The sequence below is a fragment of the Anomaloglossus baeobatrachus genome, chromosome 5 (assembly GCF_048569485.1).
Source record: "Anomaloglossus baeobatrachus isolate aAnoBae1 chromosome 5, aAnoBae1.hap1, whole genome shotgun sequence".
Classification (NCBI taxonomy): Eukaryota; Metazoa; Chordata; class Amphibia; order Anura; family Aromobatidae; genus Anomaloglossus; species Anomaloglossus baeobatrachus.
Genome location: NC_134357.1, coordinates 235,938,741 through 236,010,829, shown reverse-complemented (window position 1 = coordinate 236,010,829; position 72,089 = coordinate 235,938,741).

Sequence of the window (72,089 nt, the reverse complement as noted above, 5' to 3'; positions counted from 1 at the left end):
GATGATACGATTACGATGCTTTATGCACTTGTTAATCGTGTCATCTAGGCTTCACACACTACGATGTCTTAAAATCTGAATAGTTATGTCTGTTTAAAAAATGAAAGGGAAAGTAATGTAACTTGTCGCACATACGATGGGGGCGTGTCACATCGCATACGATATTGTATGCAGAATTGTATGGTGTAAAGCGGGCTTAAGCCGTGGAGGCCTGGAGTTATCCGCTCAATAGAAGTTTTCTCCTATACCTAGGACCACCCCCAGCTGCACCACCACCGCAACCGGCTCCACCATCTCCTGGTCCAGGATCAGCTGCGTCTACCCCACCTCCACCTGCTGCACCATCTCCTGCTGGGCCACCCTCTCCTTCTCCAAACCCATCACCTGCTGCAACCCCATCACTTCAATCAACCCCATCACCACCTTACACCCTGTCTCCTCATCATTCACTGTCTCCCGATGCCTTTTCCCCCGCATCAGTTGGTGAGTTTGGTGCAGGCTACCCTTCCTGTAATTTATGCACATAACATGGTGTCCCTACAAGTTGGAAAGGATACATGGATGTTAAAATGATGGTGGGCTGTTGTGTACTAATAATTGATTTGTGTTCCCTAGCCACAGGATCTGGTTGGGCCGTCAGCGCCTCAGAGGATGAAGGTGATGAACCACAAAACCGTGAGTGGTCAACAAAAAACATATACCTGTCAGTTCGATGTTTGAACAAGCCTGGTTAACTTTTACCATTCCCTCCACAGAAATCCCCACACTACAGGACCTGATCGAGTCAAACACGCAGATGCTGGAATCACATAGGCGTCTGTCGCAAGCCATACGCCGACAAGGCGATTTGTTAAACCAGTTTGTGGCAAGCCAACCACAGGGCCACTAAATGTCTTATTATTTGTTGTAAACAGGTTTTTTTTTTTTTTTTTTAATACACATAAATCTTTCAAGTTTATATTCGGTGTTGTGTCAATTTTTTGAAAAACCTTTCAAACAGGGGTTGGGAACCTTTTTACTGCCGGGGGACATTTGTAATTTTCTACCAACCTTCGGGGACCACTAAAAATTTTCAACTTGAAATCGACCTGGCTATATTTGGTCAATGAATTAATTAACTCACCCAAGTGGTGGCTGTAGCGACTGTGATGTTTGGTGATATTGATCATTTTGTTGCTCACAACTGCTTTTCCAGGTTTGTCTTGGTCTGGAGAGGCTGGGGGCATACACATCACAGGAGAAGCTGGGGCATCTACATCACAGGAGACACGGAGGCATATACATCCCAGGAGAGGCTGCGTCATATACATCCCATAAGAGTATGGGGCATATATATCACCCTGAGCAGTAGTTGGCAGCACAAAGAGCACTGTGCCGCCCTGGCAAAACCAGGGTGTCACAGAGGTCTGCATCCATGTTTTTGATGCTGATTTCCCTCTCCCTTGGGGAGGTTCCCACACACAAACACACACCAGCCAATCAGACCCCACTCACCCCCTCCCCACGAAAACGGGAGGACATCAAGACTGTAGAGTGGCAACAAGGTTTTTTTTTTTTTTCAATGATCTTGACTGTCCAGGGGATATATAATGTAATGTAATGTATAATATATATCTGTTTTGGTTTCTGTGTGTGCATATACGTATTCATATAAATATGTATGTGTACATGAATGAATGTTTACATAAGAGTACACGGATGTATATGCATGTCGGTGTATATATATTTATGGAGATGAACACGCATGTGTATACATATTTACAAACTGCTTAGTAGTGAAACAATGACAAAAAAAGCAGTGGTAAAGTAAAACAAAAATTTTATTGCACGTATCAATACAGAAAATAAAAAGTAGGGTATCAGTAGGCAACTATAACATATGCTTCGCAAACTATAATATCTGCTGCTGCCAAGTAACAGCACCTGGACCATTAAAATATTCACAGTACTTTTCACGGCAGGTCTTCGCATCAAGCGTGTTTCTGCCGTGTGCAAATGTTTGCAGGTCTGCAATAGCAGCAGTGTCTTGACGCCATTCACCGGGCTCCACTGCCCCATTGGCTGTATTCACAGAGTCCCCAAAGCCTGGTGGACTGTACGCAACAGTATCGCGCTGGCGTAGAAAGTTGTGCAACACGCAACACGCCAGCACAACAGAGTCTATTGACTGTAGCTTCAAGTTAATAGACATGTGGAACACTCTAAAGCGATTTGCCATAATACCAAAGGCATTTTCTACAACACGTCGCGCCCTTGATAAACGATAATTATAAATATGTCTTTCATTCGTAAGAGTTTTCTGGGGGAATGGTTTGATTAGATTTGGAAGAAGCGGGAAGGCTTCATCGCCGATAAAAACAAAATTAAGGTTGCCAGTAGTCTGAGAGTTTGGAGGCAAGTTCAGGTCACCGTTCAGCAATCGCTCTCCAAAACGTGTGTGCTCCAAAACACCACCATCGGAAACCCTACCGTTCATGCCAACATCAACATTTATGAATTCGTAGTTGGCGTTAACAAGGGCCATCAGGATGATGCTGAAATATCCTTTATAGTTATAGAAATAGGATCCGGAGTTGTGGGGTTGGGTGATGCGCACATGTTTCTTGTCCAATGCCCCACCGCAGTTCGGGAACTGCCAAGTTTGTTCAAAATCAGAAGCAATTTTTTTCCATTCATCCTGTGTTTTTGGAAACCGCACGTAGGAACGTAGACTTTCAACAATCGCTCTGCATGTCTCTGGAATTAGACCGCTCAGAAGGGATTTTGATACTGCTGCTGAAAAATGCAGGTCCTGCAGTGAGCGGCCAGTGGCTAGGAATCTCAGCGTGACTGCCAATCTTTCGTCTACAGGGACAGCAGCACGCATCAGTGTATCTTTCCGCTGAATGAGTGGCGTAACCATTTCCAGCAACATTTTGAAGGACTCCTCTGTCATCCGCAGATAGTTTCGGAAATCTTGAGGATCCTTGCCATGAAGCTGTCGCAGAAGTTGGATGTGGGATATTTCGGACCTCTTCAGCAACCACTCTCTGGTCCACATGCGACGTTTTAGTTTGGAACGCCTCTCAAGCATCCTTGCATTATCTCGTCGCCGTGATTCTTCCATCAGCAATGCAGCAACAACAGCACGCTCTGCATCGGTCATGATGTGGAAACTGCAAAAATACAATGTAAAGATGAGGGAAGTTGCAACAAAATCATTACACATGTACATGTTAAATGTCAATGACAACTGTATTTCCATGTTGAGATCAGATACTGCACGGACCTCCAGTATGGGTGTTTGCACAGAAGGCAAGCCCTCCATTTGGTAGCCAGTGTAGAAGCATGACAACAATACACAATAGGAGTTATGGATTGCACATGTCCTAAAATAAAATGGAAACTCTATAAAAATGAGAATGTGATTGCTACAAAAATCTGAATGTGATCGCTAAAAAAATGATGCTTACCGTAATATATATTGACTGTATAGTATTGCAGACCAGCACGCTCAAATGCTAGGCAGAAAATGGCCGCCCATGCTAAAATGTCCGCCCATGCTAAAGGGAATGTACAGTAGGCCTCCATTTCCTTTTCATAGTACCAAAAAAAACAAGTTAAACCGCACTAGTGTTTGTAGGACGTGGCAGAAAATGGCCGCCCATACTAAAATGGCCGCCCATGCGAAATGTACAGTAAATTTAGCATAATCGCAGAGTTAATTAAGTAGTTTGAAGTAGTAACAACGGAATCGCTACAGAGACCTCAAATGATTTGGCAGCCTGATCGCAGATTCCTATAAAGTAGCAACAACGGAATCGCTACAGAGACCTCAAATGTGAAAGGGGGAAAAAAAGGAATCGCTAAAAAAATTCATACATATTTGAGACCCAGTAACTTACCTTGTAGATGGTGAGTATTGTAGAGAAGCTGTATTGATAGATAAACCAGTGTAGAGTCACCGCACGTCCCCAAAGACCAGCAAGGTTGTTCTACAGAACAGAAATAAGTTGCCTTCTATTCACTCAAAGCCACCAATCAGAAACGCTACAGCGACCACCAATCGGAGGTAAGGGGGCGGGAAAGGGAACGCTATAGCACGCCTACAGGCTGGGCTCGAAGTTGCTAGTGATGTCGTTGTAAAGGTTTCAAACACACGGATGTATGCTGCACAGCGGGAAAAAAAGGACCTAGGAATGGTCCTGAACGATTTGTAGCGATCAGCAACTTCACAGCAGGGGCCGGGTCGCTGATGTGATTCACACACTGCAACATCGCAAACAACATCGCTATTGCGTCACAAAACCGGTGACGTTACAGCGATGTCATTTGAGATGTTGCAGTGTGTAAACCCAGCTTAACACACAGGATAGGATTAGATACACAGACGTGCAGACAGTATCACACAGGATAGGATTAGATACACAGATCAGCAGACAGTATCACACAGCAGAGGATTAGATACACAGCCGTGCAGACAGTATCACACAGGAGAGGATTAGATACACAGCTCAGCAGACAGTATCACACGATAGGATTAGATACAGAGCCCTGCAAACAGTATCACACAGAAGAGGATTAGATACATAGCTCAGCAGACAGTATCACACAACATAGCCGTGCAGACAGTATCACACGATACAGCCGTGCAGACAGTATCACATGATAGGATTAGATACATAGCCGTGCAGACAGTATCACACGATAGGATTAGATACACAGTCCTGCAGACAGTATCACACAGGAGAGGATTAGATACACTGCTCAGCAGACAGTATCACACAACATAGGATTAGATACACAGCTGTGCAGACAGTATCACACGATAGGATTAGATACATAGCCGTGCAGACAGTATCACACAGGATAGGATTAGATACACAGCTCTGCAGACAGTATCACACAGGATAGGATTAGATACACAGCTGTGCAGACAGTATCACACGATAGGATTAGATACATAGCCGTGCAGACAGTATCACACAGGATAGGATTAGATACACAGCTCAGCAGACAGTATCACACAGGATAGGATTAGATACACAGCTCAGCAGACAGTATCACACAGGAAAGGATTAGATACACAGCTCAGCACACCATATCACACAGCAGAGGATTAGATACACGGCTTTGCAGACATCACACAGTATAGGATTAGATACAAAGCTCAGCAGACAGTATCACACGATAGGATTAGATACACAGCCCTGCAGACAGTATCACACAGGAGAGGATTAGATACACTGCTCAGCAGACAGTATCACACAACATAGGATTAGAAACATAGCTGTGCAGACAGTATCACACGATAAGATTAGATACATAGCTGTGCAAACAGTATTACACAGGATAGGATTAGATACACAGCTCTGCAGACAGTATCACACAGGATAGGATTAGATACACAGCTCAGCAGACAGTATCACACAGGAGAGGATTAGATACACAGCTCAGCACACCATATCACACAGCAGAGGATTAGATACACGGCTTTGCAGACATCACACAGTATAGGATTAGATACACAGCTCAGCAGACAGTATCACACAATAGGATTAGATACACAGCCCTGGAGACAGTATCACACAGGAGAGGATTAGATACAAAGCTCAGCAGACAGTATCACACAGCATAGGATTAGATACACAGCCGTGCAGACAGTATCACACGATAGGATTAGATACACAGCCGTGCAGACAGTATCACACAGGATAGGATTAGATACACAGCTCTGCAGACAGTATCACACAGGATAGGATTAGATACACGGCTCAGCAGACAGTATCACACAGGAGATTAGATACACAGCTATGCAGACAGTATCACACAGGATAGGATTAGATACACAACCATGCAGACAGTATCACCGGTACACACACAGGTACTCACATGCAGTGTCGCGCACGCACACACACACACACACACACAATCACCCCAGATGGGGAACTTGTGCCACACACACACACACACACAATCACCCCTGATGGGGACCTTGTGCCACACACACACACACACACACACACACACACACACACACACACAATCACGCCTGATGGGGACCTTGTGCCCAAACACACACACACAAACACTCACCCCTGATAGGGACCTTGTGCCACACACACAATCACCCCTGATGGGGACCTTGTGCCACACACACACACACACACAAACACACATCACCCCTGATGGGGACTTTGTGCCACACACACACATCACCCCTGATGGGGACTTTGTGCCACACACACACACACACACACACACACACACACACATCACCCCTGATGGGGACCTTGTGCCAAAGACATACACACACACACATCACCCCTGATGGGGACCTTGTGCCACACACACACACACACACACACACACACACACAATCACCCCTGATGGGGATCTTGTGCCACACACACACACACACACACACACACACACATCACCCCTGATGGGGACCTTGTGCCACACACACACACACACACACACACATCACCCCTGATGGGGACCTTGTGCCACACACACACACACACACACACACAATCACCCCTGATGGGGACCTTGTGCCACACACACACACATCACCCCTGATGGGGACCTTGTGCCACACACACACACACACACACACACACACACAATCACCCCTGATGGGGACCTTGTTCCACACACACACACACACACATCACCCCTGATGGGGACCTTGTGCCACACACACACACACAATCACCCCTGATGGGGACCTTGTGCCACAGACATACACACACACAATCACCCCTGATGGGGACCTTGTGCCCCACACACACACACACATCACCCCTGATGGGGACCTTGTGCCACACACACACACACACACACACACACATCACCCCTGATGGGGACCTTGTGCCACACACACACACACACACACACACACATCACCCCTGATGGGGACCTTGTGCCACACACACACACACACACACACACACACACACAATCACCCCTGATGGGGACCTTGTGCCACACACACACACATCACCCCTGATGGGGACCTTGTGCCACACACACACACACACAATCACCCCTGATGGGGACCTTGTGCCACACACACACACATCACCCCTGATGGGGACCTTGTGCCGTGCCACACCACACACACACACACACACACACACAATCACCCCTGATGGGGACCTTGTGCCACACACACACACATCACCCCTGATGGGGACCTTGTGCCACACACACACACACACACACGTCATTGGAGACGGTAACAGCGGGGGGGGGGGGCGGCGGCAGTAGCTGGGGCAGAGCAGGGGCTGGGGAGAACGGAGGGATGGGATGTCATCGGAGACGGTAACGGGGGGAGGAGGGAGGGGAGGGGAAGCGGCCTGTACTCACACATCCCGGCGGTTGACCGGGGTAAAGTGGAGCAAACAGCACACGCTGTGAGCTCCACAATAATGGCGCTGATCTCCTCCCTCTACTGTGATCTGGACAGCCCAGGGGGCGCGTCCAGGTCACAGCAGACGCCCACTGTAACGTTAGTGAATGGGGTCGGATCCCGACTACTGTTCTCTATGCACAGGGGCTGCCATAAAGGTAGTTACACACACAGCAAATCCTATTGTCGTTACACACACAGCAAATCCAGCATGGCAGCCCCCAGTGCTTCCAGTAAAATAAGAATTACATAAAAACTAAATAAGCTGCGATTTTCATTTTGTATTAGAAATACTTGATTTCATAATCACTATTTTTAATACAAAAATAAAAAACCGCGATAACTTCCCTTTAAAGAAAGGTCTCTTTAATCCTGTTGGAGAAAGAAAATCAGAAACAAGACCCAAGAAAACAATAACAGCATGGGAAGAAAATGGGGGTTCAAGATGGCAAATAACATTACATGTGGCTGATCAAGCCATACATGGTAGATTGGACCCCTAGGGAAAAAAAACACCTTAAGGGGGCTTTACACGCAACGACATCGCTAACGAGATGTCGTTGGGGCCACGGAATTCATGACGCACATCCGGTCTCATAAGCGACGTCGTTGCGTGTAACACATATGAGCAACCGCTAACTATGTAAAATACTCACCAAATCATTGATTGTTGGTACGTCGCCCATTTCCCAAATATCGTTGCTCGTTCAGGACGCAGGTTGTTCGTCGTTCCTGAGGCAGCACACATCGCTACGTATGACACCCCAGGAACGACGAACAACACCGTACCTGCATCCTCTGGCAACGAGGTAGGCATGACTTTCCTGCGGCTGCTCTCCGCCCCTCCTCTTCAATTGGACGCGTGCCGTGTGACGCCGCACAAACCGCCCCCTTAGAAAAGAGGCTGTTCGCCGCCCACAGCGGCGTCGCTAGGAAAGTAAGTATAGTGTGACGGGTACTAGCGATAGTGTGCGCCACAGGCAGCGATTTGCCTGTGACGCACAAACGACGGGGGCGGGTGCTTTCACGAGTGACATCGCTAGCGATGTTACTGCGTGTAAAGCAGCCTTAAGATTAGATTATTGTGTTGCAGAGGCAACTGATAACCTGCTGCCAAACAATAAAAAGACCTGATGATCATGATAGTGAAAAATGTGGGGGACGCAGAACGACCACACACGTTACGCCGCACGCCTGTGGCTTCCTCAGGGGTGAATGGAATCTTATTTATCCTATCGTGAATTTAGTGCATGTTGGGGGATGGTGTGATTCCATACAGGAACTCATGATGGAATTTTACCCTGTCTGGATTTTTTAAATGTCTTTATATGTTCGTGTTGTTTTGATTGTTGGTGTTTTTAAGAAAGTACTTAATGATCTCATACATTTGTGGTGATCCCAATTGCTATACACACTGAAGATGTTGCAAGTGACATGATCAGTGAGCAATGTGATATAGAGAATAAAAGAAAGTTCTGTGATATTTATAACCCCAAGACAGCAAGTGTGGTGCTTGGGAGTTATGGTTAAACCACCCAAGGTAAATCATTATCGGCTTTAGGTAGATTAGTAGTAGGGGGAGGAAACCCGAGATGTTCATTTCTGGAAAGATTCAGTTTCAAATAGAGGAATGACCTGATGTTAGAGACAAGCAGACAATCTCTGGTAATTTGTATTAGGTGGGAGTGTTGTCTGGAGAAGAGGTGTATATTTAAGTGTCATCAGCATAGTTGATACTGGAAACCAATCCTCTGATGGTTTGTTCCATAACCGGAGAAGAGGGGGACCTAGGACAGAGCCTTGATGAACCCCAATAGTAAGGGCAAGATAAAAGGAGTAAGAGCCAGCGAAAGAGCTCCTCCTAATTCTCCGTTCTCACCGTTTAATATTTCTTTATGGCACCCATCTCTTTGGACTGTGTTTTATTAATATCTACGGAAGAATTTTTTGTGCTTTTCTTTGTGGTTACACCAGTAGGGAAACTGAAGAAATAGGTCAAAATAGTGGTATAAGAAAGTTTGAGGACTAATGTAACAAACTGGTCTAATCAGTTAGAATAGATATTGTTCAAAATGATAATCCAGTCAGTGATTTGTCTGCTAAATACCATATCAAGACAAAGTACAGCTCAGTGGGAACATGATGTAAGGTTTATTACGATTTACTCTTACTATTACTCTTCCTATGTCATCTCCCTCTCCGCCCACCCTGCATTACTCCCTATTGTTAGTAAGCCACAAATATTGCAACCACCTAGAGGTAGTTCTGCTTTTTAAAGCACCACTCCAGTATCTATATTTATTTTACCGCTGGAGTGGTGCCACTAACCTCAGTTTACTGCCCCTAGTATTATACTCACTAGCCGGTTTGTGACCGCCGGATTGTTCCTGTGTTTGCTGGGTGATCCGGAAGTCACATTTTGATGTAAGTCTATGCGAGGGAGAACAGGGCCCTTATAGATTTGCATTGAGAGCTTGTGACCGTTAGCTGTGACTTCTCATTTGGAAGCTGAGGACACAAGATGGCGGCGCCAGGAAGAGCAGCAGACAGTGACAGGTAGGTATAATACTTGGGAGGTTCAGGGAACTTAGATTAGTGCCACAGCTCCAGCATTGGAATAAGGACGCTGGATTAGTACTTTAAATCCCTCAATGAGTAATTGCTGTTTGTCTGTTTTTTTGATGTTGCAGATTTTCTGCACTTAATGAGTTAATTTTGTCTTATTACACTACAGATTTTTTTATATATAATACTGATATATATATATATATATATACACATATACGTGTGTGTATATATATATATATATATATATATATATATATATATATATATATATATATATATATATGTGTGTGTGTGTGTGTGTGTGTGTATACAGTTAGGTCCAGAAATATTTGGACAGTGACACAATTTTCGCGAGTTGGGCTCTGCATGCCACCACATTGGATTTGAAATGTAACCTCTACAACAGAATTCAAGTGCAGATTGTAACGTTTAATTTGAAGGTTTGAACAAAAATATCTGATAGAAATTGTAGGAATTGTACACATTTCTTTACAAACACTCCACATTTTAGGAGGTCAAAAGTAATTGGACAAATAAACCAAACCCAAACAAAATATTTTTATTTTCAATATTTTGTTGCGAATCCTTTGGAGGCAATCACTGCCTTAAGTCTGGAACCCATGGACATCACCAAACGCTGGGTTTCCTCCTTCTTAATGCTTTTCCAGGCCTTTACAGCCGCAGCCTTCAGGTCTTGCTTGTTTGGGGGTCTTTCCGTCTTAAGTCTGGATTTGAGCAAGTGAAATGCATGCTCAATTGGGTTAAGATCTGGTGATTGACTTGGCCATTGCAGAATGTTCCACTTTTTTGCACTCATGAACTCCTGGGTAGCTTTGGCTGTATGCTTGGGGTCATTGTCCATCTGTACTATGAAGCGCCGTCCGATCAACTTTGCGGCATTTGGCTGAATCTGGGCTGAAAGTATATCCCGGTACACTTCAGAATTCATCCGGCTACTCTTGTCTGCTGTTATGTCATCAATAAACACAAGTGACCCAGTGCCATTGAAAGCCATGCATGCCCATGCCATCACGTTGCCTCCACCATGTTTTACAGAGGATGTGGTGTGCCTTGGATCATGTGCCATTCCCTTTTTTCTCCAAACTTTTTTCTTCCCATCATTCTGGTACAGGTTGATCTTTGTCTCATCTGTCCATAGAATACTTTTCCAGAACTGAGCTGGCTTCATGAGGTGTTTTTCAGCAAATTTAACTCTGGCCTGTCTATTTTTGGAATTGATGAATGGTTTGCATCTAGATGTGAACCCTTTGTATTTACTTTCATGGAGTCTTCTCTTTACTGTTGACTTAGAGACAGATACACCTACTTCACTGAGAGTGTTCTGGACTTCAGTTGATGTTGTGAACGGGTTCTTCTTCACCAAAGAAAGTATGCGGCGATCATCCACCACTGTTGTCATCCGTGGACGCCCAGGCCTTTTTGAGTTCCCAAGCTCACCAGTCAATTCCTTTTTTCTCAGAATGTACCCGACTGTTGATTTTGCTACTCCAAGCATGTCTGCTATCTCTCTGATGGATTTTTTTCTTTTTTTTCAGCCTCAGGATGTTCTGCTTCACCTCAATTGAGAGTTCCTTAGACCGCATGTTGTCTGGTCACAGCAACAGCTTCCAAATGAAAAACCACACACCTGTAATCAACCCCAGACCTTTTAACTACTTCATTGATTACAGGTTAACGAGGGAGACGCCTTCAGAGTTAATTGCAGCCCTTAGAGTCCCTTGTCCAATTACTTTTGGTCCCTTGAAAAAGAGGAGGCTATGCATTACAGAGCTATGATTCCTAAACCCTTTCTCTGATTTGGATGTGTAAACTCTCATATTGCAGCTGGGAGTGTGCACTTTCAGCCCATATTATATATATAATTGTATTTCTGAACATGTTTTTGTAAACAGCTAAAATAACAAAACTTGTGTCACTGTCCAAATATTTCTGGACCTAACTGTATGTGTATATATATATATATATATATATATATAAAAATATATATAAATATTATATAAATTATGTATGCCATTGAAGGTGCTTTTGTTTTTGATACTTCATGGTATTTGTCTTTTGACAAAACTGTATTGATATAGTAATATGCAGATCACATGCATTATTATATATAGCGAAGCGTACCCATGAGAGAAATTAATGTTGAAGTTTTCAGAAATGCAACACAAGTCAATATGTGCTGAAAAGCCAATTGGCATGAGGTTTCTAGAAATCCCCTCCACGCTGATGGATCTGTAAGATGAAAGGCTCATTAACCTAACATAATCCTCATGGGGCAGTAAGGGGATAAAGCAGCTAGTACTAGGAGACCACACTACACTCCATAATCTCCAGGTACTGAGAATGAGTAATGAGCGAGAACTATGTACTCAAAGCGAGCAGGTCGGACGCTCCGACTGGCTCGTCGTCTCTAGTAATAAAAATATTATTATTATTATTTATATAGCGCCAACATATTCCGCAGCACATTACAGAATAACTCAATTCAAAAGGAGTGTGGTCCCTGCTCGCAAGTTTACAATCTAAGGGTATGTGCGCAGGCTGCGTTCTGGCTTTACAAATTTTAGCGTTTTGTTACTGCATGTGCGTTTCAAAATGCATCCACAACGCTGCGTTTTGGATGCATTTTGAATGCAGAATTGATGTGTTCTGGATGCTTGCTCTCCCACAGAGAGAGTGGTAAAAGCATCCAAAACGCACAAAAGAGGTGACATGTTGCTTTTTTTAAACGCATCGTTTTTGTCAAATATTTGGCATCCAAAACGCTGCGTTTAAAAACACAACGTGCGCATGGAGTTTACCTAATTCTCATAGATTTTGCTGGGGACGCACAACGCATGCATTACACAGCGTTTTTAACTGCAGCGTAAAACGCATGAAAAAACACAACGTGCGCACACAGCCTAAGTTTACTGAGGTATAATGGAAGTCAATGGGGAAACTCAACCATTTTTCCAGAAAACTCTTCCAGAAAAATTGTCTGGTTGTTTTTTGTAACCCCCACCCCCACACCCATTGACCCATTATATTTGGAACTAGAGTCGAGTATGTACGAGCGTCAATCCTGCTCATTTCAATTACTAAGCACTCGAGCATCTTAGTGCTTGGTCATCACTAGTGAGAACTTTAGCGATGCTGGGGGATGTAGTGTGGCCTATGTACCGCTCACTGTGAAGGCTCAATACACTGAATTTGCTGGGTCTTCCCATAGTTATTTCATTTTGTGCCCTGACTGCTCCTCACTCTGGCTGCTCAGTGTCCACACTAAGAAGGTTTAGTGCCGATTTAATCAGCCAAAAACACCGAGCCATCAGAGCAGTCCTTACAGGTGTTTACAAATGGGGAGGATTATCAGAACATAAATTACACAGTGGACTATTGCCTTATAGCTCACAATACATTTAGTCATTCATAAACTATTGTGGTTACCTTGAATGTTCAAAAGAATGCCCAAATTGGTGATTGCAATATACAATACTCAATAAAGATTCCCCAATATATAATAAATGCACATCCTTAAGTATCTTAAAATAGAATAAAAAAAAAAATCTATTATTATTGACACATTATTAGCTTACAAAGAATAAGAGATGTAATTTATAACTCTTGAAGTCCAACAAAGTTTGCAAAAAAAGACCATAACTTATGATATTGGCAACATGCCAACACATGGAGAACTGGTATAAGTAGGGTAAAATGAAACAACCCCTCAGCATAACCTATGAGGACATCCCAGTAAGAGTTAGTTTACACAGATACGTTTACACAATGCAACCTTAACTCACAACCATTAACTATGTCCAACAAGTGTCTATGTAGGACAGTAGTGATCGTAACATTGTGCACAGTGTTCACACAGATGATCCGAAGTGTACTTCACATCCCATAAGTGATATTATTTATTTTAATTACAAAAATTCATAAAGTATTTGACAAACCATTTTAACTGCCTAATGACACGGCTTTTTGTATTTTTACAATCAATATAGTACTGTGAAGGATGGTTTGTGGGATGAGTTTTACTTCTGAATGACATCATCCATTTTGTTCATATGATGTAATGGTAAGTGAGGAAAAAGAATTCCAAGTGTGGCGCAATAACAGAAAAAAGTGAGTCTGCATTGGTTTTTTTTGCTTTTTTTCCCCTCTGTCTCTTCATTAGGATACATAGGAAATCATGAAAAAATTTGCTCCTCCTCTGTAGGATACACCCACCAACCGAAGACAAGCGCGTCAGTTTTAGCTTAGTGTCCATAGGTGTCAGACATGGGGTTGCATTCAGGCCCGTTTCTACCTCAGGTTTGTTTATTAATAATTTCCCTTTCTTTCAGATATGTATTGTGATTGGGCAACAGAGTGGAGTTGTCAATCTGTCCTGACACAGAGACCAAAAGCACAGTGTGGAGTTGTCAATACGCCTCTCTGGTCTATGAGGCACTCTAAACCCCTAACACATCAAGAGAGTGTATGGGGCTTCCATGCAGATTGGTCCTTGCCACCATATTCATGCCTACTCTCCTTCCTGAGCCTGACTGTGCAGGGAGGGCAGACAGATTTGATTCCTTACAACCTCCCAACAGACAGTTCTCGAAAGTCTGATCAACATCTTCATTTTGCGAAGAAGGATTTCGGGATCTTCAGGACAGGTATCCCACCTTGTCCATAGGTCCCAGCATGCAATTGAGTTCTTCGGGGGGTTTTTTTGTTTTGTTTTTTTTTTGACATGACAAAAAAAATGAGATGAAGGAATGTCTCACATGGGATCCTATTTTTCCAAAGCTTTCCCTTCTGCGCCACTTAATCTCGGATCAATGATTGTCTGCGCCTCTCAGGCCCTGTAAATAGCTACACATACAAAATTTAGTCCCCATGCCTACTCCTGCTGTGGGGCCATGCCCTCGGCCATCCTATCAGATGTGCGCAGGCTTTTTGCGCTGCCTTTTTGTCCCGGCGCAGACCATCATCAATTAATCAGGCTGCTCCCCTTCTCATTGTGTGGGAACATTGCGTGCAGTTTATTATTTTTTTTCCCTGCGCCTCTCCTCCTTCTCCCTCGCTCTCCCTCCAGAGCCATTACTGTTCAACGCCTGTGTCACACGACGTACCTATAGACAGCTTAAACTTGCAGATCATTGTCTAGTATTCACGTGCTGTATCCCCCAGCACTGAATCTCAGGCTTCAGCACCAGGGTAAGGTGTTATGGTTCTGTCAATACCTCACTCAACCCTTATGCCTCCAACAGAACCCTGAGTAGCATTTCCCTCAGGAGCCCCACTGCCCGCTAGGAGCATGCAACCTTTTCCCCTTTTCAGGAGGATGACGCATGTTATTCAAAGGCAAACTTATGGTCAAAACCATTAGTGTGCAGTGGGTGATCCCACTGGCCTTCCCATCTGTCCTTCGTTCACCTCACTGCTAGACTCCCTTGCTCTTGGCTCAGGAACGTCTACAGCCAGTTACTGAATGTCCATTCCCTCTGGGCCGCTACTCTGCTCAGATATTGGTCTGTTTTGACCTCAGCGTCCAGACCTTGACCACCGTTTTGGCACATTCCTTTGCCGACAAGAGCCTGGTACTTTGCCCACCTTCCACAATGAGACGGATGCACCATCTACCACGATCCATGTCTAATTGTAGCAGTGGTCCTTGGGTTCTGTTCACTATCCTGTGAGTCAGACCCATCATCTACTACGAACCACATTGTTGTTTAAAATAGCGGTCCTAGTGCACTGTCCACAATTCAGCGAGTCAGAGCCCCCATCATCTACAAACCACATGACAAATCGCAGTGGTCCAAGTACTCTGTCCACTATCTGGTAAGTCAGACCTACTGGCTAACATATGTAAAAAAAACAACCCCCCTCCTATAAACAGTACTTTATTCAATATACTTTAAAAAAGACACAATTTTAGACCAATAAGGTTGAATAATTCCGCTTTCATCTGCAGAGAAAATTGCAGGCTCAGCGTGATCCGTGACAAAAGGCGGGCGACGACTTATGATGTTCCTAACACGTCATAAGTCATTAAGAGGTTAGTCACATAACTGAAACATAATTCATTATTTTTTTCCACTAATCATGAATATGTACTAACTCCAACTGTGAATATTAACTCATGCCAGTGCTGTTACTGAACTATACCCTTGGCAAACACAACCGTCTATTTAGGGCTTACAGTTTTAGCCTTCCTTTTGTCTGTCAGATTACTGAATTAGTGACCACTGTCCACAATTTTTGAAAATTTTCAGTCACCTAAATGATTTCCTAAAGCTCAATGTAGACAAAACAGAACTAGAAGGGATAGGCTGTTTTTAGTTATATAAAGAATATTGTGAACCTTGATTTGTATTGTAACGGGATGATGCCATGACCTGTTATGACTATACTGTGCCTAATAAAATTTGTTTAATTTAAAAAAAAAACACAAAACCTTTCTACAATAAACCAAAAGTTGGGTGGTTGATGGGGCAGGAAAGGTGTTCTAATTGAGTAACCACCCCTAACTTTTCCTAAGTCAACTTTTAAGTGAGACAAGAGCTGTAAAGTGACTACTACTGTGATGATGGTGCCAACAAGTGGAAATTTGAATACTCTGTACAGAAAGTAGTTTAAATAGCCTGACCTTTTAAATGGGAGAGGAATTGCCATGCTACTTTTTAAAGAATACATATTATAGTAACATGTTTGTAAATATGAGAAGTGAAATATTCACGGAAGTGTCCCTTTCAGGAAGCCCAAAATGCGGAAAAACCAGTACTCGCAGATTTTCTTAATAAAAACTAGTTGCTTTATTTAATTCATAGAATTATTTAAAAGTGGACACAGGCTGGTCTACGCGTTTCGAGCTGGAACGCTCTTAATCATGACCCTTTAAGGGAAGCCCGTGATGCATGGGCCCTTGACCACACCTGTACTTCAGCAGCCTTATTCCCAACAAAAGCCCTATACTGTCACTGAAAAACTTGTGCTCAAGGGGGCACTCAATTGTCAGAGTAGGTCATCAGCACTGATGTCATCAGCTCCCAACGCTGTGGAGTTCCATTTACTGCTGTTTCCTTAATATTTGTAAAAGCTAGGCTAAAATGGTATACAACCTTAATGGCGCAAGTTTGGAGAACTGTATTGAAATGTAAATGAAAATTTTATTTTTTCAAGTAGAACATTTAAGTGTCAAAATTGCAGAAATGTGTGTGTGTGTGTGTGTGTGTGTATATATATATATATATATATATATACGGTAATATAATTATTTTTTTTTACACAATCTTTGTAGTATTAATGACACTATTCTGTAAATCAGTACTTTGATGTATATAGTTTTACTATCTTTGTACAGTAAATAAAGCACTTGAAAATAATCCTTTTTGTTTTTGTGTCACCATGTTATCAAAATCAGATTTTATTTTTTTTTCATTCTGCTAACTGAGCTGTGTAGTGTGGTGACTTGTGCGAGGGATAGGCTGTAGATATTAATGGTAACATTTAAATTTAAGTTACTTATGACTTTTTAATCAGTTTAGCAAATGTAATCAAACATACAGCGATGGACACTTGGTAAACAAATTTTGTTTACACTCATAAGGCCATTGTCTAGCGTAGGGTGGATGTTAGCCTTCTACGTCATTACTACCGCCGCCGCAAAACCATACGCTAAGGCTGTTGTAAAAAATGCACACTTCACCTCTTCTTTTTTTTTTTTTTTTTTTATAAACTGAAAAGAAATGCAGTTTTCCAGTGATTGTGGCAAAAATTAACCTCACATTTGTAACGTGTGACTACAGCTTTAGTTATTTCAAAGCTAATCTCAAACGAGTAGGTGGAGAAAATAGGAACTCTATTGATTTGCTAAAATTAAGATAATAAAGTAAGGTAGAATGCATCAAAAAATTAAACCCATATACTAACTAACTAGGGTCCTACTTTTTAAGGGCTCGTGCACACGTTGCGTAATAGCATGCATTTACGCTGCGTATTGCACTGCAGTGTAAATGCATGCGTCCTGCGTCCCCAGCACAATCTATGTAGATTGTGCATAATCCGTGCGCACAATGCTTTTTTGAACAAAGTGATTTGGATGCTAAAATTTTGACCCAAATCTGAGTCTCCAAAGTCTCCATAAGGAGAATAGTGTTCCCCTGTGGTCCCACAAAGCTTCTCATAGCCAGATCAGACACCCCATACTTTGCACTGACGAGGGGCAAGCACCCCGAAACACTGTATCTGCAAATTGGGATTCTGATCTGGCATATATATCCTAAGTTATATTGAAAGGATTGTTAAAAATCCACACAACTTTTAGGATCGCTACTTCAAATAGGTGGCGCTGCGCTAGAGTTTAAAAATGCAGCATGTCACTTCTTTCATGCGCTATGGATGCAGCTCCCACTCTGTCTATGGGAGAGGCAGCATCCAGAATGCATGAAATCGAGATCTATTCTGCAGACACACTGCAACCATTACGCAGTGTTTTTGCAGCGATTTGAAGCGCACACGTGCTGTTGAATCGCTGCAGAAATTTCAGCATTTACGTGCGCACAAGCCCTTACTTTGCCTGGAAAACTCATGGAAAAGAAGAAAAAAGCTGCACAGAAAAATGTAGTGCACACCCATTATTAAAGATCACTGAATTTATTTGAATAATGTGTACCACAAACAATGATATAAACTAAAACAGCCGCATTTGCAGACGATCTATTAATTCTTATGTCCAACCCACTTAAAGGGTTTCCCGGCCTTAATGAGAATTATGGACGAGTATAGCTCACTTACTAACTTTAAGATAAATTCGACTAAGTCGGAGGCTGTAGAGTTCAACATACCCACCCAACTTTAGATATTCTAAAAAAGCAATACCCCTTCCCGTGTCCCAGAAGCTATATCACGTACTTGGGAATTAAAATAAGTAGGCCCCTAAAAGATCTGCTGTCACTTAACTACTACCCCCTACTAAATAGTGTAATGACTACAGTGAAAGCATTGCGGGACCCTTTCCTATCGTGTACAGGGAGGAAAAATCTCCTCAAAAGCTTAATACTACCCAAATTCATCTATTTGTTCTCAATGCTTGCTATACATGTTCCCAATAGGTTTTTAAACAAGGTCAATTCTTACTTTTTTAACTACATATGAAAAAACGCAAAACACCGAATAAGTGCGCGCACACTAACACTACCAAAAGAGAAGGGAGGGATGGGCGCCCCAAACATCAAATTTTATCACCAAGCAGCAATCCTATCCCGAGCTGTCGACATCATCCGGAACCCTAGTTATAAACTTTGGATCGACATAGGTAGAGGGGAAGAGTCATTTTCTATCAGGACACTACTACTGACATATCATAGTGAAGGCGTATATTCGGTGCAAAAGAACCCACTAACCCGAGCGTTCTTTCAAGTCTGGTCGAGATCATTTAAGTACTTAATTCCTCTCTCATCCCCCTTCTAACTTTACTAGATGTTTTAGAAGCAATAATGCAACTATCAGGCCAAAAAGAAACTCCTGCACAAACGTTAGGTGTTGTTACAATAGATCAACTGTATATAGATGGAACCCTCCTCCCACTGAAAGAAATACAAAAAATCCCAGGTCTTCAGAATCTTAATTTTCTTCAATATGGAATAGTACAAAACTTGCTTAAAAAGCTGCACTATGACTTGGAGAATCACGTACCTCCACCTGTGGGTGTGTCTGGTCTGCTTAAGGCTATGTGCGCACGTTGCGTTTTTTTCAGCGCAGAAAAAAAAGCACCCTCTTGCAGAGGGGACAATTGTAAACAATGCGTTTTTTTAAAAAACCGCATCAAAAACGCATGCGTTTTCCATGCGTTTTCTTCAGGTGCGTTTTTGACCACATGATCCAGTGACACGGCGTGTAGTACACAGTGCCAGCCTTCCTGCAGAGATGTGAGTGTTGTCCACGGAAGAACGCAGCTGCCCATGCCCATGATTTGGGTTCAGGCTGCTGTGGACTTTAGTTCTATTCTACCTGCAGAGAACACTCTTGTCTCCGCAGCATAAATTGACATGCTGAAGCTCGGGAAGCTGCGCCGCAGGTCAGTTTATGCTGCGGAGAAAAGAAGCGCAGTGGGCATGGGATTTCTTAAAATCCTTCCACTGTGCTTCTACTGCACAATGCAGCGTTATGGAAGCAGGGAAAACACTCTGCGCCCAAAACGCTGCAAACCCTGATTGTGGGCACACAGCCAAAAATCCGTCAATGGATGTCAAACATATATATAACATCCCACCCCCCTGCATATTCTAAGCTGGCTCCCTTTAGTGCCTTTCATGTGGCACTAAAGGTTGCCTAGTCTTGTATTTAGCCCAAAAAAAAATTTAAAAATTAAAACAAATGACGTGGGGTCCCCCCTATTTTTGATAGCCAGTTAGGGTAAAGCAAACAGCTGTAGCCTGCAAACCACAGCTGAGAGCTTCATCTTGTGATTAATTTGGAGGGCTCCCCAAGCTGTTTTTTTTTTTTAATTATTTATAAATAAATAATTAAAAAAAACAACAAACGTGGGGTCCCCCCAAATTAGATCACCAGCCAAGGTGAAGCTGACAGCTGGGGTCTGGTATTCTCAGGGTGGGAAGAGCCATGGTTATTGGACTCTTCCCAGCCAAAAAATAGCAGGCCGCAGCCGCCCCAGAAGTGGCGCATCCATTAGATGTGCCAATCCTGGCGCTTCGCCCCAACTCATCCCGTTGCCCTGGTGCGGTGGCAAACGGGGTAATATATGGGGTTGATGCCAGATGTGTAACTCTGTACAATACAAGTTCTGTTCACATTTATGTCTGTTCTCTCTAGCTGCTTCTGGAATACATAGAGTTAAACACTAATGTGTTCACTGACACCTGTTACCACTCCCAGTTCACTACTTGGAGAATGTTTTTCCCCCTTTTTTTTTCTTTTCTTATTTAAGATTGACTGGGTGTCGCGAGCAGAGAGGACGCCACTGCGCTGCGCTCGCTAACGCTCGGGTCCGGCGCTGCTGCGGCTGCTGCTCGGTGGCACGAGCGGTGGGCCGGATCCGGGAACTCGAGCGGCACTCCTCGCCCGTGAGTGAAAAGGGTGGTTGGTTTGGGGGGAATTTAGTCCGTGACGCCACCCACGGGTTGTGGTGAAGATTGGCACCACCGCTGCTGGTGAGGGGGATCCCGGGAGCGCTGGTATGGAGCAGCTGGGATCCCCCTCCGTGGGTAGGGGTCGGTGGTCCCGGGGCCCGGTGGTGTGACGGGGAGGCTGGGTTGGTGAGGTGCAGGGTTGCAGGGACAGCGCGGCGTGGTGCTGGATTGCACGGGTGTACTCACTCAGTAAGAAATGCACAAAGTCCTCGGTAAACCAAACGGCTGGATGGACGGGTCCCGCAGCCGGCTGCTGTGTCTCTCCCGGGACAGGTGATGGCGGCTGTCTTTCCCTGCACCTTAGTGTACTGTGTTGACTAAGATGGGTTTCCAACGGTAGTCCGCTCCCCGGTGTATGGGTGCCGGAGGAGCCCGTTTGCCCGCAGGCGCTGGCCCTTGGGTCTCTAGCCTTAGGCAGTAGCTGTATACCCTCACGGTGTGGGCGGTTGCCTTCAATCGGGTCTTTGGCTGTTAGGAAACCCCTGGGGTTCCTGTCACACTCGGATTTGACTGTTGACGGCGACTCCAAGCCTAGTCGGGGTCCGATGGCCCTGCCTTTGTGTTATGGCTTCACTTCACTCCCCGGTCGGTACCGGAGGGCCGTCGCCCGACCCCGGTCCTACGGTTCCGCGTCGATCCACCATTCCTGCAGATGGCCAAACTTGTTGTCAGTGCCTGGGCCACAAACCCAGACACCCTTCACTTTACTCCTCTCACTTCAACCTCCTGAAGTGATCTGTCACTTTTCCCGCCTCCAGGCCTGTGAACTCCTCGGTGGGTGGGGCCAACCGCTTGGCTCCACCCCACCTGGTGTGGACATCAGACCCTGGAGGGAGGCAACAAGGATTTTGTGTTTGGCTAATGTTACTGTCTAATGGGGGTGGGGGTGTGTTTGTGTTACCTGTGACGACCTGGCTAGTCCAGGGTGCCACATGGGCATTCCAGAACCAGACCGTGAAGAAGGCGGCATATTGTCTCCGCCGAAACGCGTAGTCTGTTCAGCGTGATGTCTGCATCTTGCTATTGAACTCTAGAAACTTTTTTAATCCATTTGCAATAAATTTGGGATTTTAATTACAATACCTGAAGTCTCCATTCCTGCTGGACCTTTCCACATTGATTTTCTACATTGTTGGATTTGTTCCCAGTCCTGGTCCGTGCAACACAGAGAGAGCAGGTATATATTATCCAGAGTTCGGAGGACAGCTGGTCTACCTTGTATGTTGATATATATACAGTCACTGACAGAAGTTCTGTCGCTTATCCGTGTTATGTAAATTAAAGCTTATAACCTGACTTTAAATTCATCCATTGTATTTTTTTAATTATTCTTTTGAAAGCTGAAACCCTCCCAAATTTGGTTTAGGTTATGAAAATAAAGTTGCTGAAATATTGATCATTTAATGAACACAGAAAGGTCAGATTTTGGCAAGACAAAAGTTTTGTCACCCACAGAAAGTAATGTGAAATTCAAACAAATAATTAACTTCTAGTACAAAGATATGTTGCATAACATTGGTGAATGACGTTGTGGTGCTATTAGAGCCATATTTAATATTTTGTGTGACTTCCATGAAGGACTGCATCCATGGGGTTCAACAATGATTCATTCAATTTATTGATGAAGTCATCAGGAATAGCAAATAATGCAGTCTTACATGCCTCTCAGAGTTCATCTAGATTCTTTGGTTTTGTCTTCCAAACTTCCTCTTTCATCCTACCCCAAACATGCTCAATGATGTTCATGTCTGGTGACTGGGCTGGCCAGTCCTTGAGCACCTTGATCTTCTTTGTCAGGAAGAACTTTGTTGTAGAGATGGATGATTCTAGGCTGTTGATATTGCTTTCCACCTTGCAAATGTTTCGCACACCCCCATACTGAATGTAACCCCAGACCATGATCTCCTTCTTCAGCAACACAGGTACACAGTCTCTTTAAATAAACGGCTGGAATTTTTATAAACACTTGTCATAAATGGCAAACAAGAAAAAACAAAAAGCCAGCACCAAATGTGCACTTCAGCACTAAACATTCCAAACTGTACTTGTTATAAAAATTTTGAGATTTTTGGCAAAGAACTGCAATTTCTTGAGCTGCCTCGCCACATCACGGCAAATCTCATTTGAGGCAGTCCTACACTAAAATATTTTTATAAAATGTGCCATACGGCCTCACATATGAATAGTAGAACTGCTCTTAGCAGCACTCACCTGGTCTATTTCAATCCCATACCCATGACTGAGTCATGGCTGTGGGCGGGACAGGTCCAAGCAAATGCTGCATGAAGTAAATAGCCTGTGGACAAAGCCTGATGACTTAATGTGAACAGTCACCAACCGCCAAAATCTAGACAGATGGAATACATCCCAAATTGGGGTGCATAGCAAGGTGGAGGTCAACCACCGACCAATTCAATGAAGAAAAAACAAAAAGCCAGCACCAAATGTGCACTTCAGCACTAAACATTCCAAACTGTACTTATTATAAAAATTTTGAGATTTTTGGCAAAAAACTGCAATTTTTTTACACATTAAGTCATCAGGCCTTGTCCACAGGCTTTTTACTTCATGCGGCATTTGCTTGGACCTGTCCCGCCCACAGCCATGACTCAGTCATGGGTACGGGATTGAAATAGACCAGGTGAGTGCTGCTAAGAGCAGTTCTACCATTCATATGTGAGGCCGTATGGCACATTTTATAAAAATATTTTAGTGTAGGACTGCCTCAAATGAGATTTGCCGTGACGTGGCGAGGCAGCTCAAGAAATTGCAATTTTTTGCCAAAAATCTCAAAATTTTTATAATAAGTACAGTTTGGAATGTTTAGTGCTGAAGTGCACATTTGGTGCTGGCTATTTGTTTTTTCTTCATTGAATTGGTCGGTGGTTGACCTCCACCTTGCTATGCACCCCAATTTGGGATGTATTCCATCTGTCTAGATTTTGGCGGTTGGTGACTGTTCACATTAAGTCATCAGGCCTTGTCCACAGGCTTTTTACTTCATGCAGCATTTGCTTGGACCTGTCCCGCCCACAGCCATGACTCAGTCATGGGTACGGGATTGAAATAGACCAGGTGAGTGCTGCTAAGAGCAGTTCTACCATTCATATGTGAGGCCGTATGGCACATTTTATAAAAATATTTTAGTGTAGGACTGCCTCAAATGAGATTTGCCGTAACGTGGCGAGGCAGCTCAAGAAATTGCAATTTTTTGCCAAAAATCTCAAAATTTTTATAAGTACAGTTTGGAATGTTTAGTGCTGAAGTGCACATTTGGTGCTGGCTTTTTGTTTTTTCATAAATGGCAAACATTCAACATAACAGGCCTCTCCCGGCTTAAAAGGAAAACAGGTACTGCCACCTACCGTGGGCTTCCAGTCCAATACAGTCTCTATTAGAGGTCTGGCACCTGTACACACAGGCTCCTGCCAGCGAACACCACTTACTGTGGTTCCTTCCAAGAACCCAGAGACACTCTGTAGACTCCTGTCTGTCTCTCCTCCAGGAGAGTTTCAGCCCTGCATCCACAGCCCTAGCCTGGCTGCACTTACCTTCCAGTCTCAACTCAGACTGAATTCCAGACTTTGATAGTCTCCTAAATCAGACTGGACACACCCACAGGTGGAGGTCTTTGATTCTCCAGACCTGCACAGCACACTGGCATTATTAAAGGGAACCTGACCTTTATATGCAGAAACAAGCCTTTGTTGAACTACAAGTCCCATAGCAACCTCTTCAGTTTAATATCGCAGGGACCTTCTCCACTGCGACATATAGCGACCATTTACCACATTGGTGGTCGCTATCTCACATATCCCCCCCCCCCTCTGTTCAATCTTGTAGGGTTGAACACTTGATACCCTTCAGGGGCCCCGAGACAGGGCATCAGGGTCACCTTGCCCCACCAGTTGAGAGGGCCCTCTTTGACAACCTTGAGCTTCAGTTCTCGACATACCATCTGTCACCAAACCCTTCACAGGGAACCTACTTCTCAGACACGTTCCCCAGTCACACCTATCTCTCCATGACCATCTCCAACGGTCAGTGTGGTAGTGAGACACTCTCTTAGTCGTATCTACTGTGCGGCCTGACCCTGCTCTATTCAGTCCACTAGAGGGGCTACTGTCAGGGTCCATCAGCCCTAAGGTTCTGCCATAACTAGACCCTATGCATTCTCTGTTTGCAGATCAATATTGGGCTCTTCTAGGACATCTTCGTCCGTTGCTCTGATTGTTCACTTTCTCAATGCCATCTTTGTCCTTCGGACATTGTCTTAGAGGGCTTAGAGCCTTCAGAGTCTGTGCTATAGCCCGATGTATAATTAGGTCCTCTATAAACGTGGTTCCTTTTACTACAGGACCTGCTTCCTTTGCCATCTGAAGCAACACAGTCACCAGGTGGACCACACTTCTTTGGGCCCTGGCCCGAAAGCGGTCGCGACCTCACACTAACTTGACAAAGTTTCTCTGCAATCTTCTGTCTTTCAAGACTCAATTTCTTTAGTTCTTCCAGGTATCCCAGTCTGTACTCTAGGAGAACTCGTACATTTTCAACACACTCCTTTGTTCCCACAATGACACAGGGAACCATACCGACTTCACAGAGTATCCTGGCTTCATTATAAATATCAAGTCTTACTCTCGTCACACTGAACGTATCAACCATCACCTGCATGACTCTTCCATTTCTGCCAATCAGCTTTTTGACAAGATCTCTGGGCACTTGTGTGACTTCTTCCACAAAATCCAACAGCCTTCTAGCTGTCTTCACTGCTTCTGCAGTTTTCCCATAGATTCGGAATGTTCCACTGTGTCTTCTACTTCAACAGCAGTAATACAAAAGGAGGAGAAAAAGCGAGTATCTGTGCAAATTATAGAAGTTTTTATTGGTGAAAAAGACACACGCAAGTACAGCAATGAATTACATATTAAAAACAACTACCAATAAATCAAGGGGGGCATAGAGTGTTTGAGATCAATACAGGCATTCATGTCTGTCTCAAATAGCCGTGGGAGAGGTGAAAAAAATTCACAGTAGTATTTGGAGTAATAAAATCAACACAATGGGGTGGTCAGACTCCATCAGCACATTGTTCCTAGTAGTAGTAATAAAAGTATATAACAGGGGGGACCACGGACAGGCCGGGTATGTAAAAAACTCACCTGCTCACTGAAGACAATGCTAACATAGTATATATAGTGCTGAAAATGCAATTCCAAAGCAATCCAAAGAAGCAGGGGTGCCAAGGGAGTTTGACCACAACCAGAGTATATAGTAATCAATGCAAAATAGCACCGAGAACCACGGCCATAAGGTGCAACAAAGTGCAGTTACGAGGGATGACCAAAGGTACAAGTCATGATGACAGGGGGTACCTGAATTACAATTTCATTATAAAGAATAAAGTGCAAGTGCATCTAACCAAAACAGGATCCTAATGACATCACGTAAAAGGAAGGTAAAAGGTCATACCCACGGATAATATAACATAGGTAATACAGACAGAAAGGCTAAGAGGTAATCAACACAATAGCACATACCAAAAATGAGAAGGATCACCACCAACGCGCATTACGCAGAGGTATTGTTGCTTTCTCAAGGAGGAAACCCTACTGACAGTGTATACCTGGTAGGTATCAATAGCCTAATAGTTAATTGTTATTGCCATCAGGTGCCGAGTCACTGGGGCAGGAAGTGTGTAATGCTGCTAGCCGGAACGCCCATATACAGATTGATAGGCTACCAACCCATGGTGGGCGGTAACCAAAGGTATACATAGCGTGGTAAAGATTGGGATTACCGCTAATAAAGTAAACTATGTGTCACGCTCCCCGGCTCCCCGGCCACGCTCTCCGGCTCCCCTGCCTCGCTTCCCGGCTCCCTGCCACGCTCCCCGGCTCCCCTGCCTCGCTTCCCGGCTCCTCTGCCAGGCGTCCCCTGCTCCACAGCCTCCATGCCCCATCACCTGCGGTCCCCAGGCAGCCTGGTCCCCGCCCCAGGCAGCCTGGTCCCCGCTCCCGGCGTCCGTCGGCAACCCTGCTCCAGCCCGGCTCTCCTGCCTCCTGTTCACCGCTCCCTGCTCTGGCTTCTGGCACCCGGGCCTCGCGCATGCGCATTAGGGCGCGCGCGCGGTCATTGACCCTCTCTTAAAGGGCCAGTGTCCTCCAACAGGATATTGAAGAATCAGGTACAGGGTATATAGGAAGATCCTTTCCAAGTGGGCGGGGCCTGTTCTTCGTTTTTTGCTAAGCTAGGAGTCAGGTCTCCTTGTGTTTTGTGGTATACTTACCTATCTCTCTCCTAGAGCCGCTCCTGCCTCGCCAACCGGTTCTGACGATACCCGAACCCCGAACGGTGACGGTCTGCCATCCCGTCAAGTTCATACCATCTCCGATCCCTGTGGTGACCCGTCTTCTCGCTCCGTCGGTTCCGGACTCTGCCTGACGTCATCTCGGCCTCCGAACCTGAGCTCCGTCACCCAGACTACCTTCAGTGACTCCGTGGTCCCAGGGACTTCTACACTCCTCTGAACGGACTGTCCTGCTACCTGTAGTGCTCCGGCTACCGGGCACCTTGCCCTCGGTGAGGTGTTCAGCCCAGTGGATCCACCTCCTGGGTCTGCCCGTCCACCTGGCCCTAACACTATGAGAGATCACATGAATTAGATGCCGCATATGAAGTATGGAGGTAGAGAAAGGTTGCAGCGCCGTGCATTATAAATGGCAAGACTAAAGAGTGTGGGACAAATAATGCAATACAAAGGAGTCCAGGAAATATCCAGCGGTCTGGACGTCCCACCCTCTAGCTAAACCAGGAAGGAACACATGATGCCAGGGACGCGTAACCATGGCAACAACGCGATCCAACCCGGCACTAGACATAACAGGGCATAAGACGTCACAGACAGGAGGATCTCCGGAAGTCCCGCCCATCGCCATTCAAAGTATAGAGATGGGCGGCGCCGGGAACCCGTATCCAAGGAAACCACCAGACCAGTGAGAGGTGGGGGCGTGTAAAGCTTTGTGCGGGCCAATGAGGGCAGACGCACCACGTCGGAGAATAATCTCCACGGAAACCATCTGACGCTAGGAAGAAGGAGTATGTAAAGCTGCGTACAAGCAGGTAAGGGCAGACAGAATACGATACCCAGGATCTACATGATGAACAGTGCCAAGAAGTTAGTCACCACTACAAACGCCCAACCGACCTCTAAGTAGAACATATAGAAAATGCAGAAGGGTGTACTACCTAGTGCAAGCAGACCAGTCCTGTCATCAGTATAGCGCATCACGTTACACGAGCACGTCACCCTAGGTACGTGTAACCAAAAGGGCAAAGTGCAGGCCCCCGCGATGGACCACCAGAGAAGAATGGACTTCAATACAAGCATCAGGGTGGATGGAAGCCCATAAGAGACAGGTATGTTTGTCATTAAGATGGTATAAGGATGATCTCTAAAGTGTATGAGATGGCAATAACAAATACATACATGGGTCATGCATCAGTCCAATGCATGCAAGTGGGCAGGCCAAATAAAGGCACAATAGAGATTCGAAAAATAAGGGATGTATTAAGAGGCAAAATAGAGCCTCAAGATAGTCCCACAAAGAGTAAAACATAGTACAACAATTATATGCTATAGATTAAGGATGTTTCCATGTAAAAACATGAGGCGGCAGAAAAATGAAAATATCCGTTCATGGTGTGTCCGTGATGTTCAGAGATGACGACACTAGCTGAAAGGGCAGCTGGAAACCACCATCAATATAGAAAACCATGTCCAAGGAACCGGCAGGGAGCCAGGATTACATCAAAACAACTCTGATAGAAGGGATAGAGAAACACAATGTAAGATATATAATAAGCTAAAAACAGGATACAGTGCCTACAAGTACTATTCAACCCCCTGCAGATTTAGCAGGTTTACACATTCGGAATTAACTTGGCATTGTGACATTTGGACTGTAGATCAGCCTGGAAGTGTGAAATGCACTGCAGCAAAAAAGAATGTTATTTTTTTTTTTTTAAATTGTGAAAAGTTTATTCAGAGGGTCATTTATTATTCAACCCCTCAAACCACAAGAATTCTGTTTGGTTCCCCTAAAGTATTAAGAAGTATTTCAGGCACAAAGAACAATGAGCTTCACATGTTTGGATTAATTATCTCTTTTTCCAGCCTTTTCTGACTAATTAAGACCCTCCCCAAACTTGTGAACAGCACTCATACTTGGTCAACATGGGAAAGACAAAGGAGCATTCCAAGGCCATCAGAGACAAGATCGTGGAGGGTCACAAGTCTGGCAAGGGGTACAAAACCCTTTCCAAGGAGTTGGGCCTACCTGTCTCCACTGTTGGGAGCATCATCCGGAAGTGGAAGGCTTATGGAACTACTGTTAGCCTTCCACGGCCTGGACAGCCTTTGAAAGTTTCCACCCGTGCCGAGGCCAGGCTTGTCCGAAGAGTCAAGGCTAACCCAAGGACAACAAGGAAGGAGCTCCGGGAAGATCTCATGGCAGTGGGGACATTGGTTTCAGTCAATACCATAAGTAACGTACTCCACCGCAATGGTCTCCGTTCCAGACGAGCCCGTAAGGTACCTTTACTTTCAAAGCGTCATGTCAAGGCTCGTCTACAGTTTGCTCATGATCACTTGGAGGACTCTGAGACAGACTGGTTCAAGGTTCTCTGGTCTGATGAGACCAAGATCGAGATCTTTGGTGCCAACCACACACGTGACGTTTGGAGACTGAATGGCACTACATACGACCCCAAGATTACCATCCCTACAGTCAAGCATGGTGGTGGCAGCATCATGCTGTGGGGCTGTTTCTCAGACAAGGGACCTGGCCATCTGGTCCGCATCCATGGGAAGATGGATAGCACGGCCTACCTGGAGATTTTGGCCAAGAACCTCCGCTCCTCCATCAAGGATCTTAAGATGGGTCGTCATTTCATCTTCCAACAAGACAACGACCCAAAGCACACAGCCAAGAAAACCAAGGCCTGGTTCAAGAGGGAAAAAATCAAGGTGTTGCAGTGGCCTAGTCAGTCTCCTGACCTTAACCCAATTGAAAACTTGTGGAAGGAGCTCAAGATTAAAGTCCACATGAGACACCCAAAGAACCTAGATAACTTGGAGAAGATCTGCATGGAGGAGTGGGCCAAGATAACTCCAGAGACCTGTGCCAGCCTGATCAGGTCTTATAAAAGACCATTATTAGCTGTAATTGCAAACAAGGGTTATTCCACAAAATATTAAACCTAGGGGTTGAATAATAATTGACCCACACTTTTATGTTGAAAATTTATTAAAATTTAACTGAGCAACATAACTTGTTGGTTTGTAAGATTTATGCATCTGTTAATAAATCCTGCTCTTGTTTGAAGTTTGCAGGCTCTAACTTATTTGTATCTTAACAAACCTGCTAAATCTGCAGGGGGTTGAATACTACTTGTAGGCACTGTATATACGCCAGAGACGATCAATAGATTAAAGGTAGAGAAATACATAAAAACAAACTGAATTAAAAACAGTAAAACAATTATAAAAGACCAAGTGATAAAAGGTAAGAAAATATGCATAGAGAAACCAAAAAAGGCCCTACAAAAAAGACACGAAAGATGTTTTCGCTTAAACCATCAAGCGTAAGGGGTACTTTGCACGTTGCGACATCGCTACTGCGATATCGTCGGGGTCAAATAGAAAGTGACGCACATCCGGCGCCAGTAACGATGTCGCAACGTGTAAAGCCTAGATGCACCGATAAACGATCGCAAAAGCGTCATAAATCGGTGATCTGTGCAGTGTCAGTCATTTCCATAATGTCGCTGCAGTGACAGGTACGCTGTTGTTCCTCGTTCCTGCGGCAGCACACATCGCTATGTATGAAGCCGCAGGAACGAGGAACATCTCCTTACCTGCCTCCAGCAGCTATGCAGAAGGAAGCAGATGGGCGGGATGTTTACGGCCGCCTGCCGTGTGACGTCGCTGTGACGCCGCACGACCCGCCCCCTTAGGAAGGAGGCGGGTCGCCGGCCAGAGGCAGGTAAGTGCGTGTGAAGCTGCCGTAGCGATAATGTTTGCTACGGCAGCTATCACAAGATATCGCATGTGCGATGGGGGCGGGTACTATCGCGCTCGGCATCGCTATCATCGGCTAGCGATGTTGCAGCGTGCAAAGTACCCCTAAGAGTCCCAAGGGTGGTGATCCAGCGGGCCTCAACTTGGGCCAACCTTTTCTTAAGGTCAACACCCCGGGATCCTCCATGAACAACATCAATTCCTCTTATTTTAAGGCCAGAGGGATCACATCCGTGAAATCTCCTGAAGTGCCGTGGAAGTGTTTTCAGGAGACTCACGTCAGTGACATCGGAGGCAGCATGGATGTCACGTACATGCTCTCTGGTAGGCACCCGCAATTCATGTGATGTAAGTGTGGCGCCCTGGACAAGCCAGGACGTCACAGGTACTGCAACAACACACCCCACACCCCGGTTAGGCACACCAGTCACACACAAATCCTTGTTGCCTCCCTCCAGGGGCTGATGTCCACACCAGGTGGGATGGAGCCAGGCGGTTGGCCCCACCCACTGAGGAGTTCACAGTCCTGGAGGCGGGAAAGGAAGTCAGTGTAGAGTTAAGTGGAGTAAGGGAAAGTGAGAGGAGCAGACTGACCGTGTCCGGGTACGTGGCGCGGGCACCTAAGAGCAAGGTTGGCAGACGGTGGCAAGGCCGATTGACACACAACCGTAAGGACCGGGGTCAGGTGGTGGCCCGCCGGTACCGAACAGGGGAGCGAAGAGAAGCCAGCACCATTCGGCAGGGCCTACGGACCCCGACCAGGCTTGGAGTCGCCATTAAACCGGTCAAATCCGTCAGCGACGGGAACCTCCGGGGTTTCCCAGAAGCAAAGACCCGACTGAAGGCAACCGTTCAACCGTGAAGGGAAATACAGCTACCGCCACAGCTAGAGTTCCCAGGGCCAGAGCCTGCGGGCAAAAAGGGGCTCCTCTGGCAAACACACCGCTGGGGAGCGGGCTACCGGTGGGAAGCCATTGGGGCCGAAAACACACTAAAGGTGCAGGGAGAGACAGTCACCGCCAACCTACCGGGAGTGACCACCGCAGCCGGCTGCAGGACCCGTCCATCCAGCCGTTTGTTTTACCAGAGACTCCGTCTACGTTATTGGCTGAGTGAGTACCACCGTGCCGTCTGGCACCGAGCTGCCCCGCGACCCTGCACCTCCCCAACTCCTGCCATCCACCTTCCAATCACCATAACCGGGCCCCGGGACCACCAAATCCCCCTACCCACGGAGGGGAGAGAAACATCTCGGCTGCTCCCTGTCATCGCTCCCGGGATCCCCGTCCAGAGCAGCGGTGGTGTCCCCAACCTCACCACACACCGTGGGTGGCATCACAGACCGACTTCCCAACCCCAAAAATCATCCCCTTTCACTCACGGGCGAGGAGCGCCGCTCGAGTCCCCGGATCCGGCCCACCGCTCGAGCCACCGAGCAACGGCGAGCAAGCAGCAGCCCAGAGCCGGACCCGAGCGTGGTAGTGAGCGCAGCGGCCCCCTCCCCGCCCGCGACATAAGACCTATATATACAAGAGAGCATGGACAAGTGGTGTAATAAATCACATGCGTGCTAGTACATGTGATATAGTGTCGTACGGTCATTGTCCGTGTGCCATCACATCAGATGATGAGAAAGTCGTGGCACAGAGGACATTTGGACACGTGACACCGTGTCCGCAAGGAAAACATCCGTGTGTCGGGCCATGGGTGCCGAAGGGATTGGAAGGAGGAGGTACATAGTGGCTCCTTAACAGGATGTCACGGAGATTTTTAGCACGTCGAGCCGTCATGAGGGGACCTGGAGGAAGAATACCTGCCAAGATTGGATCTGTACGTAGAACAGACCAGTGTCTGTTAAGGATGCCCCGCATCGTCTGCCATTGATTATTGAATGTTCCTATGAAGCGAACAGGAAGGTCAGCTTGTGATTGTTGATGTTTGTTATTATACTAAAGCAATTGTATTTGAGGAGTTTTTTTGGCACGTAAGTAGCCCCTTTTAATGCAGCGGTTACTGTATCCGCGATCCTTGAAGCGGCGCTTTAGTTCCGCAGCCTGTTTTTCAAAGGATTGGTCAGAGGAGCAAATCCACCTGATTCTCAAGAATTGACCGGTCAGGATGGCGCGTATAGTTGCAGAAGTATAAGCTGAGGATGCATGCAGCAGGGCATTGACTGAGGTGGATTTACGATACATGCTTGTTTGTATAGATGATAAAGGATCCCCCTCAATATTGATGTTGAGGAAGTCAGTGCACCTGCTGCTGTATTTGTACGTCAGCTTGATGTTAAGATCATTGGTATTTAATTGACCCATAAAAACGTGAAGCTGCTCCACTGTGCCCTGCCAAAATAAATAGTACATCGTCGATGTATCTAAGCCAGCACATGGGAGCTGGCACTAATGCCCCATCGCCGAACACCAACCTCTCCCACATACCGAGGAAGAGGTTGGCATATGAAGGGGCACAGGCTGCCCCCATGGCAGTGCTGCGCCGCTGTAGATAGAAAAAATCTTATTTTGTTTTTAAAGAAAAAACCTTTAAAAATAAAAAAATTATGCATAAGGGCAAAGTGGAGCAGCTCAAGGATGAATAGGTTCAATTCGCCATCACGACCGCCCATCTCGAGAAAAAGGCGTACAGCCCTCAGACCATCAGAATGTGATATACATGTATAGAGGCTCTCCACATCTGCTGTCACAATCAGCATATCTTGATCCATAAAGATGCCGTCAATCCTCCTGAGGACGTCCATCGTGTCACGAACATAAGAGAGTAAGGTTTCCACAATGGGTTTGAGATGGTAGTCGATAAATTTACATATTGGGTCACACAGGCCCTCAATGCCGGACACGATGGGACGTCCTGGGGGGCTAAGGGCATCTTTATGGATCTTGGGTAATAGATAGAAAGTCGGTACCTTTGGATATTTAGTGGAGAGCCCCTCCATCATTTTTTTTATCAATAATGCCATTCTCACACTCCACCTCCAGGATCTTCAGAAGCTCCAATGAAAACTGCTGCAAGGGGTTGTATGATAGCCTCGAATATGTATCCTTATCACGAAGCTGACGAAAGGCTTCTTTTTTGTAATTGTCCACTGCCCAGATTACTATATTCCCCCCCTTGTCTGCTGGTTTGATAATAATGTCATTATAATTGCTCAATTCAACAAGAGCAGATCTTTGTTTATGAGTTAAATTATCGCCCTGTCTCCTGACTGTGATTTGTTTAAACTCGTCAGTCACCAGTCTGGTGAAGACCTCAACAGCAGGACACAGGGACAAGGGGGAGAACTTAGTAGATCTGGGCAGTAGTGACTTGGGAAACACACCTGTAGAGACACTGGACTGTTCAAGTAGAAGATCCTCAAGGACCTGTAGCACCTCCTTTTCAGCGGGGCTATCCAACCCACTGTTATCTCGTTTATGGTGAAGTTTTTTCAGAACTATCTTGCGTGCGAACAGGTGCATATCCTTTAGTGCTGAAAAAAGTCAAAGTGGTTAGTTGGGGAGAACGTTAAACCTCTGGACAGCACATCCAATTGTATACGGATAAGGCTGCACATCAAACTTAGATAATAGTATAATGCCTCAAGCATATGGACAAATATTGGAATATACAATGAAAAATGCTACTTGCTAATTTGAACATGTGAATAATGAATTGCATACCTGCCATGAATATTAGGAAAAAGGAGATATTTAGCAATCGCATTGATCAATGTAACTGAGCCCCAAGGCCTCGTCAAGGCATATCTCTATATTGGGGTCCCTAGCTCTGTGACCCTAACTGTGTGTCATCTCATTGCAATTAAAAACTGCTATGGGTGGAGAGGGGTAACTAAGGACTTTCTTATATAGGAGATGGAAAAAACATGGCCGAAAGGGGCGGAGCTGTGTTCACATTCAGAAAAAAAACTACATGTAACTGAATAGGATAACTGAAGTGAGCACTAATATATATATTATGAGTGCAAGCCAAAAATTACATACTATATACGGATAAGGCTGCACATCAAACTTAGATAATAGTATAATGCCTCAAGCATATGGACAAATATTGGAATATACAATGAAAAATGCTACTTGCTAATTTGAACATGTGAATAATGAATTGCATACCTGCCATGAATATTAGGAAAAAGGAGATATTTAGCAATCGCATTGATCAATGTAACTGAGCCCCAAGGCCTCGTCAAGGCATATCTCTATATTGGGGTCCCTAGCTCTGTGACCCTAACTGTGTGTCATCTCATTGCAATTAAAAACTGCTATGGGTGGAGAGGGGTAACTAAGGACTTTCTTATATAGGAGATGGAAAAAACCATGGCCGAAAGGGGCGGAGCTGTGTTCACATTCAGAAAAAAAACTACATGTAACTGAATAGGATAACTGAAGTGAGCACTAATATATATATTATGAGTGCAAGCCAAAAATTACATACTATATACGGATAAGGCTGCACATCAAACTTAGATAATAGTATAATGCCTCAAGCATATGGACAAATATTGGAATATACAATGAAAAATGCTACTTGCTAATTTGAACATGTGAATAATGAATTGCATACCTGCCATGAATATTAGGAAAAAGGAGATATTTAGCAATCGCATTGATCAATGTAACTGAGCCCCAAGGCCTCGTCAAGGCATATCTCTATATTGGGGTCCCTAGCTCTGTGACCCTAACTGTGTGTCATCTCATTGCAATTAAAAACTGCTATGGGTGGAGAGGGGTAACTAAGGACTTTCTTATATAGGAGATGGAAAAAACATGGCCGAAAGGGGCGGAGCTGTGTTCACATTCAGAAAAAAAACTACATGTAACTGAATAGGATAACTGAAGTGAGCACTAATATATATATTATGAGTGCAAGCCAAAAATTACATACTATATACGGATAAGGCTGCACATCAAACTTAGATAATAGTATAATGCCTCAAGCATATGGACAAATATTGGAATATACAATGAAAAATGCTACTTGCTAATTTGAACATGTGAATAATGAATTGCATACCTGCCATGAATATTAGGAAAAAGGAGATATTTAGCAATCGCATTGATCAATGTAACTGAGCCCCAAGGCCTCGTCAAGGCATATCTCTATATTGGGGTCCCTAGCTCTGTGACCCTAACTGTGTGTCATCTCATTGCAATTAAAAACTGCTATGGGTGGAGAGGGGTAACTAAGGACTTTCTTATATAGGAGATGGAAAAAACATGGCCGAAAGGGGCGGAGCTGTGTTCACATTCAGAAAAAAAACTACATGTAACTGAATAGGATATCTGAAGTGAGCACTAATATATATATTATGAGTGCAAGCCAAAAATTACATACTATATACGGATAAGGCTGCACATCAAACTTAGATAATAGTATAATGCCTCAAGCATATGGACAAATATTGGAATATACAATGAAAAATGCTACTTGCTAATTTGAACATGTGAATAATGAATTGCATACCTGCCATGAATATTAGGAAAAAGGAGATATTTAGCAATCGCATTGATCAATGTAACTGAGCCCCAAGGCCTCGTCAAGGCATATCTCTATATTGGGGTCCCTAGCTCTGTGACCCTAACTGTGTGTCATCTCATTGCAATTAAAAACTGCTATGGGTGGAGAGGGGTAACTAAGGACTTTCTTATATAGGAGATGGAAAAAACATGGCCAAAAGGGGCGGAGCTGTGTTCACATTCAGAAAAAAAACTACATGTAACTGAATAGGATAACTGAAGTGAGCACTAATATATATATTATGAGTGCAAGCCAAAAATTACATACTATATACGGATAAGGCTGCACATCAAACTTAGATAATAGTATAATGCCTCAAGCATATGGACAAATATTGGAATATACAATGAAAAATGCTACTTGCTAATTTGAACATGTGAATAATGAATTGCATACCTGCCATGAATATTAGGAAAAAGGAGATATTTAGCAATCGCATTGATCAATGTAACTGAGCCCCAAGGCCTCGTCAAGGCATATCTCTATATTGGGGTCCCTAGCTCTGTGACCCTAACTGTGTGTCATCTCATTGCAATTAAAAACTGCTATGGGTGGAGAGGGGTAACTAAGGACTTTCTTATATAGGAGATGGAAAAAACATGGCCGAAAGGGGCGGAGCTGTGTTCACATTCAGAAAAAAAACTACATGTAACTGAATAGGATATCTGAAGTGAGCACTAATATATATATTATGAGTGCAAGCCAAAAATTACATACTATATACGGATAAGGCTGCACATCAAACTTAGATAATAGTATAATGCCTCAAGCATATGGACAAATATTGGAATATACAATGAAAAATGCTACTTGCTAATTTGAACATGTGAATAATGAATTGCATACCTGCCATGAATATTAGGAAAAAGGAGATATTTAGCAATCGCATTGATCAATGTAACTGAGCCCCAAGGCCTCGTCAAGGCATATCTCTATATTGGGGTCCCTAGCTCTGTGACCCTAACTGTGTGTCATCTCATTGCAATTAAAAACTGCTATGGGTGGAGAGGGGTAACTAAGGACTTTCTTATATAGGAGATGGAAAAAACATGGCCGAAAGGGGTGGAGCTGTGTTCACATTCAGAAAAAAAACTACATGTAACTGAATAGGATAACTGAAGTGAGCACTAATATATATATTATGAGTGCAAGCCAAAAATTACATACTATATACGGATAAGGCTGCACATCAAACTTAGATAATAGTATAATGCCTCAAGCATATGGACAAATATTGGAATATACAATGAAAAATGCTACTTGCTAATTTGAACATGTGAATAATGAATTGCATACCTGCCATGAATATTAGGAAAAAGGAGATATTTAGCAATCGCATTGATCAATGTAACTGAGCCCCAAGGCCTCGTCAAGGCATATCTCTATATTGGGGTCCCTAGCTCTGTGACCCTAACTGTGTGTCATCTCATTGCAATTAAAAACTGCTATGGGTGGAGAGGGGTAACTAAGGACTTTCTTATATAGGAGATGGAAAAAACATGGCCGAAAGGGGCGGAGCTGTGTTCACATTCAGAAAAAAAACTACATGTAACTGAATAGGATAACTGAAGTGAGCACTAATATATATATTATGAGTGCAAGCCAAAAATTACATACTATATACGGATAAGGCTGCACATCAAACTTAGATAATAGTATAATGCCTCAAGCATATGGACAAATATTGGAATATACAATGAAAAATGCTACTTGCTAATTTGAACATGTGAATAATGAATTGCATACCTGCCATGAATATTAGGAAAAAGGAGATATTTAGCAATCGCATTGATCAATGTAACTGAGCCCCAAGGCCTCGTCAAGGCATATCTCTATATTGGGGTCCCTAGCTCTGTGACCCTAACTGTGTGTCATCTCATTGCAATTAAAAACTGCTATGGGTGGAGAGGGGTAACTAAGGACTTTCTTATATAGGAGATGGAAAAAACATGGCCGAAAGGGGCGGAGCTGTGTTCACATTCAGAAAAAAAACTACATGTAACTGAATAGGATAACTGAAGTGAGCACTAATATATATATTATGAGTGCAAGCCAAAAATTACATACTATATACGGATAAGGCTGCACATCAAACTTAGATAATAGTATAATGTCTCAAGCATATGGACAAATATTGGAATATACAATGAAAAATGCTACTTGCTAATTTGAACATGTGAATAATGAATTGCATACCTGCCATGAATATTAGGAAAAAGGAGATATTTAGCAATCGCATTGATCAATGTAACTGAGCCCCAAGGCCTCGTCAAGGCATATCTCTATATTGGGGTCCCTAGCTCTGTGACCCTAACTGTGTGTCATCTCATTGCAATTAAAAACTGCTATGGGTGGAGAGGGGTAACTAAGGACTTTCTTATATAGGAGATGGAAAAAACATGGCCGAAAGGGGCGGAGCTGTGTTCACATTCAGAAAAAAAACTACATGTAACTGAATAGGATAACTGAAGTGAGCACTAATATATATATTATGAGTGCAAGCCAAAAATTACATACTATATACGGATAAGGCTGCACATCAAACTTAGATAATAGTATAATGCCTCAAGCATATGGACAAATATTGGAATATACAATGAAAAATGCTACTTGCTAATTTGAACATGTGAATAATGAATTGCATACCTGCCATGAATATTAGGAAAAAGGAGATATTTAGCAATCGCATTGATCAATGTAACTGAGCCCCAAGGCCTCGTCAAGGCATATCTCTATATTGGGGTCCCTAGCTCTGTGACCCTAACTGTGTGTCATCTCATTGCAATTAAAAACTGCTATGGGTGGAGAGGGGTAACTAAGGACTTTCTTATATAGGAGATGGAAAAAACATGGCCGAAAGGGGCGGAGCTGTGTTCACATTCAGAAAAAAAACTACATGTAATTGAATAGGATAACTGAAGTGAGCACTAATATATATATTATGAGTGCAAGCCAAAAATTACATACTATATACGGATAAGGCTGCACATCAAACTTAGATAATAGTATAATGCCTCAAGCATATGGACAAATATTGGAATATACAATGAAAAATGCTACTTGCTAATTTGAACATGTGAATAATGAATTGCATACCTGCCATGAATATTAGGAAAAAGGAGATATTTAGCAATCGCATTGATCAATGTAACTGAGCCCCAAGGCCTCGTCAAGGCATATCTCTATATTGGGGTCCCTAGCTCTGTGACCCTAACTGTGTGTCATCTCATTGCAATTAAAAACTGCTATGGGTGGAGAGGGGTAACTAAGGACTTTCTTATATAGGAGATGGAAAAAACATGGCCGAAAGGGGCGGAGCTGTGTTCACATTCAGAAAAAAAACTACATGTAACTGAATAGGATATCTGAAGTGAGCACTAATATATATATTATGAGTGCAAGCCAAAAATTACATACTATATACGGATAAGGCTGCACATCAAACTTAGATAATAGTATAATGCCTCAAGCAAATGGACAAATATTGGAATATACAATGAAAAATGCTACTTGCTAATTTGAACATGTGAATAATGAATTGCATACCTGCCATGAATATTAGGAAAAAGGAGATATTTAGCAATCGCATTGATCAATGTAACTGAGCCCCAAGGCCTCGTCAAGGCATATCTCTATATTGGGGTCCCTAGCTCTGTGACCCTAACTGTGTGTCATCTCATTGCAATTAAAAACTGCTATGGGTGGAGAGGGGTAACTAAGGACTTTCTTATATAGGAGATGGAAAAAACATGGCCGAAAGGGGCGGAGCTGTGTTCACATTCAGAAAAAAAACTACATGTAACTGAATAGGATAACTGAAGTGAGCACTAATATATATATTATGAGTGCAAGCCAAAAATTACATACTATATACGGATAAGGCTGCACATCAAACTTAGATAATAGTATAATGCCTCAAGCATATGGACAAATATTGGAATATACAATGAAAAATGCTACTTGCTAATTTGAACATGTGAATAATGAATTGCATACCTGCCATGAATATTAGGAAAAAGGAGATATTTAGCAATCGCATTGATCAATGTAACTGAGCCCCAAGGCCTCGTCAAGGCATATCTCTATATTGGGGTCCCTAGCTCTGTGACCCTAACTGTGTGTCATCTCATTGCAATTAAAAACTGCTATGGGTGGAGAGGGGTAACTAAGGACTTTCTTATATAGGAGATGGAAAAAACATGGCCGAAAGGGGCGGAGCTGTGTTCACATTCAGAAAAAAAACTACATGTAACTGAATAGGATAACTGAAGTGAGCACTAATATATATATTATGAGTGCAAGCCAAAAATTACATACTATATACGGATAAGGCTGCACATCAAACTTAGATAATAGTATAATGCCTCAAGCATATGGACAAATATTGGAATATACAATGAAAAATGCTACTTGCTAATTTGAACATGTGAATAATGAATTGCATACCTGCCATGAATATTAGGAAAAAGGAGATATTTAGCAATCGCATTGATCAATGTAACTGAGCCCCAAGGCCTCGTCAAGGCATATCTCTATATTGGGGTCCCTAGCTCTGTGACCCTAACTGTGTGTCATCTCATTGCAATTAAAAACTGCTATGGGTGGAGAGGGGTAACTAAGGACTTTCTTATATAGGAGATGGAAAAAACATGGCCGAAAGGGGCGGAGCTGTGTTCACATTCAGAAAAAAAACTACATGTAACTGAATAGGATAACTGAAGTGAGCACTAATATATATATTATGAGTGCAAGCCAAAAATTACATACTATATACGGATAAGGCTGCACATCAAACTTAGATAATAGTATAATGTCTCAAGCATATGGACAAATATTGGAATATACAATGAAAAATGCTACTTGCTAATTTGAACATGTGAATAATGAATTGCATACCTGCCATGAATATTAGGAAAAAGGAGATATTTAGCAATCGCATTGATCAATGTAACTGAGCCCCAAGGCCTCGTCAAGGCATATCTCTATATTGGGGTCCCTAGCTCTGTGACCCTAACTGTGTGTCATCTCATTGCAATTAAAAACTGCTATGGGTGGAGAGGGGTAACTAAGGACTTTCTTATATAGGAGATGGAAAAAACATGGCCGAAAGGGGCGGAGCTGTGTTCACATTCAGAAAAAAAACTACATGTAACTGAATAGGATAACTGAAGTGAGCACTAATATATATATTATGAGTGCAAGCCAAAAATTACATACTATATACGGATAAGGCTGCACATCAAACTTAGATAATAGTATAATGCCTCAAGCATATGGACAAATATTGGAATATACAATGAAAAATGCTACTTGCTAATTTGAACATGTGAATAATGAATTGCATACCTGCCATGAATATTAGGAAAAAGGAGATATTTAGCAATCGCATTGATCAATGTAACTGAGCCCCAAGGCCTCGTCAAGGCATATCTCTATATTGGGGTCCCTAGCTCTGTGACCCTAACTGTGTGTCATCTCATTGCAATTAAAAACTGCTATGGGTGGAGAGGGGTAACTAAGGACTTTCTTATATAGGAGATGGAAAAAACATGGCCGAAAGGGGCGGAGCTGTGTTCACATTCAGAAAAAAAACTACATGTAACTGAATAGGATAACTGAAGTGAGCACTAATATATATATTATGAGTGCAAGCCAAAAATTACATACTATATACGGATAAGGCTGCACATCAAACTTAGATAATAGTGTAATGCCTCAAGCTAAGGACAAATATTGGAATATACAATGAAAAATGCTACTTGCTAATTTGAACATGTGAATAATGAATTGCATACCTGCCATGAATATTAGGAAAAAGGAGATATTTAGCAATCGCATTGATCAATGTAACTGAGCCCCAAGGCCTCGTCAAGGCATATCTCTATATTGGGGTCCCTAGCTCTGTGACCCTAACTGTGTGTCATCTCATTGCAATTAAAAACTGCTATGGGTGGAGAGGGGTAACTAAGGACTTTCTTATATAGGAGATGGAAAAAACATGGCCGAAAGGGGCGGAGCTGTGTTCACATTCAGAAAAAAAACTACATGTAACTGAATAGGATAACTGAAGTGAGCACTAATATATATATTATGAGTGCAAGCCAAAAATTACATACTATATACGGATAAGGCTGCACATCAAACTTAGATAATAGTATAATGCCTCAAGCATATGGACAAATATTGGAATATACAATGAAAAATGCTACTTGCTAATTTGAACATGTGAATAATGAATTGCATACCTGCCATGAATATTAGGAAAAAGGAGATATTTAGCAATCGCATTGATCAATGTAACTGAGCCCCAAGGCCTCGTCAAGGCATATCTCTATATTGGGGTCCCTAGCTCTGTGACCCTAACTGTGTGTCATCTCATTGCAATTAAAAACTGCTATGGGTGGAGAGGGGTAACTAAGGACTTTCTTATATAGGAGATGGAAAAAACATGGCCGAAAGGGGCGGAGCTGTGTTCACATTCAGAAAAAAAACTACATGTAATTGAATAGGATAACTGAAGTGAGCACTAATATATATATTATGAGTGCAAGCCAAAAATTACATACTATATACGGATAAGGCTGCACATCAAACTTAGATAATAGTATAATGCCTCAAGCATATGGACAAATATTGGAATATACAATGAAAAATGCTACTTGCTAATTTGAACATGTGAATAATGAATTGCATACCTGCCATGAATATTAGGAAAAAGGAGATATTTAGCAATCGCATTGATCAATGTAACTGAGCCCCAAGGCCTCGTCAAGGCATATCTCTATATTGGGGTCCCTAGCTCTGTGACCCTAACTGTGTGTCATCTCATTGCAATTAAAAACTGCTATGGGTGGAGAGGGGTAACTAAGGACTTTCTTATATAGGAGATGGAAAAAACATGGCCGAAAGGGGCGGAGCTGTGTTCACATTCAGAAAAAAAACTACATGTAACTGAATAGGATATCTGAAGTGAGCACTAATATATATATTATGAGTGCAAGCCAAAAATTACATACTATATACGGATAAGGCTGCACATCAAACTTAGATAATAGTATAATGCCTCAAGCAAATGGACAAATATTGGAATATACAATGAAAAATGCTACTTGCTAATTTGAACATGTGAATAATGAATTGCATACCTGCCATGAATATTAGGAAAAAGGAGATATTTAGCAATCGCATTGATCAATGTAACTGAGCCCCAAGGCCTCGTCAAGGCATATCTCTATATTGGGGTCCCTAGCTCTGTGACCCTAACTGTGTGTCATCTCATTGCAATTAAAAACTGCTATGGGTGGAGAGGGGTAACTAAGGACTTTCTTATATAGGAGATGGAAAAAACATGGCCGAAAGGGGCGGAGCTGTGTTCACATTCAGAAAAAAAACTACATGTAACTGAATAGGATAACTGAAGTGAGCACTAATATATATATTATGAGTGCAAGCCAAAAATTACATACTATATACGGATAAGGCTGCACATCAAACTTAGATAATAGTATAATGCCTCAAGCATATGGACAAATATTGGAATATACAATGAAAAATGCTACTTGCTAATTTGAACATGTGAATAATGAATTGCATACCTGCCATGAATATTAGGAAAAAGGAGATATTTAGCAATCGCATTGATCAATGTAACTGAGCCCCAAGGCCTCGTCAAGGCATATCTCTATATTGGGGTCCCTAGCTCTGTGACCCTAACTGTGTGTCATCTCATTGCAATTAAAAACTGCTATGGGTGGAGAGGGGTAACTAAGGACTTTCTTATATAGGAGATGGAAAAAACATGGCCGAAAGGGGCGGAGCTGTGTTCACATTCAGAAAAAAAACTACATGTAACTGAATAGGATAACTGAAGTGAGCACTAATATATATATTATGAGTGCAAGCCAAAAATTACATACTATATACGGATAAGGCTGCACATCAAACTTAGATAATAGTATAATGCCTCAAGCATATGGACAAATATTGGAATATACAATGAAAAATGCTACTTGCTAATTTGAACATGTGAATAATGAATTGCATACCTGCCATGAATATTAGGAAAAAGGAGATATTTAGCAATCGCATTGATCAATGTAACTGAGCCCCAAGGCCTCGTCAAGGCATATCTCTATATTGGGGTCCCTAGCTCTGTGACCCTAACTGTGTGTCATCTCATTGCAATTAAAAACTGCTATGGGTGGAGAGGGGTAACTAAGGACTTTCTTATATAGGAGATGGAAAAAACATGGCCGAAAGGGGCGGAGCTGTGTTCACATTCAGAAAAAAAACTACATGTAACTGAATAGGATAACTGAAGTGAGCACTAATATATATATTATGAGTGCAAGCCAAAAATTACATACTATATACGGATAAGGCTGCACATCAAACTTAGATAATAGTATAATGTCTCAAGCATATGGACAAATATTGGAATATACAATGAAAAATGCTACTTGCTAATTTGAACATGTGAATAATGAATTGCATACCTGCCATGAATATTAGGAAAAAGGAGATATTTAGCAATCGCATTGATCAATGTAACTGAGCCCCAAGGCCTCGTCAAGGCATATCTCTATATTGGGGTCCCTAGCTCTGTGACCCTAACTGTGTGTCATCTCATTGCAATTAAAAACTGCTATGGGTGGAGAGGGGTAACTAAGGACTTTCTTATATAGGAGATGGAAAAAACATGGCCGAAAGGGGCGGAGCTGTGTTCACATTCAGAAAAAAAACTACATGTAACTGAATAGGATAACTGAAGTGAGCACTAATATATATATTATGAGTGCAAGCCAAAAATTACATACTATATACGGATAAGGCTGCACATCAAACTTAGATAATAGTATAATGCCTCAAGCATATGGACAAATATTGGAATATACAATGAAAAATGCTACTTGCTAATTTGAACATGTGAATAATGAATTGCATACCTGCCATGAATATTAGGAAAAAGGAGATATTTAGCAATCGCATTGATCAATGTAACTGAGCCCCAAGGCCTCGTCAAGGCATATCTCTATATTGGGGTCCCTAGCTCTGTGACCCTAACTGTGTGTCATCTCATTGCAATTAAAAACTGCTATGGGTGGAGAGGGGTAACTAAGGACTTTCTTATATAGGAGATGGAAAAAACATGGCCGAAAGGGGCGGAGCTGTGTTCACATTCAGAAAAAAAACTACATGTAACTGAATAGGATAACTGAAGTGAGCACTAATATATATATTATGAGTGCAAGCCAAAAATTACATACTATATACGGATAAGGCTGCACATCAAACTTAGATAATAGTGTAATGCCTCAAGCTAAGGACAAATATTGGAATATACAATGAAAAATGCTACTTGCTAATTTGAACATGTGAATAATGAATTGCATACCTGCCATGAATATTAGGAAAAAGGAGATATTTAGCAATCGCATTGATCAATGTAACTGAGCCCCAAGGCCTCGTCAAGGCATATCTCTATATTGGGGTCCCTAGCTCTGTGACCCTAACTGTGTGTCATCTCATTGCAATTAAAAACTGCTATGGGTGGAGAGGGGTAACTAAGGACTTTCTTATATAGGAGATGGAAAAAACATGGCCGAAAGGGGCGGAGCTGTGTTCACATTCAGAAAAAAAACTACATGTAACTGAATAGGATAACTGAAGTGAGCACTAATATATATATTATGAGTGCAAGCCAAAAATTACATACTATATACGGATAAGGCTGCACATCAAACTTAGATAATAGTATAATGCCTCAAGCATATGGACAAATATTGGAATATACAATGAAAAATGCTACTTGCTAATTTGAACATGTGAATAATGAATTGCATACCTGCCATGAATATTAGGAAAAAGGAGATATTTAGCAATCGCATTGATCAATGTAACTGAGCCCCAAGGCCTCGTCAAGGCATATCTCTATATTGGGGTCCCTAGCTCTGTGACCCTAACTGTGTGTCATCTCATTGCAATTAAAAACTGCTATGGGTGGAGAGGGGTAACTAAGGACTTTCTTATATAGGAGATGGAAAAAACATGGCCGAAAGGGGCGGAGCTGTGTTCACATTCAGAAAAAAAACTACATGTAACTGATGCACATCCAATTGGGCATCAGAGAGGGTGCGTGTGGACAAATTAATCACCTATAATTTATTTTTTCCTTGTTTATCATTTTGTTTAACAGATGTTTGTTTATTTCGGATGGCCTTAACTCGGGCTCCCACGCTTTGTTCAGACTCACATACACCACTCGACGCCCCAGAGGATGAGCCACCAACAGAAACCAATGAAGACATAGAGGCTGATTGTCCACTGGCACAGGCATCTCTCAAGTCTTCTGGCACATCTACCATGCACTTAAAGACTAAATGGGCTCCTTTACTTTCAGTGACATTAAACTGTTCCTTTGGTCTCTTGCATACATCTTTATTCTTCACCAAAGGCTCCACCTCTCGAGTTACTCACGCCTCAGGTTCAGCTCCAACTGCAGATCCTTTGGGTTTCTCTTTGCTTTTAATCTTCTGTGTCTTCTTCTGAGTGGAGTCAATCTCCATGTCTTCCATCTTGGTCTTACCAGCTGGGTCAGTCAAGCTCTCAGCTCCAAATGAGACCTCTGGTCCAGGCTTCACCTCCTCAGATCCTCAGAGGCTCTTTCCACTTCAACACCAGCTGTTTCTTGGGTCATCACTGCATTACCTTCAACTTTCTCTTGAGGCTCTGCAGTGTCACCTTCAGCCTTTTCTTCTTTTCCTGCCAGAGTGTCACACCCATCAGCATGGTACTCTGTTCCTCTTAGAACCTTGTCACCATTTTCAACATTCATCACTCCAACACTGGGTAGTTTACCGGTCTGCTCACCATGACCTTATAAACCTATAAAAATACAGCCAATACACAAATAGTAATAATAGAATTCAGGTTTTATTAATGAATAAAATATTAAAAGTGCAAAAGCACAAGAACAGCACGACAGAGGACACAAATTAGGGACATAGGTACATATAAGCATAAATATGAATTTCTCCACAGTATACAGTTAGGTCCAGAAATATTTGGACAGTGACACAAGTTTTGTTATTTTAGCTGTTTACAAAAACATGTTCAGAAATACAATTATATATATAATATGGGCTGAAAGTGCACACTCCCAGCTGCAATATGAGAGTTTTCACATCCAAATCGGAGAAAGGGTTTAGGAATCATAGCTCTGTAATGCATAGCCTCCTCTTTTTAAAGGGACCAAAAGTAATTGGACAAGGGTCTCTAAGGGCTGCAATTAACTCTGAAGGCGTCTCCCTCGTTAACCTGTAATCAATGAAGTAGTTAAAAGGTCTGGGGTTGATTACAGGTGTGTGGTTTTGCATTTGGAAGCTGTTGCTGTGACCAGACAACATGCGGTCTAAGGAACTCTCAATTGAGGTGAAGCAGAACATCCTGAGGCTGAAAAAAAAGAAAAAATCCATCAGAGAGATAGCAGACATGCTTGGAGTAGCAAAATCAACAGTCGGGTACATTCTGAGAAAAAAGGAATTGACTGTTGAGCTTGGGAACTCAAAAAGGCCTGGGTGTCCACGGATGACAACAGTGGTGGATGATCGCCGCATACTTTCTTTGGTGAAGAAGAACCCGTTCACAACATCAACTGAAGTCCAGAACACTCTCAGTGAAGTAGGTGTATCTGTCTCTAAGTCAACAGTAAAGAGAAGACTCCATGAAAGTAAATACAAAGGGTTCACATCTAGATGCAAACCATTCATCAATTCCAAAAATAGACAGGCCAGAGTTAAATTTGCTGAAAAACACCTCATGAAGCCAGCTCAGTTCTGGAAAAGTATTCTATGGACAGATGAGACAAAGATCAACCTGTACCAGAATGATGGGAAGAAAAAAGTTTGGAGAAGAAAGGGAACGGCACATGATCCAAGGCACACCACATCCTCTGTAAAACATGGTGGAGGCAACGTGATGGCATGGGCATGCATGGCTTTCAATGGCACTGGGTCACTTGTGTTTATTGATGACATAACAGCAGACAAGAGTAGCCGGATGAATTCTGAAGTGTACCGGGATATACTTTCAGCCCAGATTCAGCCAAATGCCACAAAGTTGATCGGACGGCGCTTCATAGTACAGATGGACAATGACCCCAAGCATACAGCCAAAGCTACCAAGGAGTTCATGAGTGCAAAAAAGTGGAACATTCTGCAATGGCCAAGTCAATCACCAGATCTTAACCCAATTGAGCATGCATTTCACTTGCTCAAATCCAGACTTAAGACGGAAAGACCCACAAACAAGCAAGACCTGAAGGCTGCGGCTGTAAAGGCCTGGCAAAGCATTAGGAAGGAGGAAACCCAGCGTTTGGTGATGTCCATGGGTTCCAGACTTAAGGCAGTGATTGCCTCCAAAGGATTCGCAACAAAATATTGAAAATAAAAATATTTTGTTTGGGTTTGGTTTATTAGTCCAATTACTTTTGACCTCCTAAAATTTGGAGTGTTTGTAAAGAAATGTGTACAATTCCTACAATTTCTATCAGATATTTTTGTTCAAACCTTCAAATTAAACGTTACAATCTGCACTTGAATTCTGTTGTAGAGGTTTCATTTCAAATCCAATGTGGTGGCATGCAGAGCCCAACTCGCGAAAATTGTGTCACTGTCCAAATATTTCTGGACCTAACTGTATATAGAGGACAAAATTTTTTTTATATATATATATATATATATATATATATATATATATATATATAAAAAGCCCAAGAAAAAAATATATGCCAAGTGGCAAGTGTCAAAGCATAGCACTATTTGTACAAAATGGATAAAAATATATTATAGAAAAAAGTGTACAAAAGGTATAAATGTGTAGAAAAAATATGACAAAAATTTGTATTGGCTGTATTTTTATAGGTTTATATGGTTTTGGCTACAGCCTATCCATTTATTATACCCAGGGGTGTTGGTGCATTGTCACCACCAGACATTGTGTTTTCCCTGTTATGTGACATATCTTTGGTAATCACCATGACCTTTGTAGATTTGTACTCCACCAACACTTTCCAGGATTCCTTCTCCTGTATTACTCTCTAGGATGTCATCTCCTACCGCACTTTCATCCGACAGACCATCAGCTTAATGCTTGGAAATTATAGGAGACATCGCCATTACTACTTTGATTGGCTCCTCTTCTGCAATTTCACCCTGCTGATTTCTGTCGTGACAATGTGTCAATTCAGTCTCTGATTCCTCTTTCTTTTGCAGGATATCGCTGTCTGACTACCATAACAGTTGCTACTGGCAACATGTTTTCCTTAACCAGGTATTTCACCTTCTCTGCACCCTCAGACAGCATACACTGTGCTACCTCTTGGTGCTTATTATGTCTTTGTCATCTGGAAGAGGATTTATGCTTCTCAACTGTCTGTACCTCACTGTACTTGTGGCACCCTGGACAAGCCAGGACGTCACAGGTACTGCAGCAACACACCTCACACCCCGGTTAGGCACATCAGTCGCACACAAATCCTTGTTGCCTCCCTCCAGGGGCTGATGTCCACACCCGGTGGGGTGGAGCCAGGCGGTTGGCCCCACCCACTGAGGAGTTCACAGTCCTGGAGGCAGGAAAAGGAAGTCAGAACAGTACAGTCAGGAAAAGTGAAAGGAGTGGAGTAAGGTGGTAGTGGAGCAGACTGACCGTGTCCGGGTACGTGGCCCGGGCACCTAAGAGCAAGGTTGGCAGACGGGGTTGACCGCCTGCAGGAGAGGCCGATCGACGCTGAACCGTAGGACCGGGGTCGGGTGGTGGCCCGCCGGTACCGAACCGGGGAGCAAAGAGAAGCCAGCACCATTCGGCAGGGCCTACGGACCCCGACCAGGCTTGGAGTCGCCGTTACACCGGTCAAATCCGTTAGCGACGGGAACCTCCGGGGTTTCCCAGCAGCAAATACCCGATTGAAGGCAACCGCTCAACCGTGAAGGGAAATACAGTCACCGCCACGGCTACAATTCCCAGGGAAAGAGCCTGCGGGCAAAAGGGGTTCCCTCGGCATCTATTCCAGATGGGGAGTGGGTTACCGGTGGGAAGCCATTGGAACCGAAGGAACTTTACAGGTGCAGGGAAAGGCAGTCACCGCCAACCTACCGGGAGTGACCACCGCAGCCGGCTGCGGGACCCGTCCATCCAGCCGTTTGTTTTACCAGAGACTCCGTGTACGTTAATGGCTGAGTGAGTACCACCGTGCCGTCTGGCACTGCGCTGCCCCCGCGACCCTGCACCTCACCAAACCCTGCCATCCACATTCCAGTCACCCTCACTGGGCCCCGGGACCACAAAACCCCCCTACCCACGGAGGGGAGAGAAACATCTTGGCTGCTCCCTGTCATCGCTCCCAGGATCCCCGTCCAGAGCAGCGGTGGTGTCCCCAACCTCACCACAAACCGTATTATAGAGGAACCTTTTGAACGAATTGCAATGGATCTGGTAGGACCCCTGGTAAAATACGCGTGCGGTCACCAACACATTTTGGTGGTTGTAGATTACGCCACCCGCTATCCAGAGGCCATTCCGCTGTGCCATACCTCTGCTAAACTTATTGCCCGGGAGTTGTTTTCCATGTTTTGTCGTCTTGGAGGAGATCCTTACTGACCAGGGGACCCCGTTTATGTCCAAGGTGACAAAGGAATTATGTAAATTGTTGAAAATAAAGCACCTGCGCACATCGGTGTATCATCCGCAAACCGATGGGCTGGTCGAGCGGTGTAACAAAACCCTTAAGTCCATGCTTAAAAAGGTGGTTGCCAAGGACGGGAGGGATTGGGACATACTGTTGCCCTATCTTATGTTTGCGCTCCGAGAAGTACCGCAGGCGTCCACGGGGTTTTCACCATTCGAGTTGCTTTATGGCAGACACCCTAGGGGCTTGCTGGACGTAGCCAAGGAAACATGGGAACAGGAGCCCACCCCATATAAAAGTGTGATTGAACATGTGGCTCTAATGCAGGACCGCATCACAGCGGTTTTGCCTATCGTAAAAGAACATTTAACAAGGGCACAAGGGGCACAAAGGTGCACTTATAACACACAGGCCACCATCAGATCCTTTAATGTAGGGGATCGGGTCTTGGTTTTGGTGCCCACGGCCGAGAGTACATTGTTGGCCAAATGGCAGGGGCCATATGAGGTACGGGAAAAGGTGGGGGAGGTGAACTACCGAGTACACCAGCCGGGAAAGAGGAAGCCGGAACAATTGTATCATGTTAACTTGCTTAAAGCCTGGAAAGACCGGGACTGTATGGTTACGGGAATAACACCGGTGGGGCCCTGTGGGGATCCGGTAGTGCCGCCCATCCTGGGAACCGAAGGGGAGGTACACCTAGGCGACACGCTCACTAAACCGCAGCGTCGTGAAGTTCGTAAGTTAGTACAACAGAACTCGGATGTTTTTTCCGAGTTACCTGGCCGTACTTCGGTTATCCAACATGATATCGTCACCGAGCCTCGGGTAAAGGTGCATATGAAACCATACCGGGTGCCCGAGGCCCGGAGACAAGCCATTGCAGCAGAGGTGAAACAGATGCTTACTCTAGGGGTGATTGAGGAGTCAAAGAGTGACTGGGCTAGTCCCATTGTGCTAATTCCCAAACCCGACGGGTCGCTACGGTTCTGTAATGATTTTAGGCGATTGAATGAGGTTTCTAAGTTCGACCTTTACCCTATGCCCCGGGTGGACGAACTTATTGAGCGGTTGGGAAAAGCTCAATATTTTACGACGCTTGACCTTACCAAAGGCTATTGGCAGGTGCCGCTGACAGAGTCAGCCAAGGAAAAAACGGCCTTTATAACACCAGATGGGCTCTTCCACTATGTTGTCTTGCCTTTCGGTTTACACGGAGCCCCGGCTACTTTCCAAAGACTGATGGACATAGTGTTGGAGCCCCATCAGAAGTACGCATCCGCCTATCTAGATGACATCATCATCTACAGTGCCGAGTGGCAGACCCACTTATCCCAGGTCCAGGCCGTCGTTAACTCCCTGCGGGCGGCAGGGTTGACAGCAAACCCAAGAAAATGTGCAATCGCTCAGGAGGAAGCCCGGTATTTGGGGTACGTGATTGGCCGTGGGGTGATCAAACCACAAGTAAATAAAATTAAGGCCATCCAAAAGTGGCCCAGACCAGTGTCCACTAAACAGGTGAGAGCGTTCCTCGGCATTGTCGGGTATTACCGGCGGTTTATACCGGACTTTGCCGGGAGAACGGCGGCTTTGACCGATCTGTTGAAGGGTAAGAAGGCGACCATGGTACGCTGGACCCCTCAGGCTGAGGAAGCGTTTCAGTCCATGAAGACTGACTTGTGTGGTCAACCGGTCCTCATTAGCCCCGATTTCGGTAACACCTTCCTGGTGCAAACAGATGCCTCCGAGGTGGGTCTGGGTGCCGTACTCTCGCAAGAGGTGAACGGAACTGAGCATCCGGTTACCTATTTGAGCCGGAAACTTACCCCGGCGGAAAAGAATTATAGCGTAGTGGAGAAGGAGTGCTTGGCTATTAAATGGGCCTTGGAGTCCCTGCGCTATTATTTGCTCGGGCGACAGTTTCGGTTGGTGACGGACCACGCGCTCCTCGTCTGGATGAGAAATGCGAAGGAACGGAATGCCCGGGTTACCCGCTGGTTCCTGTCCCTTCAGAATTTCAGTTTTACGGTGGAACATCGGGCCGGTTCGTCCCAGGGCAATGCCGATGCCCTGTCTCGGGCGGCCTGTTTGGGAGCGTCCGTTCATCCCCTCGGGTTTGAACGGAGGGGGGGGTATGTGAGATAGTGGGGCCATTGATATGTGACGGACGGTACGTATCTCCCAGAATGCGTACAGAAACATATTAGAGCCCTACATAGTGGCCAGTCCGCTGTCTCCAGTCCGGGTTGTGCAGGTGGCTCATGTCCACAGTTCTCATTTAAAAGGTCTAGGTAAAGGCCTGGGTGGGGAAGAGTTGCTTTGTAAGCTGCAGAGCAAGAAGCTGAGAGGAGTTCAGACCCGTGTGGTGTGATAACACAGGTCTGTGGGCCCCCTTGAAAAGCAGTACGGGGTACAGTAAGACCGTCTTCTACGGCAGCGGGTACCTGTGTGACGTGGTAACCTATGGACTGTATATATAGCCTGGCTGTATCCTGAAGGACGTATATCCTGTGCAGCAGTGGTAAATAAACTTATGTTGATGGGACTTTTTGGGTCACTGCCTCTTTGTCGTCCTGGGGGACCCCCACCCCGCTACAACATGTATAATCTTTTTTGGCTTTTAGCCAGGGCCAATCATTATCAAAGTAATTAATAATGTGGTTTTTTTTTCTTTGTAACAGCACCGTCTGCAACACTCGGGAGCCTGCATCGAACCCTTCTGGAGCGATCCCACTGGAGTCCGCCACTGGGGAACACATGGACAGACCCCACCGATCTGCACCTTCCCTTTCATCTGGTACCTCGGTCCCATCCACCAGCGCTGGAGCATCTGGTGAGACTTCATTACATGAAGCTGCTGGTGACGAGGTAGCTTTTCCCCTACCCCACCCCTCTGACACTGCTGCTCTCAGTAGAACACCTTTGGGTTCTGGGCGCCAGCGCCAGAGGGGTCAGGATAGGAGCTTTGCGCCTGAGTTCTTGCATCTAAATGCAGCCTTCCAGAACGCCATCAAATTGTTAGCTGAACAAACGAGTGCTGGTTTTAGCCTCTTGCAGAACACTATGCAGAAAAATACGCACTAATTGTGCACACGTCTGGACAGGATGCATTTAGATGCAAGTAAATCGCCGAATCATTGTTTTTTCCAAGCAGTACTCGAGCGCATGGAAAAGCTGTCTCCTGACCAGCAGATGCATGTAATGCAAGCCACCCAGTATGCTCTGGTGCAGGTTTGCTCCCAACCACCTCCACCCACCCCTCGTCCTGCACCTGCCCCCCCTACAGCCACTGTCCTCCTCCCCCTCCTGCCCCGTACCAGCCTCCTGCCCAGTTCCAGCCTCCTGCCCAGTTCCAGCCTCCTGCCCAGTTCCAGCCTCCTGCCCAGTACCAGCCTACTACCCAGTACCAGCCTCCTGGCCCGTACCAGCTCCCAAGCACATCTGCCCCTCCACTCCCTACCCACTGCCCCGCTCTGCTTCCACACCCATCATGACCCCAATACAAGCCTCTGCTCCACCCACCACCTTTTCTGTCTCCCAATCCCTCCACTCCACCCCTCAATCCTTACCAAATCCCATCCCATCTCCTGTTTTTCCTCTTGGTTTCTCCACCACCCCTTCACCTTCTGTTAGTTCTGTTACTTCCCCACCACCAACACCACTTTCCACCCTCCATACTCCGATTGTTCATGTGTTCCCATCTTCTGACAGCTCCTCCAGTAGTATCTCCACCCCAAAGTATACGAGTTTATAAACTTTATTAAAGTTCTATGTATTGTGAGACTGTGACCGGGGTTATCTATAACGGCCGGTATGTCTCGCCCCGGTTGTGCTCACTCCATGATAGAAAGTAACTCCACTCCAGGGTTAATGCTGTTTCCCTACAGGCTGAAAGAAGGGTTAAAAGGAAACAGGAACAAGGGCGGGTGTGCCGGATGTGAGGGAGTGAACACAACTCCCTGAGTTCTCTGCCGGAGAGGCACATGTGTACTGTTGTGGACTTTTGTTTGGATATTAAACCGTGTGCTGTGACCCTTGGTGCCTGGATCCCGTGTCTTCTGCTGCGCAGCCGACCACGCTACCTCACATATGTTGGAGAATGCGGGCATGCCAGCCCGGTGAGGTGTAGCTTCCATTTCTGGTGACCAGGTAGCACATGTCCTGGATTCAAGCGGCTATACTACAGCCTAAACCCGGCGACACCATGGAGGAAATACTAAAGCAGCAGCAACAGATCAATGCACACCTGCTCCGGTCGTTGGATCATCAGCAGCAATCTTTGAAATTGCAGGAACAAAGGCACCAAGAACAGATGGTTCTCCTGGCCAAGTCGATCCGTGCCGGACCGGCAGCAACAACCCCGGGACCGGGTGACCACGGCAGCGTCCGGAAAGCGGTGAGACAAGCGTTGATGACCCCGGGGGATGATGTGGAAGCGTTCCTGGCGGTGTTTGAGCGGGTGGCCGAGCGGGAAAAGCTGCCGACCCCCCAGTGGGCTGAGGTATTGTCACCCTATCTGACGGGGGAGCCGCAAAAAGCGTACCTGGACCTCTGTATCGAGGACGCCATAGAATATGCGACTTTGAAAGCTGAAATACTGGCTCGGTTGGGGGTGAATACCTATGTACGGGCTCAGCGGGTAAATCAGTGGTTCTATGAGGAAGCCAAACCCGTACGCTCCCAGGCCTATGACTTGTTGCATCTCGTAAAAAAGTGGTTGCAGCCTGACACTCTGAGCCCGGCGCAAATGGTGGAAAGGGTAGTAGTTGATCGTTTTGTGCGCACTTTACCCGTCACCATTCAACGGTGGGTAGGACAGGGCGACCCGAGTACCCTGGACCAATTAGTGTCCCAGGTAGAGCGGCATGTGGCTACGCAGGACTTGATACGGGACACTGAGACTTTGCGTACCGCCCGTCGGTCCGGCCCCTCCAAGCCTAGGGCCAAGGACCCACCGCTGACACCGGTGCAGGAGTCCGCTACCGTCCCGTCTGAGGCCGCGCTCGCCGTCCCTGAGGTCCGGAAGGTTCTGTACCCTAAACGACAACTCGTCAAGGGGGTTTCCTTCCCTATTAGATGTTGGCGGTGCCAGCGGGTGGGACATATGGAAGCCCAGTGTCCACTCACCACGGAGCCCATGGATTGTGGGGTTACCCGGCGGGGTTCAATGTATGCTCAGGTGGTGTGTACCGCTGACCTGGTCTCCCCAGAGACTGAGCCCCACTTGTGCCAAATACAGGTGAATGGATGTCCGGTTACAGGCTTGTTGGATTCCGGAAGCTTAGTGACCCTTGTGCGATCAACCCTAAGGGCTAAAGTAAAGGCCACAGGACGTACCGTGGGGGTGGTTTGCATACATGGGGACCGCCGAGACTATCCCACGGGGATTGTCACCATCACAGCACCTTGCGGTCAGGTGCAACATGAGGTGGGACTTATTAACACTCTTCCCTATGACGTGATCCTAGGAAGGGATCTACCCTATTTTTGGACTTTATGGAAGGGACCTCCTAAGTCCCCTCAGATATTGGTCAGTCCGGGACCTGAGCCCTACAATCCTGAATCCGGGACGCCTGCCGTAGGGGTTCCCATGATAGGGACAGAATGTGAACCCGATAGGTCGCCCCTAGAGGTATTGGCAGGAGAGGCTGAGACGGTCGAGCCCATCCCGGAGTTGGAGGCGTCCCCGGATACGTTTGGGACAGCCCAACTCCAGGACCCTACATTAATACATGCCCGGAGTCGGGTGACAGTAGTTGACGGGGTGGCACAGCTGCCCGGTGCCCAGGTAAGGTACCCCCATTTCGCTCTTAAGCAGGATTTACTCTACCGGGTAGATGAAATACGGGGCGTGGGGGTAGAGCAGTTGGTGGTGCCTCAGCCGTATCGCCGGCGGGTCCTCGACTTGGCTCATAAACACCTGATGAGTGGCCACCTAGGGGTCAAGAAAACGCAGGAGCGAATATTGCAAAGGTTCTATTGGCCCTGGGTCTTTGGGGAGGTAAAACGGTTCTGCGAAGCCTGCCCGGAGTGTCAGCTTACCGCACCCCTGACCCACTTTCGCAGTCCGTTGGTACCGTTACCCATTATAGAAGTCCCTTTTGAACGGATAGGGATGGATCTGGTGGGGCCCCTTGTAAAGTCTGCTCGAGGGCACCAACAAATCCTAGTGATCGTTGACTATGCCACCCGGTATCCAGAGGCGATACCTCTCAGACATACTGCGGCGAAGCTTATAGCTCGGGAGTTGTTTGCTGTGTTCTGCCGGGTGGGGTTGCCCAAGGAGATCCTTACGGATCAGGGGACCCCATTCATGTCTAAAGTGACCAAAGAGCTATGCCGGCTACTCCAGATCAAGCAGTTGCGTACGTCTGTGTATCATCCTCAGACGGATGGGTTAGTAGAACGATTCAATAAAACCCTGAAAACCATGCTCAAAAGGGTGATCTCCAAAGACGGGAAAGACTGGGATATGATGCTTCCCTATTTGATGTTTGCCATACGAGAGGTGCCACAGGCATCCACGGGGTTTTCACCTTTTGAGTTGTTATACGGGCGACATCCCCGGGGATTGTTGGACCTGGCAAAGGAAACATGGGAGCAAGAGCCCACCCCCCATAAAAGTGTGATTGAACACATTTTAGGAATGCAGAACCGCATAAGCGCGGTCATGCCAATTGTGAAGGAGCATTTACAGGAGGCTCAGGCCGCGCAAAGCGGCCGCTACAATAGACAAGCCACCGTGCGGACCTTTAAACCCGGGGATCGGGTGTTGGTTTTAATCCCCACGGCGGAGAGTAAATTCCTGGCTCAGTGGCAAGGCCCCTACGAGATAAAGGAAAGAGTCGGGGTGGTCAACTATAAGGTATTGCAGCCCAGTAGGCGGAAACCTGAACAAATATACCATGTCAACCTATTAAAACCTTGGCAGGAACGGGAAAGCCTGATGGTTGTTTTTTCCCCATCTCCCTCCTCTTCGGGTCGTTCACATCCGGCTCCAGCGACCTCCGGAGAGGACGAACCGGAAGTAAGGATTGGAGAAGCCCTCACCAAGACACAGAGGCGAGAGGCCAGACGGCTGGTTCAGCAGAACCCTGATGTCTTCTCCGAGCTGCCTGGTAGGACCAGTCTGATACGACATGATATTGTCACCGAGCCCCACCTGAAGGTACGCCTGAAGTCATACCACGTGCCGGAGGCTCGAAGACAAGCCATATCAGAGGAAGTGAAGACAATGCTACGCCTGGGGGTCATCGAAAAATCCCGGAGTGAATGGGCTAGTCCCATTGTCCTAATACCAAAACCCGATGGCTCCTTAAGGTTCTGCAATGACTTTAGGAGATTGAACGAAATATCCAAGTTCGATCTCTACCCCATGCCCCGGGTGGATGAGCTGATTGATAGGCTGGGACAGGCGCGATATTTCACCACGCTTGACCTGACCAAGGGGTACTGGCAGGTGCCACTGACGGAGTCCGCCAAGGAGAAAACCGCTTTTGTTACGCCGGAGGGTCTCTTCCACTATGTTGTCTTGCCTTTTGGGTTACATGGCGCTCCGGCAACGTTCCAGAGGTTGATGGACTTGGTGCTGGAACCCCACCAGGCGTATGCATCAGCGTACCTTGATGACATCATTATTTACAGCTTCGAGTGGCAGACCCACTTGGAACAGGTACAAGCGGTGGTGGACGCGCTTCGAACAGCCGGATTGACAGCCAATCCCAAGAAATGTGCGTTGGGACTCACGGAAGCCCGATACTTGGGCTACGTGATAGGCCAAGGAGTGATTAAGCCCCAAATTAACAAGGTTGAGGCGATCCAGAAGTGGCCTAGACCCCTGACCACGAAGCAGGTTAGGGCCTTCCTGGGTATCGTGGGGTACTACAGGAGGTTTGTAAAAGATTTTGCGGGACTATCAGCCCCCTTGACGGATCTTCTCAAAGGCAAGAAGTCCGTCATGGTGCGCTGGACTCCGCAGGCCGAGGACTCCTTCCGGGCCCTGAAGGGGGTTCTGTGCGGACAGCCCATTCTTGTAAACCCTGATTTCCGGAAGGAGTTCATAGTACAGACTGACGCCTCGGAGGTCGGCCTGGGGGCAGTGCTGTCTCAGGTGGTTCAGGGGGAGGAACACCCCGTCACCTTCTTAAGTAGGAAGCTCACCCCTCCCGAGCGGAATTATAGCGTAGTGGAGAAGGATTGTCTGGCAATCAAGTGGGCCTTGGAGTCCCTACGCTATTACCTGCTGGGACGGCAGTTTCGCTTGGTGACGGATCACTCTCCACTGGTCTGGATGAGGTCCGCCAAGGAACGGAATGCCCGGGTTACCCGGTGGTTCCTTTCTCTGCAGAACTTCCGGTTTACGGTTGAACACCGGGCCGGTAGGTTGCTGGGCAACGCCGATGCCTTGTCCCGCAGCCCGTGTTTGATGGCGGGAGTTCAACCCCGCACGCTTGAACTGAGGGGGGGGTATGTGAGACTGTGACCGGGGTTATCTATGACGGCCGGTATGTCTCGCCCCGGTTGTGCTCACTCCATGATAGAAAGTAACTCCACTCCATGGTTAATGCTGTTTCCCTACAGGCTGAAAGAAGGGTTAAAAGGAAACAGGAACAAGGGCGGGTGTGCCGGGTGTAAGGGAGTGAACACAACTCCCTGAGTTCTCTGCCGGAGAGGCACATGTGTACTGTTGTGGACTTTTGTTTGGATATTAAACCGTGTGCTGTGACCCTTGGTGCCTGGATCCCGTGTCTTCTGCTGCGCAGCCGACCACGCTACCTCACAGTATGTAATAAACAATAAAACATTTTTGGTTAAATGATTTATTTGTTCAGGGTTTTTTTTTTAATCAGAAGGTTAAAAAGTTTGGATGGTAATAAATCTTAGGTAATAAGGTAAAATACAAAATCTAAAAGGTACAATACTTAAAAATGTAATAAGGTGCAATAATTACAAAATGTTAAAAGATACAAAAATTAGAAATTTAAGAAGGTACAGAAATCTTTCAAAGGTACATTTTTGTTTTTAATCTACATAGAAATATTAAATCATTTAATCTTGCCAATCAACTCTACCTTCAGGTGACATAAAATATTCTGCATATTTGTCCCTGATTGTTGAACATGCAACACTACTTCTAAACCTAGGATTAGTGTAATCAGACAAAGAGGTTGATTCCAGATTCATGTCATCAATGGAGATTTGTTCCTTTGATAAAACAAAATTATGTAGTACCACACATGCTCTTACTACCTCATCAACAGTTTCAATGTTTAGGTTGATCGCAGTTAACAATACTCGAAATGGGGGGCGGAGGTAGACATGGGTTGATAGAGTGAGGACGTGCTTTTCTGGAGCTCCTCTATACAATCCCCCATAAAGCCGGCTTTTACATGAAAAATGGGCAAATCTACTGCCAAAAAGAGCAAGCCCAACACCCCAAGTCGGCCCCCTGCACCCCAGCACAATATTGGGGCTTATTTCACCCGCTGCAGGGAGTCTGGGGCATCTCCACAGCCGGAGCATGAACTGCGGCCTGCAGAGCCTGAACCGGTCCCTGCTCCTGTCCTGGTGCCCGAGAGTACGGGAATGCTGGAGGCCCAGAGGAGGGATGACGCAGCAGAGACCCCTCGGGATGTAAATGGTCCCACCAAGGGACCCACAGCGGCGGTGCACACAGTCAAGAACCCCGCGGCGGGAGGAGCGGTGAGTCTGCCGGCGCCATTCCAAGATGGCGCCCGCCTACCTGCGACGCGGCCTGGAGGATCGGCGCTGGAGGACGGGACACCCGCGACCGCGACCTTACCTGCCCCACACCCCTACGCGTTGCCGATGGGACCGGGGAGTGCCCACAACTTACCTGCAGCCAGCGCCAGCGGAGTCTGGAAAGCTGCGCCGCACGAGCGTGGAGTGCACACGTGCCCGGGCCCAGGTGATGACTCACCGCTGCAGCCCCGGGCACTGAAGAATCAGACGCCGCGCAGCGAGGCTGAAGTCCAGGAGCGGCCAGCCTCTCACACAGGGGCGCCTGATTCCAGCAAGGAGGCAGTAGCAGACACCCCTGAAGGACTGCCTGGCCCACAATTTCAGGTACAGGGGTGGAGGGAAGACATGCTGAAAGGGGTCCATACCAGGAGTGATGGCAATGGCACGAACCACACTCCCTCACCAGGGGCCACATGAACACCAGGGGGACCTGGGGACGGAGGAGGACCGCATGAGTCTATGGTGGTGACTGCTGAATTCTGGGGGATACCTCAAAAGGAGGTGCCCCCCACCTCTCCAGACAGTTGGTGCACGGGATCCTCCTGGGCCGAGAGCCAGATTGCCGCAGACGGGGTTCTGGATGGGGGCACTTTGATACCAATGAACAAAGGGTCCATGGCACTGGGAGCTCCCCCACACCGTCTTGTAACCGGGTCACCGCTGTGGGAGGGCATGAACAACCCCCAAAATACACAGAAAATGATATATGGCCCAGCTATACAGGACTCTTTTTATGCATACCCCAATATGTCTCATGCTGCCGCCTCGACGAGTGAAGATCGCCCGGCATCCTTGGCAGATCTGCGAGCACTGTTACAAGCAATCCCCACCAAAAACAACATTGCAGCACTGGCTAATCAAGTGGTGGCGGAATGTGAACAGGAATTTATCCAACTGCGGTCTGATCTATCTTCACTTACTCATAGGGTTGATACCCTTACCGAGCAGCAATCAACTTCTCAAGTCTCTATTCAATCCATCCAAGAGACAGTGATGAATCAATCTAAGCAATTATTTGCCCTTCAACAACACGTAGATGATCAAGAAAACAGAAATAGAAGGAACAATCTACGTATTAGAGGTCTTCCTGAATCAATTGCGGCCCCTGATATACCTACTGTCCTCCGTTCCATTTTTAACAATCTGTTAAAGAAGCCACCAGGAACCTCTCTAGAGCTTGACAGAGCCCATAGGGCCCTACGACCCCCGGATCCAGAGGACCCCCGCCCAAGGGATGTTGTGTGCAGGATGCATTTCTTTGCGGCAAAGGAGGCCATTTTACAAGCAGCCAGGAAGAAACCGAACCTAACATACAACGGCTATGCCATCCGCATCATGTCAGACCTCTCAAGACACACCCTAGCCCAACATGCTACCCTCAAGCCCCTCCTGGATGTCTTAAAAGAAAAGGGACTACCGTTCCAATGGGGATTCCCATTCTCATTATCGGTACAGAAGGACTCTCGATGGTGGGTCCTGCGCTCCCCAGAGGATGTCCCGGCGTACACCAAGACCTTGGGCCTGCCCGCAATTCCCATCGCGGCCTGGCCACTTACTCTACTCCAGCCCTGGGTCCCCAGGGAAAGACTCGCCTATACCAGACCAACCCCACCTTCTGGGTCCAACAGGGGGCTACCTCCGAGAGGAGAACGGGGCCGTGGGGCGGGTCGCCCTCGTTACCCGACATAGAGAGGCTCAGAGGCTGCGTACGCCTCTATGACCTATCTTATCTACAGATATTCAAAGCAAAATGACTTTTACTTGTTGCTTTAAAGTTTATCCACTGCCCGTATTATATCAGCATTTAATTCTTTAGCTGGTATTTATGGTTATCTCTAACGTTTTTAGTATATCCAGAGCTCTACTTGGTTATGTCTGACATCCTTTTTCCCCAAATAGGTCAGGATCCTCTGTCCTGCCTAGACAAGGCGGATATGATCCCTAGGAACGTTTGTTCGGACTTAGGTTAGTGTGCAAGGTCTTTTTACCTGATGCTCTTTTTGTTTTCTTCCCCGCTATACTCTACCCATCTAAAATCTCTTCCTCTCCCTTTCTTTGGCGGCCGGGCTGATTGTGTTCGATCCCCTTTCTCATATATCTCTAATGTCTCACTCTCTTATAGATGGCGGACCTAACTATCGCTTCTTTCAATGCCAGGGGCCTCAATGTTCCGGAGAAACGATCGCAGATATTGTACCACCTTCATAAACGGAAGGTGAGCATGGTGTGTTTTCAGGAGACCCATTTCAAACAAGGACATGCCCCCATTCTTAAAAATAAGTATTATCAGACATAAGTATCCTCAGACAACCTGGATTACCGCTCTAAGGGTGTGACGATAGCTATCCATAAATACCTCCCACATCAAATCCTAAAGTGCACGACAGATAGTCTTGGAAGATATATTATCCTCTCACTGAGGGTGGGGGACCAAACACTCACAATCATTAATGCATACGCTCCAAATCAAAAACAGGACAGCTTTGTTACACGTCTGGTGGACGCTGCGATCCCCCTGATACAAGGTACAGTTATTTTATGTGGTGACCTCAATGTCACCCTTGACCCCACTTTGGATAACTCCAGGGGGAAATCTAACATTGCTTATACCACCATTAAACGGATCAAAAAAGCTCTATTGCGCATTCAACTGTTCGACACCTGGAGACTGAAACATCCATCTGACAGAGACTATAGTTTCTATTCCCATACCCAAGACTCATATAGTCGCATAGACTACATATTATTACAGCACAATGCTCTCCCTTGGATCCAGCACACTGGGATGGATAGCATATTGTGGTCAGACCATGCACCGGTCTATGGTACTATTGAGATTCCCTCCAGGCCCCCAGTGGGTCGTGGCGGCTGAACGAGTCGTTGCTGCTGGATGAGCTCTGTGTTGCGGATGTTCAGTCCTCTATCACAAGGTTTGTAGAGGACCACTCAGTAGATGACACAGCCCCCACTTATAAATGGGAAGCATTGAAATGTGTCATACGAGGTATTTCTATTAAACATGGGTCCCGAATCAAAAAAGAATGGGCCCAAGATATGGTAAAAGCTCTCCGCAGGGTTTCTGAACGGGAGCTCATCCACAAGCGAGCCTTATCAGCCGCAAATTTACAGGCTCTTCTACAGGCCAGGATAGAGGTTAAAATACTATTGGATTCCTCATATAAGCGCCTATTACAGGTAGGAAAGAGGAGATTTTATGAGTTTGGGGACAAGCCAGGCAGGCTGTTGGCTAATGCGCTGGGACAAAGGAGAGCCCACACCCTTATACCTTGCATCAAGAACTCACGCGACAAATTGCTCTATGCCACCCCTGACATATCTAATACTTTTCATGATTTCTATTCCAAGTTATATAATTTACCTGTCGAGCCCCCTGAGCCATGTGACAGATGCCCCTCAATGCCCTCACCTTTTCGGCGTCTTAGTAGCTCCGTAATCGAGGATCTGGAAAGACCATTCTTATTGAATGATTTGTTGACGGTGATCCGCGACACACCGGGTAACAAGAGTCCTGGACCCGACGGATTCCCTGCCAAATTTTACAAGGCCTTTGCGGAGCAGGTAGCTCCCTTAATGCTTCTTTCCTTCAATTCAATTTCGGACTCTGTCCCTTTCCCGCCTCATTCCACCACTGCCCATATTTCCCTGATCCGTAAAGCGGGAAAAGACCCCACGGCATGTAGGAGTTTCAGACCGATATCACTCCTCAATGTTGATTTAAAAATCTACGCCAAGCTTTTGGCAAATAGATTGAGCCCTCTGCTTCCTGACCTGATTCATTTAGATCAGGTCGGGTTTGTCCCGGGTAGGGAGGCGAGGGACAATACCATAAAGACCCTAGACCTAATCCAACACGCACACACTAAAAAACTTCCTCTGATGTTGCTATCTTTGGATGCCGAGAAGGCTTTCGACAGAGTCTCATGGCAATCACTCTCACAGACACTGGAGCATATAGGCATAGGACCCATTTTCTCATCCAAGATTATGGCCTTATATCATTCCCCGACTGCATATCTTAATATCAATGGCACTCTGTCGAAACCCTTCTCCATCCGGAACGGGACCCGGCAGGGTTGTCCCTTGTCACCTTTACTTTATGTTCTAGTAATGGAGCATCTGTTATCGGCTATCAGGAATAACCCGGACATACAGGGTATTAAGATCGCCAACCGGGAGCATAAATGTGCCGCGTTTGCCGATGATCTCCTTATTTATCTTTGTAACCCTCTCACATCCCTCCCGTCTCTACTACTGGAGCTAAACCGCTTCAGCAAATGGTCCAACTTCAAAATCAATTTTGATAAATCGGAGGCCCTAAATGTCTCTCTGCCCCTAACAGTGGTAAATGCTCTTAAACCAAATTTTCCCTTCCGATGGCCACCCCACAGCAGTATTGGATATTTGGGCATAAAGATCCCTGCCGACCCGACCAGGCTCTTTCAATTAAATTATCAAACTTTTCTGTCAAGGCTCGAGGGAGATTTGGCCTCATGGCAAAAATGTACTTTGTCGTGGTTTGGCAGGATCAGCACTCTCAGGATGACGGCCTTGCCACGACTGTTGTACTTAATACAGACGGTTCCGGTCTACATCCCGGCAGCATACTGGGCCAAGACACAACGCTTATTCAATCAATTTGTTTGGTCCAAGAAGCGGGCTCGCTTGAGATGCAGTGTCTTAACTAGGACCAAGAACGCAGGAGGAGCGGGTTTGCCTGATTGTAGGCGATACTACATGGCAGCGGCTTACGCCAGGGTCCTGGACCTTCTGCACTGCTCGGGGTCTAAGCTCTGGGTTGGTCTGGTGCAAGATTTGTGCCCTTTATCAATTCCGACCCTGCCGTGGACCTGGCCTCTCCTCACCAAACATAAAATTGAGATGTCCTACAGCACCAAACAAACATTGAAAACGATACACTCAATGTCATCACGCAACCTTATGATCCAGCTTAGAGGACCCCTTATGCCACTGACTGACAATCCAGAGTTCCTGCCGGGAGCATCGTCCAATAATTTTCTGGGCAGCATGAAACTAAACCCCCTGAGATTAAACCAGGTGGCCCCGGGGGGTTCCCTCCTTCCGCTCCAGGAGATTGTAGAGAATCGTGACTTCAAACTGCGGTTCCATTTTGAATATGCCCAACTCAAACACTTCATAACCTCCCAAGACACTGTCATGGCCCACTGTCCGCCCCAAACACCTTTTGAAAACCTTTGTAGTGGGTCTTCTGATATGCGCCATGCAATATCAAGGGTGTACAAGTTTATGACAAGCGCGGCGGAGACGTCCCTCCCTCGCTTCTGTGCGGCTTGGGAAGCAGAGCTCAATCAGACGTTCTCTAGGAGTCAATGGGAGCGCTGTTTCCGTCTGACCCACAGGTCAGTGGTAGCCACCAGGATGCAAGAAACCAGCTATAAAATACTTTCTAGGTGGTAGAGGGTCCTGACATCTCTTCATGCGTGGTGTCCCGAAGTCCCTGATACGTGCTGGCGCTGTGGAGCGCAGGGAGGCACCATGTCACACATCTGGTGGTACTGCCACAGCTGGTCGGTCTTTTGGAACAAAGTACTAGCAGCCATCCAAGAGGTCACTGGGACTGTAGTCCCAAGCCGCCCAGAAGCAGTCTTACTATATATCTTTGACATATCCGAAAAGGTCTATAAAAAATCCATTTTAGGTCACCTTCTCCAGGCTGCCAAGACAGTGATTCCACGTCATTGGAAGGACCCTATCCCACCGACGCTGGATGAGTGGGTAATGGTGGTGAATGTGATTCACCGAATGGAAATGGTGATGGCCCAGTCACGTGGGCAGACAGTGGAGACGGCCACCAAATGGTTTCAGTGGGAATCATTCCTCTCGGGTAAAAAATTTCTGGAATTAATCTAACTCCCGGAAGACAGGTACCCTGGCCCCATTATTCCTAAGATAATATACCACCCTTTTGATAAGTCTTGGTCCAATAGACGATGTATCAGTCCTGGTCGCTGCGTCCTACTTCCTATCCTTTCACTTCTTTCTCTGACCCGCTTTTTCCTCTTTACACCTCATAACTGTCTCTTTTCTTTAGCTTTCTCCTTTGTTTTACTATTTTATAGGGTTTAAAACGATTATTCATGTATTATTGTAATCTTCGATATTTCATTATGAACCCCATGATAGTTTGCAGACTTTCGATGTGTGCTATTCGTTACAGCACGGCTCCGTGTTTTTCTCATGTATGTTTTTGAAAATTTAATAAAACTTTAAATTGGGAAAAAAAAAAACAATACTCGCCATTTGCTTGTCAGGATCCCAAACGTGCATTCAACCATTCTTCTTGCTCTGGATAAACGATAATTAAATATTTTTTGGGTTGGCATCAAGCCACGGCTTGCATATGGCTTGAGAAGATGTTCTGAGAGTTGAAAGGCTTCGTCTGCGACAAAAACATATGGCATTGGTGGATCACATGTGTCTGGAAGTGGTCTTGCGGATGGAATATCCAAGGTGTTGACATATAATTGCCGCCTCATAGTTGACATTTTAAACACCTGAGAGTCATTTGACCTGCCATAAGCTCCAATGTCCACTGCTATAAATTTGTACTGGGCATCAGTTATTGCCATGAGGACAATCGAAAAAAACTTTTTGTAGTTATAGTACTCCGACCCAGAAGCTGCAGGTTTAACAATTCTGATATGCTTCCCGTCAACTGCCCCCAGGCAATTGGGAAACTGACATATCTGGTTGAATTTTTCGGCAATGTCCAGCCATCTGTCCCTGGTGGGCTGTGGGATGAATTCCTCCTGAAGACAGTCCCACAAGGCTCGGCAAGTATGTCTGCTTATTCCAGAGATGGTAGAAATACCTAGCCTAAACTGGTAATGCAGGGACGAAAGCGACTCTCCTGTTGCAAGGAATCTGTAAAGGAAAGACAATAATTAATAAAAAAACTACCAGCAACAATATTACAGTTAAAAGTCAACTTAACAGGAGGATAAACAATTTTAAAAAAAGACTTACCTAAGCGTAACCAGCAAACGCTCCTCTGGTGATATAGAATACCGGCAGTAGGTGTCCGTCTTCCGTATCTGGTCTACAACGTAGCCAACGAGGATGTCAAAATTCTCCACTAATATCCGTACATAGTTGGAAAATTTTTCAGGGTTTCCTCTTAGCTCCATGTAGAGTGTGGAAAAAATCCCACGGGTCATTCTCTGTGCTGTCACTGGATGAATCCAAAATCGACGATGGCGCTGACGCTTCATGCGCTGTCGCTCCTTCTCGCGGACTATGACACCCAAACGATTGGCCTAAAATGTGAAGTCAAGCGATATCCTTGTGATATTTGCCAGCACATCTTCAATGTTTACTCTTTGCCTCTCTCTTCAATCTGTCAAATATGCTTCAAACCACGGTATATATACCGTAGTTTTCCATTAGCCAATGAAAGTTCCGGAACTCGTTACAATTGTTTTTTTTTTAAAAAAAATGGATCCGTCATAAAACAGATGAAACTGATGCAAAACGGATCCGCCGGATCGTTTTTTTGACGCATCCGGCATAATGGGTCCGTTAAAAATCGGATCCGGTGGATACGGTTTTCACATTTTGCGCCGGATCCGTTGGATCAGGCAAACGCCGGATTGAGCCAGATGGAAAAAACCTGATGTGTGAAAGTAGCCTAACTCTAAAAACATTCTAAAACATTGTAAAAGTATCTAAACTGGTAATCTGAGCTACTCCCTCTCCCAAGCACACTGCTTTATTACCAGCCAACTAAGCAAATCTGTCTCCACTTGCCTGGGAGCTGGATTCTGAACTCATTTTCTCTAGGTGCTGAGAGGTGAGTCAACTAGTCTTATCTTGTCCCGGCTCATTGCTGCAGTTGATTGTACAGTAGCTAGCTCTATTGCTTACATACAGTATTGCAAATATTTTTTTGTAAAGGCAATGAGATCCGTTCAATTAGGGTGGGTGCAAACGATGAGGACATGCTGCGTCCTGAACACAGCATGTCCTCTCCTGCGGGGTCGCGAGTGCTGGCCGCAGGAGACCACAGCAACCGGTGCCCAAGATCAGGGATTGGGGACTGCAGACTTTGGCTGTTTTCTCCCTGCGGAGAACACATGCTGTGGTTCGGAAAGCCACGCCGCATGTCAGTTTATGCTGAGGAGAGAAGAAGCTCAGTGGGCATGGGATTTATTTAGATCCCATCCACTCTGCTTGTACTGCACAACGCAGCATTCAGGATGCAACAGAAACACGTTGCATCCAAAATGCTGCTATTACTGATTGTGGGCATGCAGCCTTACCTTTTTTGATGTTGCCCTGTGCGGTCTTTCTGACTGATACATGATTTTACCAGAATTACCAGCCGGATCACACCTAGTATATTGTGTTCTTTTTAAAGATTCGAGATAAGGTTGAATGAGTTTATAAAATTACTGAGATTTACATATGCAATATATCACAAAAGTGAGTCCACCCTCACATTTTTTTAAATATTTTATTATATCTTTTCATGAGACAATACTAAAGATATGACACTTTGACACAATGTAAAGTAGTCAGTGTACAGCTTGTATAATAGTGTAAATTTGGTGTGATCTCTAAATAACTGAACACACAGCCATTAATGTCTAAACCACTGGCAACAAAAGTTGCCCAATTACCCATTTTCCCTCCCCAGTGTCATGGGGCTCATTAGTATTCCAAGGTCTCAGGTGGGAATGGGGAGCAGGTGTGTTAACACCGTTACAACCATGGACCGTATAGCAGTAATCACCGATAGCTGCTATGGTGAGCCGATAGTGATCCCTGCACGTCTGCTGATTTGGACAGCAGACATGTGGGACTGTGATCCACCCATGCCTGCTTGCCACTTTGATCATGCTGTCAAAATGTAACAGTGCAATTTAAATTGCCGTGGTGGAGAACATGCCATTCAGGGGCGTAACTACCGTGGTCGCAGCGGTCGCCATTGCGACCGGGCCCGTGGTCACCCGGCAGATCAGCAGTCATCTCCTTTCTGTGAGAGAGGAGCTGCGCTGTTCTGCCGCAGACCACGCAGCCGCTATATGACCCGGTAGCCGCCGCTGACAACGGGCCCCCCACCCTGGTGTCAGCGGCGGCAGCACCGGGCCCCATCATCACACACTGCTATGATTTTGCATAGAGCGGTCGGCGCCGCTCTATGCATCATCATTTTTACCCCGTGCTGCGCGGTGACGTCACTCCTGTGCGACTGCCGTGTGTGGTGAGAGCACAGAGCGCAGGATGGGAGGAGGCCGACCGGAGCCACAGGGGAATGAGGACAGAGGTGAGTACGAGCAGCGGTGAAACAACTAGAGGTGAGGACAGAGCTGCTGTGGAAGGAGAAGAGAGGTGAGTACTTTTTTTAAAAAGTTTTTTATAAATCAGTGAGTACACGGGATGGCTGGCTGCAGGACACATAGTGGCATGAGGGGCTGGCTGCATGACTCATGGAGGCCTTGGGGGGGATGGCTGCATAACACATGGAGGCCTTGGGGGGCTGGCTGCATAACACATGGAGGTTTTGGGGGGGTGGCTGCATGTCACATGGAGGCCTGGAGATGCTGGCTGCATGACACACGGAGGCCTGGAGGGGCTGGCTGCATGAAACATGGAGGCTTTGGGGGGGTGGCTGGCTGCATGACACATGGAGGCCTTGGGGGGGGGGCTGGCTGCATGACACATGGAGGCCTAGAGGGGCTGGCTGCATGACATATGGAGGCCTGGAGGGGTTGGCTGCATGACACATGGAGGCCTGGAGGGGCTGGCTGCAGGACACATGGAAGCCTGGGGGGGTTGGCTACATGACACATGGAGACCTTGGGTGGGCTGGATGCATGACACATGGAGGCCCTGGTGGAGCTGGCTGCATGACACATGGAGGCCCTGGTGGGGCTGGCTGCATGACACATGGAGGCCCTGGTGGGGCTGGCTGCATGACACATGGATGCTCTGGTGGGGCTGGCTGCATGACACATGGAGGCCCTGGTGGGGCTGGCTGCATGACACATGGAGGCCCTAGTGGGGCTGGCTGCATGACACATGGAGGCGCTGGTGGGGCTGGCTGCATGACACATGGAGGCCCTGGAGGGGCTGGTTGCATGACACATGGATGCTCTGGGGTCTGGCTGCATGTCAAATGGAGGCCCTGGGGGGGCTTGCTGCATGACACATGGGGACGCTGGGGGGCTGGCAGCATGACAAATAGAGGCCCTGGGGGACTGGCTGCATGACACATGGAGGCTCTGGTGGGGCTGGCTGCATGACAAATGGAGGCCCTGGTGGGGCTGGCTGTATGACACATGGAGGCCCTGGTGGGGCTGGCTGCATGACACATGGAGGCCCTAGTGGGGCTGGCTGCATGACACATGGAGGCGCTGGTGGGGCTGGCTGCATGATGACACATGGAGGCTCTAGGGGGGCTGGCTGCATGACACATGGAGGCCCTGAGGGGGGGCTGGCTGCATGACACATGGAGGCCTTGGGGGTCTGGCTGCATGACACATGGAGGCCCTAGGGTGGCTGGCTGCATGACACATGGAGGCCCTGCGGGTGCTGGCTGCATGATACATGGAGGTCTATGTGGCTGCATGATACATGTAGGTCTATGGGGCTGCATTATATATGGAGGCCTATGGGGCTGCATAATAAACATGAACATGGAATATAGGGGTGAATTATACATGGAGGAGTATGGGGCTGCATAATACAATATGAAGGTTTATGGGGCTGCATTATAATACATATAGGACTATGGGGGCTACATGATAATATATGGAGGACTATGGAGGCTACCTTATACATGTACTATGGGGGTGTGTTATAAAACATGGAGGACTATGTGATGCAGTATAATATATGGAGAACTATGGGGTGAATTATAATACA